Raw genomic sequence first — 72,089 nt, 5'->3', positions numbered from 1 at the left:
AAGCAACTATTTGACAGATATTTGCCAAGAGAGTTTTCAGCTATACATTTCATGGCTGTTTATTTACCACCACAGAAAGATGCTGGCACTAAGATCGCACTCAGTCAGCTGTATAAGGAAATAAGACAACAGGAAACTGCTCAACCAGAGGTGGCGCTCCTAGCGGCCGGAGACTGTAACTTCTTATGGTATAGGGGGACGCTCGCATCCCACTTGGCCAAAAGCCAGGGAAAATGCAGTGCGGCAAATTTAAATAAAATGATATAAAAATCTAACTTTCAATAAATCACACATGTAAGATACCAAATTAAAGCTACACTCGTTGTGAATCCAGCCAACATGTCAGATTTTTAAAAGGCTTTTCGGCGAAAGCATAAGAAGCTATTATCTGATGATAGCACAACAGTAAACAAAGAGGCTAGCATATTTCAACCCTGCAGGCACTACACAAAACACGGAAATAAAATATAAAACATGTCTTACCTTTGACGAGCTATTTGTGTTGGCACTCCAATATGTCCCATAAACATCACAATTGGTTCTTTTGTTCGATTAATTCCGTCCATATATATGCAGAGAAAAACAGCTTCCAAATTGCGCAACGTCACTACAAAATATTTCAAAAGTTGCCTGTAAACTTTGCCAAAACATTTCGAACTACTTTTGTTACACAACTTTAGCTGACCGGCGGTTCTGGGAGCTCCTGACTGACCGGCGGCTCTGGAAGCTCAGGACAGACGGGCGACTCTGGCAGCTCAGGACAGACGGGCGACTCTGGCAGCTCAGGACAGACGGGCGACTCTGGCAGCTCAGGACAGACGGGCGACTCTGGCAGCTCAGGACAGACGGGCGACTCTGGCAGCTCAGGACAGATGAGCGATTCTGGCAGCTCTGGACAGGCGGGAGCACCTGTAGGGAGGAGACGGAGAGACAGCCTGGTGCGGGGGGCTGCCACCGGAGGCCTGGTGCGTGGAGGAGGCACCAGATTGACCAAACCGTGGAGGCGCACTGGAGGTCTCGAGCACCGAGCCTGCACAACCCTACCTGGCTGGATACTCACCGTAGCCAGGCCAGTGCGGCGAGGTGGAATAGACCGCACTGGGCTGTGCTGGCGAACCGGGGACACCATGCGTAGGGCTGGTGCCATGTACCCCGGCCCGAGAAGACACACTGGAGACCATATGCGCTGAGCTGGCTTCATGGCACCTGGCTCGATGCCCACTCTAGCCCGGCTGATACGAGGCGCTGCGATGTAACGCACCGGGCTATGCCTGCGCACTGGGGACACCTTGCGCCTCATGGCATAACACGGTGCCTGTCCGGTCCACCTCTCTCCACGGTAAGCACGGGGAGTTGGCGCAGGTCTCCTACCTGACTTAGCCACACTCCCCGTGTGCCCCTCCCCCAAGACATTTTTGGGGCTGCCTCTCATACCAGCCGCGCTGCCGTGCTGCCTCCTCATACCACCGCCTCTCGGCTTTGGCTGCCTCCAGCTCTGCCTTGGGGTGGCGATATTCTCCCGGCTGTACCCAGGGACCCTTGCCATCCAAGATCTCCTCCCATGTCCAGAAGTCTGGAGATCGCTGCTGCTGCCCGTTACCACGCTGCTTGGTCATTTGGTGGTGGGTGATTCTGTAACGTTCGTCGTTGGTAGAAGAAGAGGAGGACCAATGCGCAGCATGGTAAGTGTCCATATTGATAATTTATTATCATGAACACAAAACAAAATAACAAGAATGAAACGAAACAGTCCTGAACAGTGAATACAAAAACACTGAACCAGAAAATGATCCCCCACACCACACAGGTGGGAAAAGGCTACCTAAGTATGATTCTCAATCAGAGACAACTAACGACACCTGCCTCTGATTGAGAACCATACCAGGCCAAACACAAAAACACCACATAGAATAAGGAACATAGACAACACACCCAACTCACGCCCTGACCATGCTAAAACAAAGACGTAACAAAAGAACTAAGGTCAGAACGTGACAGTATGGCCGGAAAGCTGTTGATTTATGGATGACATATACACTGTGAACAGTGAGAGTTGAAGGTGAAGGCTAAAGGTGCTCCAAGTGCCATCAAAACAAAAACACAACATTTATTTTAACTGGTCTAAAGATTTGCCTGAATTTCAGGGTAGTATGAGGAAACCTTGCCAGGGTGTGTTTGGTGTCAGAAACAGCCCTGTGTGTTTTTATAACAGTCTGGAGCTGATTTGAGCTGAAACTGTGTGCCTCTGTGCAATGTGATTATTGTGTCCCCTGCAGTTCAAAGCAGATGCTCCTCTCTGCTCTGACAAGTACCACTGAACAGGACCTGAAGAAGACGTGAAGCAGGAGGAGGACTATGTTGTGGTAAGTTGGTGAGACAACAACGGTATGTGTGCCTGTGTGTGTGTGTGCGTGTGTGTGTGTGTATGCCGCCATGCTGAGTTTTGGTGGGCGGGAGCAGAGGAGTGGAAAACACAACTCACCTGTGCAGACCGCCCCGCAGGGCACTTGTCTTTTGGAGGGACTCCAGCAGACATTCTGCTGTACTTGACTGCTCCCCACCCACCTCATACAGGCTATTATCAATTCAACACAAAAACACTGGCAGGGTGGGAAGGAAAGGACATCCAACGGAGGACAGAATGACTTCTGCACTCACACATACATATGCACGCAATCACACACAAAAGCGCACAAACGGTCACCAATTGGGTGGACCTTGCTTCATTATGAGAGTAATTATGTCCTAATGAACTGCTATTCTGTATTACATGCTAATTGTTCCTAATTGGAGAGTATAGGACAGCGAACAGTCGTCCAGTGCTGTACAGCAACAGATCTGACCTGCATGGATGGAGGGACAGATGAGAGATACAAAAAGAAGAAGAGTAGAAGTTGTACAGCAGTTTGGAATGACTGTCTTGCTCCTGGCTGTATGAGAGGCAGTGGCGGCCCGTCAATTAGGGTGCCCCACTTGAAAAACAAATACATTTTATATCATTCATGGATTATGTTTAATATGGTCATAAAAGTGTGGTAAATGTTTACATTTTACCGTTTCAAAAATATAATGTTCAAAACAAGCTGTTCTTTTACTACTCTGCTCATCACAGTCATGGGAGCCTGGGACCTTCTCAACGCAGATCTGGTAGGACAGAAAAGCATGACGGTGGCTGGCCAAATTTGTTTCGCCCCATGGTGTTCATTAGGTTCTATTTCAGGTGACAGGGTGACATATGTGTGGACTTAAACAGCATAAAACCGGTTGTATTGCAAAGAATTATCAAAATAATTAGCCAGCTACAGTAATTTTGAAACACACCTGAATATTGATATTCTTTACATTTTTCTTGAAGGTTGGGTGATTTTGTGAAATTAATTGTTATGACAAAAACATTTTCAAACACCCAACACTTGGAAAACATATACTGAACAGAAATATGAACAAAACATGAAACAATTTCAACAATTCTACTGAATTACAGTTCATATAAGGAAATCAGTCAATTGAAATAAATTCATTAGGTCCTAATCTATGGATTTCACATGACTGGGCAAGGGCACAGCCATAGGTGGGCCTGGGAGGGCCAGAGAGGGGCTAGAGCCACCCATCTGGGAGACAGGCCTCTCCACTGGGGAGCAAGGCCCAGCCAATCAGAATTAGATTTTTTTCCCACAAAAGGGTGTTAATACAGATAGAAATACTCCTCAGTTTCATAAGCTATCCCGGTGGCTGGTCTCAAACAATCCTCCAGGTGAAGAAGCCGGATGTGGGGATCCTGGGCTGGAGTGGTTGCATGTGGTCTGCGTTTGTGAGGCCGGTTGGACGTACTGCCAAATTCTCTAAAATGGCATTGAGGCGGCTTATGGTAGAGAACTTCACATTCAATTCTCTAACAAGAGCTCCTGGTGGACATTCCTCCAGTCAGCATGCCAATTGCATGCTCCCTCAAAACTTGAAACATATGTGGCATTGTTTTGTGTAACAAAACTGCACATTTTAGAGTGGCCTTTTATTGTCCCCAGCACAAGGTGCACCTGTGTAATTATGATCCTGTTTAATCAGCTTTTTGATATGCCACACCTGTCAGGTGAATGGATTATCTTGGCATAGGAGAAATGCTCACTAACAGGGATGTAAAACAGGGATGTAAATATAAGCTTTTTGTGTGCATGGAAAAGTCCTGGTATCTTTTATTTCAGCTCATGAAGCATGGGACCGTCACTTTACATGTTGCATTTACATTTTTGTTCAGTATAGATCATTGGGTGGATATGTTAAGGGATTTTATTTTAATCCTAGTACTGAATATAATGTGTGTAATTATAGTCAAGAGTTAGAACAATGACTGTCTGTTCCTTGGTAGAAATGTATGAACTTATCGTCAGACCGGCTAGAATGCTTATCTACACAGGGAGGCCTTGGCCTGGTCATAAATGATCTAAACTGGTGAGGGTAGATGTAGGAAGGCTTGAGAACTATACTGCCATTGTACCGGAGTGGAAGAGGGACGGGACATTTTGAAATCTAATGACGTCATTTTCAGTTTATAACCTGTTGTAAATTGTATCATGTTCAGTACTCTCGAGGATAAACGCTATTGCTTGATTTTGAGACTGGTCTCCGCCCATTTTATGCAAATGAGTATTTTATAAATCCTTAGAAATGGGCTGAGTGTATTGAATTGGGTAATAAACAGTCATAGAAAGTCAAAAGTTCATATTAACATTACAGAGAATGTTGTCGTTAAGTGGGCTACTTGCAAGCAGAGTATATACAGTATTTGCATAGGCTACATTAATTGTCATTCAGGCCAGTTAAATACAAATGACAAAATGAGTATTGAAAGTATTGAAATACCTATATCAAATACATACAGTATAACATAAATAGTGTGCATGGTTGGCGACCGCTATGCTTCCACTAATGCACTGTAAATTCTAGAAATATTGCATGTTACTGTAGTCAGGTGTTTCAGTAAAATGCTTTAAATATGTGTTAAAGTAAAGGTCCTGTAAATATACTGTAATTTACTGGCTTCTGTGCTGCCAGTAATTTACTGTACATTTACTGTAACCTACTGGCTTCTGTGCTGCCAGGAATTTACTGTACATTTACAGTAACCTACTGGCAACTGTGCTGCTGTTAAGAGTAAATGAGTGAAGAGGTGTGGAGTCAGGCGCAGAGAGCAAAGGATGTGGGAAAAACAACACGCTTTACTGTCCTGGAAACATAACATGAACAAAAGTGGAAACACAAATGAACAGAAATATAAACGGACAGCGTGAAACCCAAAATGCCAACAAAAATACACTCAAACAAGGAAACAGGAGAACAAGTCCGCACGAAACAGAAGCGGGCTGAACAGACTATATATAACCCTATCCTAACAACCAAACTAGAAACAGGTGCTACCAATTAGACAAAACTAAACGAACACAGAACAACGGATCGGCAATAGCTAGTAGACCGGCGACGACGACCGCCGAGCGCCACCCGAACAAGAAGGGGAGTCACCTTCGGTAAAATTCGTGACAGCTGCCAGTAATTTACTGTACATTTACAGTAACCTACTGGCTTCTGTGCTGCCAGTAATTTACTGTACATTTACAGTAACCTACTGGCAATTGTGCTGCCAGTAATTTACTGTTCAAATGACAGGATTGGGCCTCCCGGGTGGCACAGTGGTCTAGGGCACTGCATTGCAGTGCTAACTGTGCAACCAGAGACTCTGGGTTCGCGCCCAAGCGCTCTCGCAGCCGGCCACAACCAGGAGGTCTGTGTGGCAACGCTGTTCTGTTGTCATCTTATTTCTGTTATGCTGCTTTGTTGACAACTCAAAATATTTAGCCAATCAACAGTCGCCACTGCTAAGAGGGGAGGAAAAGGTGGTGGCTGTGGTGGCAGTGGTGGGGTGGTGGGGTAGGGTAGGGTAGGGTAGGGTAGGGTAGGGTGGGGTGGGGGGGGGTCTGGTGAGATGAAGATCTTCGGTCGTAATTCAATCTTCTTCAGATAATTATTTTATATAATTATCTTTCTCAAAAATGTAATCTGTACTCTACAAAGAAAATACCCCACCCCCCAAAAAATTGGTTTCATTTTTGCTACCCCACTACAGTCCCCCCCCCCCCTACAGCTTATCCCTTGATCCCCTTACAGACAGACCACACATGCGCGCACACACACACACATACACACTTTTAGCTTTTAGGTTGATTTACATTTTTCATGAAGCCCAATCAGTCACTCAAAACCAGAGAGATAATCTGTCCCTATAGCTGGAAAGCTGTTGATTTATGGATGAACTTACACACAGTGGGCAGTGAGAAGTGAGAGGCTAGGTGCTCCTAGACAACAAAACAAGTCAACAAAGCAAAAAGCTAACAAAACAAAAAGATGTTGGTCTATAATTTTGCCTGATTCTCGGAGTAGTATGAGTAAACCTTGCCAGGAGGTGTTTGGTGTCAAAAACAGCCCTGTGTGTTTATTTAACTGGAGCACAACTGAGGTGACACTATATATATGCCATTATCTCTGTGCATTATCTCTGTGCAATGTGATTATGTTGTCCCCTACAGTTTAAAGCAGATGCTCCTCACTCCTCTGGCAAATACCACTGAGTAGGAACCGGAAGCAGAACTATTTTCTGGTAAGTTAGTAAAGACAAAAGTGTAATGTGGCTATCCTGCCTCTGTGTGTGTGTGTGTGTGTGTGTGTGTGTGTGTGTGTGTGTGTGTGTGTGTGTGTGTGTGTGTGTGTGTGTGTGTGTGTGTGTGTGTGTGTGTGTGTGTGTGTGTGTGTGTGTGTGTGTGTGTGTGTGTGTGTGTGCGTGCGTGCTTGCGTGTGTGTGTGTGCGCGCGTGCGCGTGCGCATGCTGCCATGCTGAGGTGTGGTGGGCGGGAGCCGAGGCGACGGAGTGGAAAACACAGCTCACCTGTGCAGACTGCTCCGCAGGGCACTGGTTCTGCTGTACTTGACTGCTCCCCACCCACCTCATCCAGGCTATTATCAATTCAACACAAACACACTTGGAAGAGGAAGAGTGGAAAACTCACGACATCAACTATATTCTCACACATTTGTGCTTTTGTGCCTCCATTTATATTGCCCTTGAGGAGGGTTGGTGGAGTTGGTGAGGTGGAGGGCTTCAGTGGTATTCAAACCTTTTCAGTTGGGACTCCATTACTCCCAGCAGAACTTTTGGAGACCCCATTTTTTCCCCAATAATTTATCGCAAACACACCCAACCTGAAATCAAATCACTACTGAAAATTAGATTTCACAAAACACATATAATCGATAAATGTAGAATTTTACATGAACAAATAACCTTGAATTCATTGCATTTTCATCTCTAATCAAAATGAAAAGTAACCAATCAATACATATTCAATTGAATTGTATTTTTTAAATGATCTTTCTCAAAATCGTTTGTATATTGTCCCATACAATAATTGGTTCTCTTAATTTTACGTTACATAAATAAAATAAAATAAAATAATTGGTTCCCCTGGGACCCCACTAGGGCTGGTGACACTGACTTTGAATACCTCTGGTTTAGGCCTATTCTTTGATCCCCTTACAGTCAGTCCAATTGGAGGTTTTACTGTTTGTGTCTCACACCCGTAACCCTGTATGAGCATTAAGAGGCCGGCCGATAGTTTTGGAAGCATAACTAAGTAATGGTCATTAGGTGGAAAGAGGAGAGAAGAGCTGAGCGGTGACATGGTAGCAGGGGGAACATTACTATGACTCTGTCCCAAATGCACCCTATTCCCTTTATAGTGGCCCGGGCGCTGGTCAAAAGTAGTGCACGATAAAGGCAATATGGTTCAATTTGAGATGTAGCCTATAGTGCTACTGCAATCAGTTGACCATTTGAATATTCAACCCATGGGCCAACGGTTCTAATTCTTTTCCCTTCGCTGCAGCCTCCCGCCACACGAGGGAAAGTGACAAAATGGCAATGAGCGGAATGAGCAGGGAGGCAGGAAGGAATTTGCATTTTAATGTGCCTGTCTGAATCACTTTGGCTAAGAGCTGGGAGTATGAGAGGCCATGCGACCCCATGGGTCAGTGGCACCAAACAACCAATAATAGCAGCTTCCTGGTAACAAGACAACATGGGTGGGAGAACATTTTCTGGGGGAGATGAGGGAGATGAAGCAGCACAGTGGTGGGAAAAGTAGCCAATTATCATACTTAAGTAGAAGTAAATATACCTTAATAGAAAATGACTCAAGTAAAAGAGAAAGTCACCCAGTAAAATACTATTTGATTAAAAGTCAAAAAGTATTTGGTTTTAAATCAATTTAAGTATCAAAATAAATAAGAATAAGTCATATCAATTTCTTTATATTAAGCAAACCAAACGGCACCATTTTCTAGTCTTTTTTAAAAACATTTACGGATAGCCAGGGGCACACTACAACACTTAGACATCATTAACAAAGGAAATGAGCCCGACAGATCAGAGACAGTAGGGATGACCAGTGATGTTCACTTGATAAGTGCGTGTAATCATACAAAAAGTAGCAAGTACTTTTGGGTGTCAGGGAAAATGTAAAATGGAGTAAAAAGTACATTATTTTCTTTAGGATTGTAAAAGTAGTCAAAAATGGAAATAGTACAGTACAGATACTACAAAAACTACTACTTAAGTAGTATATTCAAGTACTTTCGCTACACCGGCTCTGACGTTCATCGGATGTGGCAGGGCTTGAAAACTATTATGGAGTACAAAGGGAAACCCAGACGTGAGCTGTCCAGTGATTCGAGCCTACCAGATGAGCTAAATGCCTTTTATGCTCTCTTCGAGGCAAGCAATATTGAAGCACGCATGAGAGCACCAGCTGTTTCCGGAGGATAATGCTCTCGGTAGCCGTAGTGAGCAATGCTCTCGGTAGCCGTAGTGAGCAAGACCTTTCAACAGGTCAACATTCACAAAGCCACAAGGCAGACGGATTACCAGGACGTGTACTCAAAGCATGCGTGGACCAACTGGCAAGTGTCTTCACTGACATTTTCAACCTCTTCCAGACCACATCTGTAATACCTACATGTTTCAAGCACACCACCATAGTCCCTGTGCCCCAGGAAGCGAAGGTAACCTGCCTAAATGATTACTGCCCCGTAGTACTTACATTGGTAGCCATGAAGTGCTTCGAAAGGCTGGTCATGGCTCACATCAACAGCATCATCCCGGATAACCTAGACCCACTCCAATTCGCATACCACCCAAACAGATCCACAGATGACACTATCTCAAACACATTACAGTACACACTGCCTTTTCCCACCTGAACAAAAGGAGCATCTATGTGAGAATGCTGTTCATTGACTACAGCTCAGCGTTCAACACCATAGTGACCACAAAGCTCATCGCTAAGCTAAGGACCTTGGGACTAAACACCTCCCTCTGCAACTGGATCCTGGACTTCCTGATGGGCCGCCCCCAGTTGGTAAGGTTAGGCAACAACACGTCTGCCGTACTGATCCTCAACACTGGGGCCCCTCAGGGGTGTATGCTTTGTTCCCTCCTGTACTCCCTGTTCACCCACGACTGCATGGCCAAACACAACTCCAACACCATCATTAAGTTTCCTGACGACACAACAGCAGGATGCCTGATCACCGACAATGTTGAGACAGCCTTTAGGGACGAGGTTAGAGACCTGACAGTGTGGTGCCAGGACAACAACCTCTCCCTAAATGTGAGCAAGACAAAAAAGCTGATTGACTACAGGAAAAGGTGGACTGAACAGGCCCCCATTAACATCGACGGGGTTGTAGTGGAGCAGGTCGAAAGTGTTAAGTTCCTTGGTGTCCACATCACCAACAAACTATCATGGTCCAAACACACCAAGACAGTTGTGAAGAGAGTACGACAAAACCTTTTCCCCCTAAGGAGACTGAAAATATTTGTCATGGGTTCCCAGATCTTCAAAAAGGTATACAGCTGCACCATTGAGAACATCCTGAATGGTTGCATCACCTGGTTTGTTAACTGCTTGGCATCTGACCATAAGGCGCTACAGAGGGTAGTGTGTAAAGCCAAGTACATCGCTGGGGCCAAGCTTCCTGCCATCCAGGACCTATGTACTAGGCGGTGTCAGAGGAAAGCCCATAAAATTGTCAGAGACTCCAGTCAACCAAGTCATAGACTGTTCCCTCTGGTACCGCATGGCAAGTGGTACCAAGTCTAGGACCAAAAGGCTCCTTTAACAGCTTCTACCCCCCAAACCATAAGACTGCTGAAAAATTTAATCAAATTGCCACCCGGACGATGTACATTGAAACCCCCCCCCCCCCCTCTCCCATATGGTTTTTACACTGCTGCTACTCGCTGTTTATTATCTATGTATAGTAACTTCATCCCTACTTACATGTACAAATTACCTCGACTAACTTGCGTCTTGACCATAGAAAGCCTGTATTAGAGTAGGTCAGGACGTGACTAGGGTTTTTAGTCTAGTATATTATTTCTATGTGGGGTTCTAGGTTTTATGTTGGGGTTTGTGTATGATTCCCAATTAGAGGCAGCTGGTAATCGTTGTCTCTAATTGGGGCTCATACTTAAGTTGCATTTTTCCACCTGTGGGTTATGGGATATTGTTTATGTTTAGTTGCCTGTTAGCACTGCATTGTCGTCACATTTTGTTTATTCTTTATTGTTTTGTTTTTATAAGTTTCACTGTCTAATAAATATGTGGAACTCTACGTACGCTGCACCTTGGTTCGTTAAGTGTGCTTTCCCAGTCAGGTACGTCCTGTGCCTGCTCCTCGCATTCTCCCTCAAGTGTGCTTTCCCAGTAAGGTACGTCCTGTGCCTGCTCCTCGCATTCTCCCTCAAGTGTGCTTTCCCAGTCAGGTACGTCCTGTGCCTGCTCCTCGCATTCTCCCTCAAGTGTGCTTTCCCAGTCAGGTACGTCCTGTGCCTGCTCCTCACATTCTCCCTCAAGTGTGCTTTCCCAGTCAGGTACGTCCTGTGCCTGCTCCTCGCATTCTCCCTCAAGTGTGCCTTCCTAGTCAGGTACGTCCTGTGCCTGCTCCTCACATTCTCCCTCAAGTGTGCTTTCCCAGTCAGGTACGTCCTGTGCCTGCTCCTCACATTCTCCCTCAAGTGTGCTTTCCCAGTCAGGTACATCCTGTGCCTGCTCCTCACACTCTCCTTGGAGTGTGTGTTCCCAGTCAGGTACGTACTGTGCCTGCTCCTCGCATTCTCCCTCAAGTGTGCTTTCCCAGTCAGGTACGTCCTGTGTCTGCTCCTCACACTCTCCTTGGAGTGCGTGTTCCCAGTCAGGTACGTACTGTGCCTGCTCCTCGCACTCTCCTTGGAGTGCGTGTTCCCAGTCAGGTATGTCCTGTGCCTGCTCCTCACATTCTCCTTGGAGTGCGTGTTCCCAGTCAGGTACGTCCTGTGCCTGCTCCTCACATTCTCCTTGGAGTGCATGTTCCCAGTCAGGTACGTACTGTGCCTGTTCCTCGCACTCTCCTTGGAGTGCGTGTTTCCAGTCAGGTACGTACTGTGCCTGTTCCTCGCACTCTCCTTGGAGTGCGTGTTCCCAGTCAGGTACGTACTGTGCCTGTTCCTCGCACTCTCCTTGGAGTGCGTGTTCCCAGTCAGGTACGTACTGTGCCTGTTCCTCGCACTCTCCTTGGAGTGCGTGTTCCCAGTCAGGTACGTACTGTGCCTGCTCCTCACACTCTCCCTCAAGTGCGTGTTCCCAGTCAGGTACGTCCTGTGCCTGCTCCTCGCACTCTCCCTCAAGTGCGTGTTCCCAGTCAGGTACGTCCTGTGCCTGCTACTCGCACTCTCCCTCAAGTGCGTGTTCCCAGTCAGGTACGTCCTGTGCCTGCTCCTCACACTCTCCCTCAAGTGCGTGTTCCCAGTCAGGTACGTCCTGTGCCTGTTCCTCGCATTCTCCCTCAAGTGTGCTTTCGCAGTGCTTTCCCAGCTTGTATTTTCTATGGTAGAGTAGGTCAGGGCGTGACTAGGGGTTTTAGTCTAGTATATTATTTCTATGTGGGGTTCTAGGTTTTATTTTCTATGTTGGAGTTTGTGTATGATTCCCAATTAGAGGCAGCTGGTAATCATTGTCTATAATTGGGATTTCACTTTAGTTGCATTTTTCCACCTGGTATATTGTTTATGTTTATTTGCCTGTTAGCACTGCATTGTTATCACGTTTCGTTCTTTATTGTTTTGTTTTTCTAAGTTTCACTGTCTAATAAATATGTGAAACTCTACATTCGCTGCGCCTTGGCCCGTTAATTCATGAGACGAACGTGACATACTCCTGCACATTGACTCGGTGCACCCTGTATAATAGCCTCATTATTGTTATTTTGTGTTACTTTTTCATAATGTTTTTACTTTAGTTTGTTTGGTAAATATTTTCTTAGCTCTTTGTTGCACTGCATTGTTGGTTAAGGGCTTGTAAGCATGGTTGGAGTAGGGGTGACATTTTGATCCTTCTCCATACATCCTGCTAATAGACTGTATGTTGAGCCTCTGATGGGCAGAGTTTGACCAGGGAGAGAACAAATGCAGATATGGTTACTTGTCACTTTTCATTTTACTGTAAGAACTACCTTCATAACCCACCCATGGTGCAAGAGAGAGAATTTCCCAGCAATGTCAAAGACAAATCCTCCCCCTAGATCCCTGTTTTTAAAGATGCTAGTTGTTTTTTGAATAACATTTGAATCATAAATTATGTTCTTCAAAACTGTTATTGTGTTTAAAAAGTAACTGACTCTCAGGGTGCGGAGTTGTTTGGGGCAGCTCCTCTGAGGCTACAGTAGGTACGTCAACACATTCAATGTCTTGATCTACAAATATATAACAGAAAGCAATGTCCCCCCCCCATTTCCAACTAAGCGATATCTACAATGCCACAGAGAGACGCTAGCTCTGAGACTGTAGCTCTGCAATTGGAAACCTCAGTTTGTAGAGTTAATTTTCAGAGGGACAGGAATCTGTTATTGCTATTTAATGTCTCCAATAACACTGTCATTTGTCAGAAGGTGAGTTCAGTCAGTATTGAGCGTATTGATTAAATCAGTTTAATTTTATACCCAGCATTAGGTTCAAGATAGCACCTTTTTTTTCTAAGAATGTGTATAGGGACTAGGGTGGCATTTGGGAAGCAGACAGACACAGACACAGAGGCAGGCAGAGACAGACTTGAGACCGGAAGCCATTTAGAGCAGGAGACATCCTAGATGGATACAGGTACAGGTCAGGGTGATCCTGTCCTGTTCTGTACTTCTCTAAGTCCTCTAAAGTCCCTAGTCCTCCAGACAGAGTATACGCTTTACCAGACTGTAGTCTCTATTTATTACGATGTTATTGTGTTGCTCTCTACTTCTCAGTAACCCAATAACACAATTTCCATGAACAACTGGACTTGAGAAAGGCCTTAGAGGTGAAATGTCACATTAAACAGCCTCAACTACATCTCCTCATCAGTATCTACTATTCTCAAACTCTCCCCCCCCCTCAAACTATGTACTGATAATACTCCCGTTCCTAGTCTCTTACTCCCCCCCCATCGCTCTGTTTGTCTCGTCCCCCTGTCTCTCTCTATAGAATACCACCCACATCTTTATTACTCATCATAACCCTTACATGTCAACTGTTTTTATACACCCCTTCCCTCTCCCTCCCTCTCTCTCCATCTCTTTCTCTCTCTGGTCCTTCCCTGTCCACTAAACTCGTTACCATTCTCATCTCATCTGAACCTCTGTTTCTCCCAGATCCAGTCTTATTTCAATTGGCTATGCTTTTCCACACACACATTCCACTATTTTCGCTTGATATCATTGCTTCAGGTTCTCAAACAGAATTTCAGCATAATTGTAGTTTGTGCTTTCAATACAAACCTCGCTCCCTCCAAGAACCATAGCAAAATCTTACTCCACATCCTACTCACTTAACTGTTTTCTTTTGTAAAATGCGTTTTTTTATCCATTAAATAGGACGAATCCATTAAAACAATATATAGAGAAATGAAGAGTAAACATTTCCTGTAATTTACTACAACATTCTCCGTACTAGCTATGACTGTGACATGTTCTTGTTCACTCTAAATGACCAAAATGTAAATGTTAAAACGAGCCCTTGCAAAGCATACTGCTGGGTATTATTCTAATGAGCTCCAGCAGTGTGCTTTGCAAGTGTTCTTTTTTACATTTACATTTTGGTCATTTAGCAGACGCTCTTCTCCAGGTTGATAAAAACAAACACGTATCACAGTCATAGCAAGTAAAACATTACTGAGAGCATTGCTGTAGTTAATGGTATTCAAGGTATTTTGATGTACTGTATCTTTGACCATCTCTGCCCCCCAGCTTCTTGTAAGTTGGTGTAATATCAGAGCAATGATACAGTACAATACTGTAAAATGTGTCTACTATACTGTAAGAAAGTAAACACTACTGTAGTTATAACATTGGTATTTTACAGGAATTACATGAGCATGGTGCAAGCAGGTTGTCTGTTAGGTATAACATAACATGGCATATTTATGAAAATTAACACTTTATATCACTTCTAGATTATTAAACAAAGGCTTCCAAACTGACCAAAAAGGACTTGGCAAACCACAAAACCAGTAAAGGGTTAAGACTTGCTGACACAGACCTTTCCTTGATACACATTACATTTACATTGCATTACATCTATCACAGCATACCAATTAACATTTGGTGTTTAATATCACTTGCACTTGTAGAGGCCTAAACAAAGGCTTCCAAACTGGCAGTGACTTCAGAGCAAAACAGATCCAAAGGACATGGCTGAACACTCAGACATGAATGGTTTAAGACTTACTGCCATTTGGTCTGTTCCCTATACACATTCAATTGTTTGCCAATTACTACAACCTTTCAGTTAAATTGGTACAACACTCACAATAACAGGTGAAAAAAATATAGTCTGTTAAAAGGCAAGCCTCAAAATACGTTGATGAGCCAGAAACAATAATAGTACGCACCAACAAGTGTTCAACCAGTTTTGGCACTTCGAAAACATTATATCGTACTGTATTCCGTAGGGTGGTGCTGAATTACAGTAAATTACTGGCAGCACAGTAGCGAGTAAATTACTGTAGATTTAGAGGAAAAGGTTTTTAGATTAAAAAATACAGTATGATGCTGTAGTCTGGTACTGATTTGTAGTAAATTACGGGCAGCACAGTATCCAGTAACTTACTGTAGTTTTACAGAAGAAGGTTTTTAGATTCCAAAAATACAGAATGGTACTGTACTGTATTCTGTGGGGTACAGAATTTTCACTAACAGGTGCAACAAATATAGCCTCTTACAAGGCACACCTCAAAATATGTTACAGAGCCAGAGATTATTTCTCCAAACGTTACTGTTACATTTTACAGCAGTGCAGCGGAATGAGATTGAGCCTCCATAATTCATTGCTCTTTACAGTACTGTATTTCAGTATAGAATTACAGTAGCTAACTGTATAATTGTTTCTGTAAATTTACAGCAATTTGTTATTGTGTATGAGCAGGGCCTCTTTTTGAGGCCGATGAGTAATTTCCTACAGGGAACATTGCATGGCCTGTTGAGTTCTTATGCAGATTGGTGAGAGTAAATTACTGGTTGATTACCTACATACAGCTCTCTCCCAGTCAGCCTCTCCTTGGTTGTGTCCCAAATGGTACCTTGTCATATTGTGCACTACATAGTGCTCTGGTCAAAAGTAGTGTACTATAGGGAATATGGTGCCATTTGGGATGTCTCTCTCCATCTTTCCTCAGTCTGACCTGATTGATTCACCCTGCCTTCTGTTTATGCTTACAGCCTATCTTCTTATTTATTTACCCAGTTAATTTGCCATGGAGTCCTGACCTGTTTTGTCCCCTCAATGAAGTGGGGACTCTGTCGCCGGTAATAGCCACATGGAAAGTCCGGCGATTGTCTTTAAATTGCTCGCCCATCCATGGCATAAATTGCACAAATACAATTTATTCTCTCTCTCTTTCTCTCTCTCTCGCTCTCTCGCTCGCTCTCTTACCCGTCCACCTTCTGTCTCTTATTTTTCTCTCTGTGTTTGCCTCTCCTAGTTTAGTCCTTCCTGTAGTGCAGACCTCAGGTGCCAAGCGGTTGATTAATCTAGAGTAAATTGCCTTCATGCCTAAGAAATAGTTCCATGTAATTACAGGAGTATTGTGGTGCTGAAACCGTGAAAATGACAAAAGATGGGCCATAACTAGGATGCTAAATATTCCATGGTCGTAGTAGTGTAGGAGTAGCGGATCATTAGAAGATGTCCTGGAGTACTGTTAGTACTACTGTTGTACTTCTGTTATACAGTTCTGCAGTAGTGTTAGTACTACTGTTAGTACAACTGTTATAATTAAATTAAGGACAGGAAGCGATTATTAGACTTCCTATCTATGTTCAGATGTAAAGTGCACTGCATGAGACAATACTGCAGGAGTTCATATGTCTTTACCTCTCTGTGCCAAACTCGAATGTAGATTATATGAAAGAAATGGAAAGTTAATGTAATAAATGTAATATTCATGAGCTCTGATGCAATTACAAATTAGACAAATGTCCTCTCTGTCTCTGGCTGTGTGAGGTAATACAATTTATTTCCTGGACACCAAAAAACAATTTTGAAGATGACTTTGTAATCGCACGGCGGGAAATGAAAATTCCAAGTGCCGGTCAGACAAATCACCTAGTTATTGAGCGTTTGGCAGAGCATGGTTTTAAATTGGGGCCCTGTCCAGGAGCCTGGAAGTCTGATTGTAATTTATATGACAATAGGAGTACCTGTGCTGTCGTCTCCATATCTTCAGGTTGGTTGGAAACGATTGCTCATCACCAGAAGCATGTGTGCCCACTGCCGCAGAAATCCCAAACGGGGAAGGAAGTGAGAAAGCAACTCAGTCTAAATGTATCTGCCTGTCTTTCTGCTACTCTGGAAATTGCTTCTCTCTGCACATCAAATTCTCCAGTGTTGAATCAACACCAACAGTGTTACATTTAACACTGTTCCAGTGTAAATACGGGTCCACACATTTCAGTGTTAAACAGTTAGTGTAAAGCCTTATTTGCATATTTCCCTGTGTGCTTTGCCTTTCAAGTTAATTGTAGAGTTACCCCCCATGACTGTATTTATTTGTGACAGAGAAATTGCATTATTGCATTTATTAATTATCAGTAAGGTCCGAAGGGAATATGTTATGATTACACTAGTGATTAATTGAACTCTGATAGATTTAGTTTAATTTGCTGTGTACAAATGTGGAACATGTGAAGCCCTCCCCATCTAAACTGGCCTTTTTCTCTCCCTCTACCTCTCATTTTCCCTGTCTCTCTCTCTTAAATACATGTAACGGAAATAGTGCCAATCTCTGCACATGCAAACATACACACTTGTCTTGTTCCTTGATAGGAAGGTAGCTGACATGTTCATTGTGCTCCATCTCTCTCGCTGAGTGACACTGTCTGTAGTGGAGTCAATGGCACTTCTCTCTGACTCTCGCCCTCTCTCTCTCTCTCTTTCTATGTATCGCTCTCTTCTTAAGCCTTTAATGCATCTCTGTTTATTTATTGGCTTGCGTTAGTGTGGTCTAGGGACAGTGGTGTATATTTTGTCAGTGCAGGTAAGACCTGTGACTGGCAGCCAAATGTGTGTGTGTGTGTGGGTGTGTGCATGTATGCATGCGTGTCTGCATTTCTGCGTGTGTTCATGCATCGGTGAGTGTGTGTGTGTGTGTGACTGACTAACTGCCAGGTGTACTGTGGCAGAGATTGAGCCTCTGCCTGTTTCGTCCTTGTGTTCCTCAGCCGGCTGGGGCTACAGGAGGCCAATTAGGCCAGAGACACGAGAGAGACCCATTAGAAAACATCACAGATGCATCTCCAAACAGCCCATCAGTCATAAAGCCAGGCTGGGAGCCATGGCTGAAACACGGACACATGTACATGACAGGGGCAGAGATAAAATGGACACTTCAGACAATGGCTGTTACCTCTGTTCCTCTGATGTCATTAGGTTTTTCTCGTGTCTCGTTTTGGATTATTGAAATTAATATGTTTGCCAAACTTCACTCTGTACTTAGTCATGCTTGGCAAGCGAGCATAAAGCACGTCTGCTTAGACTTGACAATAGCTTCTCATTTGTGTCAGTGGAAGTGTCACACATCACTGACTATTAAAGTGTTGGACTAATACTCTCAACAAACTGCTCATGGGTAGCTAAATGTTACACATGGCCACTGGCGGACTTACCATTAGGCATAAGAGGCATTAGCCTCAGGCCTCACATCATCAAGAGACCTCCTGAGCTGACCATAAAAATAAACAAAATATTGAATTAAAATCAAATACATCTCTGCTCGAGGCCCCCCATGCTCCAGGCATAATAAATAAATAATACAAAAAAACAAAATAATTTTATCCAGTAATATTTGTATGTATTATTTAGATTTTTTCTGCCATGACCTTCAACAGGCTTACCCGTGTTAGGGATGCCTGATTCTCGATAAAGCAAGCTTACTAGAAACCCTTACACTTTAAGAGGATGCAATATGCATTTCTTTAGTATAAATTCAAGTGCTGCTGATAATACTCCCATCTACGTCGAAGCAGAGGACATGCATTTTGTCAGCACCAGATACGTGAGTTACATATAGTAAGAAAGAGGGATGCTGTTTCACTCGCTCAGATGCTTTCTCCAGTGAAACAGTTTCAGCCACCTGTGAATTGGAGGACAGTTGGCACGTGCACAGTGCACTGTTTGGATGCTGGAATTATTTTGTATGAACGTACAAAGGTAAGCCTACTTTTTAGGTCATTTGTTTGATAGTCAGTGAAAACATCATGACTGGTTGTGTTCATGGCACATTAAAATGCAATACATTTTTAAAGTTAAATTAGATCTTTACTACAAAATCGGTACCCCTTCTTTATTTTCTGTCCAAAACATTTGAGCGTGCCGTTTCTGACCAACTCTTTCACCATCTCCCTCAGAACGGTCTTCTTGACCCGAACTAGTCAGGCTTCAAGACGGGTCACACAACCAAGAATGATTTCCTCTGTGTCACGGATGAGAGTGACAGTGACCAAAGCAGGCCAAAGCCGACTCTCTCTCCTCTGTTCTACAGTGCATTCGGAAAGTATTCAGGCCCCTTGACTTGTTCCACATTTTCTTACGTTACAGCCTCATTCTGAAATGTATTAAATCGACTTTTCCTCATCAATCTTAACACAATAACCCATAATGACAAAGCAAAAACTGTATTTATTTTTTGTGCAAATCTATTACAAATAAAAAAACTGAAATGTCACATAAGTATTCAGACCTTTTACTCAGTACTTTGTTGAAGCACCTTTGGCAGCGATTACAGCCTCAAGTCTTCTTGAGGAGGATGCTACAAGCTTGGCACACAAGCTTCTTCTCTGCAGATCCTCTCAAGCTCTGTCAGGTTGTATGGGGAGCGAATGTGCACAGCCAATTTTAGGTCTCTCCAGAGATGTTAGATCGGGTTCAAGTCTGTCCTCTGACTGGGCCACTCAAGGACATTAAGAGAAGTCCCGAAGCCAGTCCTGCATTGTTTTGGCTGTGTGCTTAGGGTCGTTGTCCTGTTGGAAGATGAAACTTCATTCCAGTCTGGTGCATGTTTTTATCAAGTATCTCACTGTACTTTGCTTCATTCATCTTTCCCTCTGACAGTCTTTAACTTCTCTAGGGTAGGGGGCAGCATTCGGAATTTTGGATGAAAAGCATGCCCAAATTAAACGGCCTGCTACTTGGGCCCAGAAGATATGATAAGCATATAACTGGTAGATTTGGATAGAAAATACTCTAACGTTTCAAAAACGGTTAGAATAGTGTCTGTGAGTATAACAGAACGGATTTGGCAGGCGAAAACCTGAGAAAAATCCATTCAGGAAGTAGTTTTTGTTGTTGTTGTAGTTTTCTATTCAATGCCATTACAGTATCCATTGACTTAGGACTCAAATTGCAGTTCCTATGCTTTCCACTAGATGTCAACTATTCTGATAAATGAGGGAGTAAGATCAGTCTGAATGAGTGGACCCTTACGTGTCACAGAGCTTTTTCAGGCGCAATCCCGAAAGAGTGCCTTTCTTATTTACCTTTTATATTGACAACGTTATTGCCCGGTTGAAATATTATAGATCATTTAGACTAAAAACAACCTGAGGATTGAATATAAACATCGTTTGACATGTTTCTATGAACTTTACGCTTCATAGAAGAACCAGGTTCAAAACAGGTTTGTCTGCCTGTTTTGACTGCTTTTGAGCCTGTGGATTACTGAAGAAAACGCACAAACAAAACGCAGGATTTTGGATATAAAGAGACATTATCGAACAAAAGGAACATTTATTGAGTAAATGAATGTCTTCTGAGTGCAACCATGTGAAGATCATCAAAGGTAAGGGATTAATTTTATCTCTATTTCTGACTTGTGTAACTTTTCTACTTGGCTGGCTACTGTTTGTAATGATTTGTCTGCTGGGCTATGTTCTCAAATAATCGTAAGGTATGCTTTCGCCGTAAAGCATTTTTGAAATCTGACACCGTGGTTGGATTCACAAGAAGTTCATCTTTAAACCTATGTAAAATATGTTTTGTTTTCTGAATTTTTATAATGACTATTTCTGTATTTGAATTTGGTGCTCTGCAATCTCACTGGATGTTGGCCAGGTGGGACGCTACATACCCTAGAGAGGTTAAGGTGCCTTTTGGCAAACTCCAAGAGGGCTGTCATGTGCCTTTTACCTAGGAGTGGCTTTCGTCTGGCCATTCTACCATAAAGGGCTGATTGGTGGAGTGCTGCAGAGATGGTTGTCCTTCTGGAAGGTTCGCCCATTTCCACATTGGAGCTCTGGAGCTCTGTCAGAGTGACCAACGGGTTCTTGGTCACCTCCCTGACCAAGACCCTTCACCCCTGATTGCTCCGTTTGGTTGGACGGCCAGCTCTAGGAAGAGTCTTGCTGGTTCAAAACTGATTTCATTTAAGAATCATGGAGACCACTGTATTCTTGGGGACTATTCAATGCTGCAGACATTTTTGTACCATTCTCCAGATCTGTGCCTCGAAAAAGTCCTGTCTTGGAGAACTACGGACAATTCCTTTGAGTTTTTGCTCTGACATGCACTGTCAACTGTGGAACCTTATATAGACAGGTGTGTGCCTTTCTAAATCATGTCCAATAAATTGAATTTACCAATAAAATCCCAAACAGCAAGCAATGCAGGTGTAGAAGCACAGTGGGTAGGAAAAACTCCCTAGAAAGGCCAAAACCTAGGAAGAAACCTAGAGAGGAATCAGGCTATGAGGGATGGCCAGTCCTCTTCTGGCTGTGCCTGGTGGAGATCATAACAGAACATGGCCAAGATGTTCAAATGTTCATAGATGACCAGCATGGTCAAATAATAATAATCAGAGTAGTTGTCGAGGGTCAGCACCTCAGGAGTAAATGTCAGTTGGCTTTTCATAGCCGATCATTGAGTATCTCTACCGCTCCTGCTATCTCTAGAGAGTTGAAAACAGCAGGTCTAGGACAGGTAGCACGTCCGGTGAACAGGTCAGGGTTCCATAGCCACAGGCAGTACAGTTGAAACTGGAGCAGCAGTACAGCCAGGTGGACTGGGGACAGCAAGGAGTCATCATGCCAGGTAGTCCTGAGGCATGGTCCTAGGGCTCAGGTCCTCCGAGAGGGAGAAAGAGAGAGAGAATTGGAGAGAGCATACTTAAATTCACACAGGACACCGGATAAGACAGGAGAAGTACTCCAGATATAACAGACTGACTGACCCTGACACATAAACTACTGCAGAATAAATACTGGAGGCTGAGACAGGAGGGGTCAGGAGACACTGTGGCCCCATCTGATGACACCCCCGGACAGGGCCAAACAGGAAGGATATAACCCCACCCACTTTGCCAAAGCACAGCCCCCACACCACTAGAGGGATATCTTCAACCACCAACTTACCACCCTGAGACAAGGCCGAATATAGCCCACAAGGATATCCGCCACGGCACAACCCAAGATGGAGCACCAACTCAAGGATGAACAGACAGGATGTGTGTACGAAACAGGATGCACCTAAGCTCAATTTTGAGTCTCATAGCAAAGGGTCTGAATACTTATGTGAATAAGGTATTTCCGTTTTTATATATATATATATATATATATATATATATATATATATATATATATATATACATTTACAAACATTTCAACAAAAAAATTCAATCTGTCATTATTGGGTATTGTGTGTAGATTGGTGAGGGAAATAAACATTGAATAAATGTTTGAATAAGGCTGTAATGTAACAAAATGTGGAAGAAGTCAATGGGTCTGAAAACCTTCAGAATGCATTGTACCTGCTGCCATGGACACGTGAAACATCAGATTCTCCATTCACCCTCTCAGGGCTGGGCTCTGCACACTCCTGGATTTCATCCTACTTGCATGATTGCTCCTACCGGGTGGCGTGGAAAGGATCTATGTCTGTACCATGTACTCTCACTACTGGTGTCCCCATGGCTCAATTCTAGGCCATCTCCTCTTTTTTCTCTACACTAAGTCACGCGGCTTTGTCATATTCTCACATGGCCTCTCCTATCATTGCTATGCAGACGACACTCAACTACTTTTCTCATTCCCCCCTTCTGATACCCATGTGGCGACACGCATCTCTGCATTCCTGGCAGACATTTCAGTTTGGAGGTCGGGCCCACCACCTCAAGTTCAACCTTGACAAAACAGAGCTGCTCTTCCTCCCGCAGAAGACCTGCCCGCTCCAAGACCTCTTGATCACAGGGGACAACTCCACGGTGTCTCCCTCCCGGTGTGCAAAGAACCTTGGCGTGACCCAAGACAACACCCTGTCGTTCTCTGCAAACATCAAAGCAGTGACTCGCTTATGTGAAACTTATCTTGTAAAAAATATGTATGATACACTGTGAAAACCATAACTTTACGGTAACTTACTGGCAGCCAATTATCTGTAAATTGCTGTAAAAAAATAGTGTGTTACTGTAAATCACAAATAAACGTTGCTTTAACAGTATATTACTGTAAATATTTTTTTTCCAGTAATGTAGTGTTAAACCAAAGTTTATTTGGAATTTACTGTGACATTCTGTATCTTTCTTACAGTAACTGTCTGCCAGTAAGTTACCGTAAAAACAAGTAATATTTTTTGCAGTGTAGTAAAAACTTGGTTGTCCTTCTGAAACAATTTAACATGTTCCCTAAATATCTTCAAGGTTAGACAATTATGCAATCTATGCATTCAATTAAATTGTAATAAATACATTATAAATACATTACTATTAAGAAGCAAAGGTGCATCGCCCCAATAAGGTCACCCTACTGTATATAAGGCCAATATTTAAGCCCGCATTGGGCCCACATCGTGCCAATGTGGGCATGTTTGCTTATTTCAGGCAATGTGAGTGCTGCCCTCACCAGATATAGGCTGCCCACACTAGGCCACAGTGGGCCAATGCCTGTGGGGTTAACATGGAGCTGATGAGCAAAGGCGCATTTGCCCAATGTGGCCAGTGTTTTAGATGCATCGTGGGCCCAATGCAGTAGCGGGAATGAGTGTGTGTGTGTGTGTGTGTGTGTGTGTGTGTGTGTGTGTGTGTGTGTGTGTGTGTGTGTGTGTGTGTGTGTGTGTGTGTGTGTGTGTGTGTGTGTGTGTGTGTGTGTGTGTGTGTGTGTGTGTGTGTGTGTGTGTGTGTGTGTGTGTGTGTGTGTGTGTGTGTGTGTGTGTGTGTGTGTGTGTGTGTGTGTGTGTGTGTGTGGTGTGGATCACATTGTGTGTTAATGATAATAATTAGAGCAAAGACTGAGTTGGAACTGTCATGTTTTGTCATATATTGTCATGTCTTGTCTTTGTGCTTTCCCTTCTGTTCGTTTCCCCCTGCTGGTCTTATTAGGTTCGTTCCCTCTTTCTATCCCTCTCTCTCCCCCTCCCTCTCTCTCTCTCTCTCTATCGTTCCGTTCCTGCTCCCAGCTGTTCCTCATTCTCCTAAACTACCTCATTTACTCTTTTCACACCTGTCCCCTATTTTGCCCTCTGATTAGATCCCCTATTTCTCCCCTTGTTTTCCGCTTCTGTCCTTGTCGGATCCTTGTATGATGTTCGCTGTTCTGTGTCCTTGTTTCGCCCTGTCGTGATTTACCTTCTTCAGATGCTGCGTGTAAGCAGGTGTCAGTGACAGCTACGACCGGTGCCTTCCCGAAGCATCCTGCAGTCTGTGGTCGAGTCTCCAGTCTGTCCTCGCTACTACGAGTGGATTTAAGTTTTTTCCTGTTTTGTTTGATCCTTGATATTTCCAGGAGTATTACTTTTGTCCTATACTGGAATAAAGACTCTGTTTTCGTTAAGTCGCTTTTGGGTCCTCATTCACCGGCATAACAGGAACACTTTGGACCTCCAAGGTGTGTAACCAACTTCCATCAATCCAGTGAACACATTTACAACATGCTGAAAAAGATTAGGTTTGTTTAGAATTGTTTCATTAAATCAAGATCATGCCTAGCCTTCTGTGTCCTTTACTGTAGGTGTCATCCACAGGACTGAGCACATAGATGTCCTCATGTGGAGAAAGTCTTAGGAAAAAACTCAATTTATTTCAGTTTGTTTGCATATTCTTGCAAAAACCCTGTGGGGCACAGCACTTAAATCAATTTATTGCAAAAAGTGGCCCATGCTGCAGGCTATTTTGTTTGTTTTTCTCATTTTCCCTTCTTCCGAAGAGGAAACCGTAGTAACGGTAGTGTTTGATGTCAAAACAAAAGAGGAAGGACAAGAAGAAGGAGAAAGCAAAACAATGGTTAGGGGATCTGTGCTCAATTATAGGAAGACACTAGGATGGAGAGTCATTTTTTGTTCTAGTAGCGAAAGTAAACATAAAAGACGACGAAGTGGTTCCTGCCAATTAGAAGACACTATTTCTGACATGATATATGTTATTTTGTAACACTTTTCTTGGGCACCCATTCAGTATTATGTGTGAGGGGGGAAAAACAGAGAAATATTTCAGGCCTAATAACCTCTCTTTCTTAGAGGCAGGGCAGTCAAAAAAAATAGATTTGTCTATGCTGTATATATACTGTATTTCCACACTACGAGGTAGAGGGCTGCATTCCCGCAGGACCTGTGGGTCCCGACAGAGATAATCGCGGTGCAGTCGGCATTTTTCATACAACGATGGGAGCGAGTTGTCAGACAGATGACTTAAATGTGTTGTCCAGCAGACTACGTGGAAACAGTCGTCTTTCTGCTTTCTATGCATTGGCCTCGGCATACCTATTGTATATTAGGCTATAGTTAACTACATTAAGGGACTGCGGTTGGGTTCAGGACCTGTTCTTGCAGTAGCGGGTGAGAGTCGGTAATAGCTCGTTTTCAGGTTACACATCCCTCTCATTAAGGTCCTCCAATTAGGCCCTTCTCTCAGACCACTCCCACACAGTCCAAAATTCTTGCTACATGGAGACAGCCAGAGACCTGGAAGTGTGGAGCCAGGACAACAACCTCTCCCTCAACGTGATCAAGGCAAAGGAGATGATTGTGGACAACAGGAAAAGGAGGACCGAGCACGCCCCCATTCTCATTGACGGGGCTGTAGTGGATACATAGCCTCGTTATTGTTATTTTATTGTTGCTCTTTAATTTTTTACTTTAGTTTATTAGTAAATATTTTTCTTAACTCTTGTTTTTCTTGAAAAGGCATTGTTGGTTATGGGCTTGTAGGTAAGCATTTCACGGTAAGGTCTACACCCGTTGTATTCGTTGCATGTGACTAATACAATTTGATTTGATTTTGAGTAATTGCATTTTGCTAATCAGCTATTATTGTTTCTTTTTGGCCATTTTAATTTAAAACAATTACAGTAAGGTACTTATTTGTTACCCAGAAATGATTTGATATTGAGATAAGAACGGCTGCATTTGACCTTTAAAGAAAAGGAGACGTACTGTAGATTGTCTCTCTCTCTCTCTCTCTCTCTCTCTCTCTCTCTCTCTCTCTCTCTCTCTCTCTCTCTCTCTCTCTCTCTCTCTCTCTCTCTCTCTCTCTCTCTCTCTCTCTCTCACACACACACACACTCCTCTCTCTCACCCTTCCCTCTATCCTCTCTCTCCCTCATTTCTTTATATTTCTCTTTCACCTTTCCTTCCCCCCTCTCTCTCTCTCTCTCTCTCTCTCTCTCTCTCTCTCTCTCTCTCTCTCTCTCTCTCTCTCTCTCTCTCTCTCACACACACACACTCCTCTCTCTCACCCTTCCCTCTATCCTCTCTCTCCCTCATTTCTTTATATTTCTCTTTCACCTTTCCTCCCCCTCTCTCTCTCTTTCTCTCTCTCTCTCTCTCTCACACACACACACACACTCCTCTCTCTCACCCTTCCCTCTATCCTCTCTCTCCCCCATTTCTTTATATTTCTCTTTCACCTTTCCTTCCCCCTCTCTCTCTCTTTCTCTCACACACACACACTCCTCTCTCTCATCCTTCCCTCTATCCTCTCTCTCCCCCATTTCTTTATATTTCTCTTTCACCTTTCCTTCCCCCCTCTCTCTCTCTTTCTCTTTCCTACCTTAACTCACATTCTCTGACATTCTCTCTCTCGTTCTCCCCCTACTTCTTATTTATTTTATCCTCTCTTCTATTTTCTGTAATCTCTGAGAGAAGTGTCCACGCCGGACGTCAAGCTGTGTAGCCAGCTGACATCTGACACAGCCCAGGGAACGCAGTCAATAAAGCCGTCTAATTGAGTGCCACTGGCTGGTGTTTATTGACTAAATAAGACCTGGGAATTAGGTGTGCCTCCGTTGGGCGCCCCTGGCCTGGTTGTTTCCCTGCCGGCTGACAGCTGTCTATTGCTCATCCATCACAGGCTCAGCCCTGTCCTCTGCATGTCAAAGGAGAGAGGAAGAGAATGGAACTGCCCCCCCCCCCTCTCTCTCTCTCTGCTTGCCAGGTGTGTGTGGTTGTGTTTGAGTGTGAGAAAGAGGAAGGGGTAAAGTGTGCGTGTGTGTATGTTTTTCTATCTATCTAGCTGCCTGTGTGTGTGTGTGTGTGTGTGTGTGTGTGTGTGTGTGTGTGTGTGTGTGTGTGTGTGTGTGTGTGTGTGTGTGTGTGTGTGTGTGTGTGTGTGTGTGTGTGTGTGTGTGTGTGTGTGTGTGTGTGTGTGTGTGTGTGTGTGTGTGTGTGTGTGTGTGTGTGTGTGTGTGCATTTGTGTGTGTGTGTGCATTTGTGTGCATGTGTGTGTGAATCTTTCTCTGCATGAGAGTGTGATGGGATGCACAATGTCCATCCCATCGCAACAGGAGCTGGTAAGATGACAGCTGAGCAGCTTTGTCATGATAAAGCAGGCCTGGCTGGTAATTAATTAACACTCTTCACTCCCACCACTTCTAAACACTATCTCTGCAGCAGCGTTGGTGCTAACTGATAAGATGCCCACTGCTCCGCATCGCTCTACCTGCTTAATTAGGGGACAGGCATGCAGAGCCACAGGCTGAGTGGTGACAAAGAAAACTATCTGCCACTCAGCTGTTCAACAGCACACAGCCTTATCAGAGCCCCGCTCTCTCTCCCAAATGAACGCTAATACTACGATAACAGGCCGTCGTAGCCGCCCGCATGCAGCCATTAAAGTGACTTTATCTGACCAACACGCCTGTACAGTCAATTTGCAGCGAGGTGAGGTGTTGAGGCGTCCTGATTGGTAATGGTTGTGCAGTCAGAGATGTGAGAAAGTGCTATGAGGTGTGAAAAACACAACACACCTCCTTCTAAAAGGCTAATCTTCATTCTCCTTCTTCCTCCCTCCTCGTCTTCGATCACTCGTTCTCTCCCTCTCCATCAATCGTCCTCCCTCCTCCCCTCCTTCTCTCACTCAATCTTCCTCCTCTTCCATTCCCTCTCCTCTTCCTCTTTCATTCCCCCTCTCCTCTCATCTTTCTCTCCTCTCCTCCCGACCCCTCTCCTTCTCTCCCCTTCTGTCTCCTGTCCTCCTCTCATTCCCTCTCTCCTCTCCTTCTATTGTGCAGTGGGATCCCAGGTGCCAGGTGGAGGAGATAAGAGGAAGATTGCTGCGGACCGACCGGAGACGCCCCAACACTAGCGTTGCCGCAGTGACAGTGATGAATGAGCGGGCCGACCCTCTGATAATTCGTCACTCACAGCCAGAGAGGTCCATTAATCAAAACGAGAGTGGTGACACCACATCCTCTCCTCCAATACACACCTTCTTCTACTCCTCCATCGTCCCCTCTATCCACCCCAGGCACCACATCCTCTCCTCCAATACACACCTTCTTCTATCCCTCCATCCTTCCCTCTATCCACCCCAGACACCACATCCTCTCCTCCAATACAAACCTTCTATCACTCTAATCCACCCCAGGCACCACATCTTCTCCTCCAATACAAACCTTCTTCTATCCCTCTATCCACCCCAGGCACCACATCCTCTCCTCCAATACACAGCATATTTTCTATCCCTCCTGTAGCTCAGTTGGTAGAGCATGGCGCTTGCAATGCCAGGACTGTGGGTTGGATCCCCGGGACCGTGCACAACTGTAAGTAACTTTGGATAAAATGGTCTGCTAAATTGTTTATATTATCTACTCCCAGCACCACATCCTCTCCTCCAATTTTAAAGTACTTCTATCCCTCCATCCTTCTCTCCTTCTCTTCTCTCTCATGCACTTACCAGCCACAACACAGACACTCCGACCGTGACTAAAACAGCCAGCTACTTGACTGACTGGAGGCTACACCTGTATATCTGAAGCTTCATGATGTTCAAGTTGCAGGGTGTAGAAGGGGGAGGGACCTAACTCAACTCTCATTCTGACTCATGATAGCTTCTGACTGGGTGTTGTGGAGCACAGGGTAGCTGCCATATGGAGAGTTTGTCCTGCCATAGGGAGAGGGTGGAGCACAGAGGTGGCAGGCATATGGAGAGGTTAGCCGCGGGACAGCTAGAAGAAAAGCACCAGCCACAGGGAGAGAGCGGGAGACATAGGGAGGGGCTGGAACTCAGCGGCCTCACAGCCAGAAGAAGGGCACTCTGTCCTGGGTAAGGTTGAAGGTGGGGAGATGGCGCTGGGCACTGTGAATGGATTGATTGATCTTCTGCTGCTGTAATACATCGGACCTGTCCCCTGAGGAGAGAGAGAGGGAGAGAGAGAGAGAGAGAGAGAGAGAGAGAGATGGAGAGAGATGGAGAGAGACAGAGAGAGAGATGGAGAGAGACAGAGAGAGGGAGACAGCGAGAGAGAGAGAGAGAGAGAGAGAGAGAGAGAGAGAGAGAGAGAGAGAGAGAGAGAGAGAGAGAGAGAGAGAGAGAGAGATGGAGAGAGAGAGGGAGAGAGACAGAGAGAGATGGAGAGAGAGAGGGAGAGAGACAGAGAGAGACAGCGAGAGAGATGGAGAGAGACGGAGAGAGGCAGAGATGGAGAGAGAAAGAGAGAGCGATGGAGAGAGAAAGAGAGAGAGATGGAGAGAGTCAGAGAGAGAGACAGAGTTAGATTGTTGCTCTTTGAATATTTGGTGTTTGAATGTTTTTCTCCTCCTCAGACTCTGCCAGTCATAGGCACAAATCACCACCATGTTACCTCTCCAGAGAGCTGCCCATTACCTTGGCTACATATAAAAGTCATCTAGTTAAGCCACCCCCACCCGACGGGGGCTGTCAAGGCTGTTCAGACGGGTCAATATGCAATGTACCCAAAACCCCTCTCATACTTAAGATGAGATTGAACCTGTTAGCGCTTAGTCCAATAGACAGACAGGACCAGGGGACACACCTCTGGTTTAGGATGCATCCCAAATTGCACCCTATTCCTTACCAGAGCTCTATAGGCCTTGGTCAACAGTAGTGCACTATAAAGGGAATAGGGTGACATTTGGGACACAGATTTAGGTTGTTTTGACAGGGAGATGTTTTTCTGTGAGGAGAACAGAACAGAACATATCTCATTAATGAGAGTAGGGCCCTAACCTGCATGACTCTGACATGGGGCCCCTAATGAAAGCAGACACACAAACACACACATACAGTACACACACACACACACACACGAATGCACAGACACACACTCAATTTTCTATTTTCCCTGTCCTTATGGGACTGGGCTTAATTAGCAATGGCTGTTGTTTTTCAAGCAGAACAACTCACGCTGTCGTCCTGGAAGACCCCTAACCAACTGCAACGTGTTTCTCTTTCCATTAAACAACGTCTGCTAAAAGAAAAACAGAAATACTTCATGAAGAAATGGCGTCTGTTTGTTGAAAGACTTGAGGGAAACCCAGCCGTGAGATGCCCAGCAACCCAGAACTCCCAAACGAGGTAAATTCCTTTTTTGGTCTCTTCAAAACAACACCAAGTCCTGCATGAAAGCCGCTGTTGTTCTGGATGACTGTGTGATCAATCAATCAAATTGATTTATAAAGCCATTTTACATGTTATAATGTGCTGTACAGAAACCCAGCCTAAAACCCCAAACAGCAAGCAATGCAGATGTAGAATGACGGTGGCAAGGAAAAACTCCCTAGAAACCGAGGAATAAACCTAGAGAGGAACCAGGCTCTGAGGGGTGGCCAGTCCTCAGGCTGTGCCAGGGGGAGATTATAACAGTACAAGGCCAAGATGTTCAAACGTTCATAGATGACCAGCAGGGTCAAATAATAATTATCACTGTGCTTGTAGAGGGTGCAACAGGTCAGCACCTCAGGAGTAAATGTCAGTTGGCTTTTCATAGCCGATCACTCAGAGTTGGAGACAGCAGGTGTGGTAGAGAGAGTGAGTCGAAAACAGCAGGGCAGGGAAAAGGTAACATGTCCGGTGAACAGGTCAGGGTTCCATAGCCACAGGCAGAACAGTTGAAACTGGAGCAGCAGCATGACCAGGTGGTCTGGGGACAACAAGGAGTCATCAGGCCAGATAGTCCTGAGGCATGGTCCTAAGGCGCAGGTCCTCCGAGAGAAAGAAAAAGAGAAAGATAAAAAGAAAGAGAAAGAAAATTAGAGGGAGCATACTTAAATTCACACAGGACACCAGATAAGACAGGAGAAATATTCCAGATATAACAGACTGACCCTAGCCCCCCGACATATAAACTCTCCGTGGTCGAAGTGAGTAAAACAGGTTAACAATCGCAAAGCCACCGGGCCAGAAGGAATACCAGGGTGCGTTCTCAGACATGCGCAGACAAGCAGGCAAGTGTCTTCATTGACATGTTTTTATTCCTCCTTGTCCCAGTCTGTAATCCCAACATGTTCCAAATTAACCTGCCTAAATGACTTTCGCCCTGTAGCACTCACATCTGTAATTATGATGCCCTTTGAAAGAGTGGTCTTGACACACATGAGCACCATCATCCCAGAGACCTGGACCCACTCTAATTTGTATATCACCTAAACAAATCCACACACAATCTCAATTACACTTCACACTGCCGTCTCCCACCTGGACAAGAGGGAACGTAACTATGTGAGAATGCTGTTCATTTACTACATTGCAGCATTCAACACCATAGTCACCTCCAAGCTCATCAACAAGCTCCGGACCCTGGGACTGAACACCTCCCTCTGTAACTGGACCCAGGACATCCTGACAGGCCAGGTGGTGAGGGTAGGCAACAACCCCTCTGCCAAGCTGACTGTACACTCTGTACACCCACGACTGCATGGCTATGCACGACTCCAACACCATCATCATGTTTGCTGACATCATGACATGGTAGGCCTGATGACCGACAGCGATAAGACTACAGATCAAATGAGCCATCTCCCCTTCTCTCGCTCTCCCTCAATGTCAAACTCCTTCTATCCTCTTTGACTCTTACGCACTTTTCCCACCAGATCAAAGTCACGATATCACTAATATGTGTTGAAACTGCCAGAAAACTTGAATAAATATATGAACTACATATTCCTTTATGTGTGTAAATTATTAAAATACCATTACAGTCTACAACAGCCACACGCTCCTCCAGGCTTCAGTAAGGATTAGGTTAAGACAACTCTTATAAAGTACAGGGCATTCAGGAAGTGTTCAGACGCCTTGACTTTTTCAAAATGTCATGTTATTCTAAAATCAAATTGTTTTTCCCTCATCAATCTACACACAATATCTCATAATGACAAAGCAAAAACAAGTTTTTAGAAAAGCTGAAATATATGCAGTTAGATTTGGGTATGTCATTTTAGGCGAAAATTTGAAAAACTGTCCGATCCTTTAGTGGTTTTAAGACGTGAAGGTCAGTCAATGCAGAACATTTCAAGAACTTTGATCGTTTCTTCAAGTGCAGTCGCAAAAACCTTCAAGCGCTATGATGAAACTGGCTCTCATGAGGAACGCCACAGGAATGGAAGACCCAGAGTTACCTCTGCTGCAAAGGACAAGTTCATTAGAGATAACTGCACCTCAGATTGCAGCCCAAATAAATTCAAGTAACAGACACATCTCAACATCAACTGTTCAGAGAAGACTGCTTGAATCAGGCCTTCATTGTTGAATTGCTGCAAAGAAACCACTACTAAAGGACACCGATAAGAAAAGACTTGCTTGGGCCAAGAAACACGAGCAATGGACATAGCTGTGTCTTTCTGAGACGCAGAATAGGTTACCGTATGATCTCCTCATGCGTGGTTTCCACCATGAAGCATGGAGGAGGAGGTGTGATGGTGTTGGTGTGCTTTGCTGGTGACACTGTCAGTGATTTATTTAGAATTCAAGTACAATTTAACCGGCATGGCAACCACAGCATTCTGCAGCTATATGCCACCCCATCTAGTGTGCGCTTAGTGGAACAATCATTTGTTTTTCAACAGGACAATGACCCAAAATACACCTTTAAGAGGTATTTCACCAAGAAGGAGAATGATGGAGTGCTGCATCAGCTGGCCTGGCCTCCACAATAACCTGACCTCCACCCAATTGAGATGGTTTGGGATGAGTTGAACTGCAGAGTGAAGGAAACATTTACATTTACATTTAAGTCATTTAGCAGACACTCTTATCCAGAGCGACTTACAAATTGGTGCATTCACCTTATGACATCCAGTGGAACAGTCACTTTACAATAGTGCATCTAAATCTTAAAGGGGGGGGGGAGAGATGGAATACTTAACCTATCCTAGGTATTCCTTAAAGAGGTGGGGTTTCAGGTGTCTCCGGAAGGTGGTGATTGACTCCGCTGTCCTGGCGTCGTGAGGGAGTTTGTTCCACCATTGGGGGGCCAGAGCAGCGAACAGTTTTGACTGGGCTGAGCGGGAGCTGTACTTCCTCAGTGGTAGGGAGGCGAGCAGGCCAGAGGTGGATGAACGCAGTGCCCTTGTTTGGGTGTAGGGCCTGATCAGAGCCTGGAGGTACTGAGGTGCCGTTCCCCTCACAGCTCCGTAGGCAAGCACCATGGTCTTGTAGCGGATGCGAGCTTCAACTGGAAGCCAGTGGAGAGAACGGAGGAGCGGGGTGACGTGAGAGAACTTGGGAAGGTTGAACACCAGACGGGCTGCGGCATTCTGGATGAGTTGTAGGGGTTTAATGGCACAGGCAGGGAGCCCAGCCAACAGCGAGTTGCAGTAATCCAGACGGGAGATGACAAGTGCCTGGATTAGGACCTGCGCCGCTTCCTGTGTGAGGCAGGGTCGTACTCTGCGGATGTTGTAGAGCATGAACCTACAGGAACGGGCCACTGCCTTGATGTTGGTTGAGAACGACAGGGTGTTGTCCAGGATCACACCAAGGTTCTTAGCGCTCTGGGAGGAGGACACAATGGAGTTGTCAACCGTGATGGCGAGATCATGGAACGGGCAGTCCTTCCCCGGGAGGAAGAGCAGCTCCGTCTTGCCGAGGTTCAGCTTGAGGTGGTGATCCGTCATCCACACTGATATGTCTGCCAGACATGCAGAGATGCGATTCACCACCTGGTCATCAGAAGGGGGAAAGGAGAAGATTAGTTGTGTGTCGTCTGCATAGCAATGATAGGAGAGACCATGTGAGGTTATGACAGAGCCAAGTGACTTGGTGTATAGCGAGAATAGGAGAGGGCCTAGAACAGAGCCCTGGGGGACACCAGTGGTGAGAGCGCGTGGTGAGGAGACAGATTCTCGCCACGCCACCTGGTAGGAGCGACCTGTCAGGTAGGACGCAATCCAAGCGTGGGCCGCGCCGGAGATGCCCAACTCGGAGAGGGTGGAGAGGAGGATCTGATGGTTCACAGTATCGAAGGCAGCCGATAGATCTAGAAGGATGAGAGCAGAGGAGAGAGAGTTAGCTTTAGCAGTGCGGAGCGCCTCCGTGATACAGAGGAGAGCAGTCTCAGAATGAATGACTAGTCTTGAAACCTGACTGATTTGGATCAAGAAGGTCATTCAGAGAGAGATAGCGGGAGAGCTGGCCAAGGACGGCACGTTCAAGAGTTTTGGAGAGAAAAGAAAGAAGGGATACTGGTCTGTAATTGTTGATCGGAGGGATCGAGTGTAGGTTTTTTCAGAAGGGGTGCAACTCTCGCTCTCTTGAAGACGGAAGGGACGTAGCCAGCAGTCAGTGATGAGTTGATGAGCGAGGTGAGGTAAGGGAGAAGGTCTCCGGAAATGGTCTGGAGAAGAGGGGAGGGGATAGGGTCAAGCGGGCAGGTTGTTGGGCGGCCGGCCGTCACAAGACGCGAGATTTCATCTGGAGAGAGAGGGGAGAAAGAGGTCAGAGCACAGGGTAGGGCAGTGTGAGCAGAACCAGCGGTGTCGTTTGACTTAGCAAACGAGGATCGGATGTCGTCGACCTTCTTTTCAAAATGGTTGACGAAGTCGTCTGCAGAGAGGGAGGAGGGGGAGGAGGATTCAGGAGGGAGGAGAAGGTGGCAAAGAGCTTCCTACGGTTAGAGGCAGATGCTTGGAATTTAGCGTGGTAGAAAGTGGCTTTAGCAGCAGAGACAGAGGAGGAAAATGTAGAGAGGAGGGAGTGAAAGGATGCCAGGTCCGCAGGGAGGCGAGTTTTCCTCCATTTCCGCTCAGCTGCCCGGAGCCCTGTTCTGTGAGCTCGCAGTGAGTCATCGAGCCACGGAGCGGGAGGGGAGGACCGAGCCGGCCTGGAGGATAGGGGACATAGAGAGTCAAAGGATGCAGAGAGGGAGGAGAGGAGGGTTGAGGAGGCAGAATCAGGAGATAGGTTGGAGAAGGTTTGAGCGGAGGGAAGAGATGATAGGATGGAAGAGGAGAGAGTAGCGGGGGAGAGAGAGCGAAGGTTGGGACGGCGCGATACCATCCGAGTAGGGGCAGTGTGGGAGGTGTTGGATGAGAGCGAGAGGGAAAAGGATACAAGGTAGTGGTCGGAGACTTGGAGGGGAGTTGCAATGAGGTTAGTGGAAGAACAGCATCTAGTAAAGATGAGGTCGAGCGTATTGCCTGCCTTGTGAATAGGGGGGGGGAAGGTGAGAGGGTGAGGTCAAAAGAGGAGAGGAGTGGAAAGAAGGAGGCAGAGAGGAATGAGTCAAAGGTAGACGTGGGGAGGTTAAAGTCAAAGATATTCAAAGACTTTTCCCAAAGCCACTCCTGCATTGTCTTGGTTGTGTGCTTAGAGTTGTTGTCCAGTTTGAGGTCATGGTTTCTCTGTAGCAGGTTTTCATCAAGGATCTCGCTGTACTTTGCTCTGTTCAACTTTGCCTCGATTCTGAAAACTCTAAGCGGGCTGTCATGTGACTTTTACTGAGGAGTGGCTTCCATCTGGCCACTCTACCATAAAGGCCTGATTGGTGGAGTGCTGCAGAGATGGTTGTCCTTCTGAAGGTTCTCCCATTTCCACAGTGGTACTCCAGAGCTCTGTCAGAGTGACCATGGGATTCTTCCTCAACTCCCTGACCAAGGCCCTTCTCCCCCTGATTGCTCAGTTTGGCTGGGCAGCCAGCTCTAGGAAGAGTTGGTGGTTCCAAACATCTTCCATTGAAGAATGATGGAGGCCACTGTGTTCTTCGGGACGTTTAATGTTGTAGGAACGTTTTGATACCCTTCCCCAGATCTGTGCCTCGACACAGTCCTGTCTCGGAGCTCTATGGACAATTTCTTTGATCTCATGGCTTTGTTTTTGCACTGACATGCACTGTCAACTGTGGGACCTTATATAGACAAGTGTGTGCTTTTCCAAATCATGTGTAATCAATTGAATTTACCACAGATGGACTCCAATCAAGTTTTAGAAACATCTCAAGGATGATCAATGGAAACATGATTCACCTGAGCTCAATTTCGAGTCTCATAGCAAAGGGTCTGAATACCTATGGAAATAAGGTATTTCTGTTTTTGTTTTTTTTACACATATGCAAACATTTCTAAAAACCTGTTTTTGCTTTGTCATTGTGGGATATTGTGTATACATTGCTGATTGTACATAGACAAGAAACAGAGAGTAGCAGCGCAGGTGAAGAGTGTAAAGGTCAGAGACTTGGCAGTGCGGTGCCAGAACAACAACTTCTACTTCAACGTCAGTAAGACCAAGGAGCTGATTGTGGACTATGGGAGAACGTGGGGAGAGCACTCCCCCATCCACATTGATGCTGTAGTGGATCTAGAGCTTCACGTTCCTTAGGGTCCTCAACACTAAGGACTTAACATGGTCCACACACTCTCTCCCCTTCTCACCCCATTCTCTCATTATTTCCTCCTCTCTCCGTTTCTCGCATCTTCTCCCCTCGGCCTAGAGCATAGTTTAGCCCCCCGTCCAGAAAAAGCCATGAAAATCCCCTCAGAACCATGTTCAGCGACTCCATCTCTCATTAGCCTACCTACAGTATCTCCAAATGCCAGCTCATTCCTCAACAAACAACAGCTCAGCTCCTTCCTTTCTCATTCTTATGCCTTCCCTTTGTCAAGGAAAGAATCAATTGTGATGAGGAAGTCAATGAAGGAAGAAGAACTCCTTTTGAATTTGTTGCTTGGAGATGAGGAGTGAGTTATGAGAGAGGGAGGAGTTTCTTGGGAAGAAAGTTGGTTGGATTTGACCTGTGTTTGTGGTTTCTGAATAACTGAATAATACAGTGCGGTATTAGAGAGGAGATGGGCAGAGGCATCAGCAGCTCCAGACTCTCTTTGGGGGGAGTCTGTGAGCTCTACCACCCGTCACTTGGGGATGAGAGCCAGGCGATAAACAGGGAACAGAGAGGATCTGCAGCTGTCTTGTAGCTGATGGGAAATGGAATGCAGCATAGATTACGGGCTCATGAGTGGCACAGAGGTCTAAGGCACAGCATCTCAGTGCTAGATGTGTCACCATAGACACCCTGGTTCAAATCAGGGCTATATCACAACTGGCTGTGATTGAGAGTCCCATAGGGTTGTATACAATTGGTCTAGTGTCGTCTGGGTTTGGCTGGTGTAGGATGTCATTGTAAATAAGTATTTGTTTTAATTTAAGGATCCGCTCCTTTTTTTTTTCAATTTTTGCCTAAAATGACATACCCAAATCTAACTGCCTGTAGCTCAGGTCCTGAAGCAAGGATATGCATATTCTTGGTACAATTTGAAAGGAAACACTTTGAAGTTTATTGAAATGTCAAAGGAATGTAGTACAATATAACACAATAGATCTGGTAAAAGATCATTAAAAAGAAAAAGTCTGGAAGTCTCCCCATGAGATGACACTCCAGGGCCTATATCATTTTGCTGTTCCTCCTCCTTTCCTCCCTTCTTCTCTTTTTGCTATCTTCCCTCAATTTGGCTTCCATCCTACCATCTTGAGCCATCTTTAAGCCCCTGTGGTTGTGGTTGTCTTGCAGTCATATATCATCTCCTCCTCTCCCCCTTTTAACCCTTCACTGCACAGCTGTCTTTACACTGCCCCAGACCACCTGTCAAAGTGATGGTGATGGTGTGTAGACCCCCCCTCCCTGCCGACCCTCTTCACCTGGAGTGAGGGCCCTGCCAGGCTGCCTGGTCCAGGCCTCGGTGCACCCTGACTCCCTGGCTCATCTGCACACAATTAAGACATTAACAAGAGGAGGGAACTACGAGTCTCATCTCTCAGTCTTCTCCTGTGATTCACTCTTATTCACTCTCAGCTCTTATCAAAGAGGCTAGAATGAGTCCCAAATGGTACCCTATTCCCTATTTAGAACACTACTTGTATGCACTACATAGGGAATAGGGTGCCATTTGGGACAATACCAGAATAAGACATCTCAGCTTATTATAGAGACTCCTCCTGAGAAAGATACTGGTGGCCTTCAGCATGCAGAATGGATATGGGACACCGGGATGGGCATTTCTTATGAAAAATCAAGAAAACATATATAACTAGGAGGTTTTGTATCCTTTGATAAATCTTTCACTAGCAAGGCCATCTCCAGCTGGCTAGGTGTTTTATATGTTTTCTTCCCTGGTCGAAGTGTCATGGCCCTCCATCTATTATCTATCTCCTTCTTATCTACTGTTGACTTTTCTATCTGATCAAATCAAATAAAAAATATATACACATATTTTTAAAAACCCAGCCTCCATCCCTGCAGGAGGTCTTTTGCCTTTTGGAAGGCCGTCATCGTAAATAAGAATTTGTTCTTATCTTACTTGCCTAGTTAAATAAATAAATACATCTGAATCTGATAGACTGTCCTTTTCTCGGGCTTCCTACACAGACACAGACCAGAGCTATTGTTCCCATAGGTCTCTGAGTGAGTCAGTCAACTACAGGCTGTGTGTGCCTGCAAGCATGAGGTGCTGGTGAAGGTGCGCGAGCAGCCTGGCAGGGAAGGACAATTACCATCCTAGCTTATCTCCATTTGGCATTGTCACATCAGTTTTGATTTCAAACGGATTTAGGTGGATTAGAACCAAGCTGCCTACAGAGGCGAACAGTGTTTGGAATTGTGAGTTTACTACTTTCTAAAAGCCAGGGCCGGCTCTAGCCTTTTAGGGGCCCTAAGTGAGATTAGTTTATTCTGCTCATTTTGCCATGACGCAGAGAGAAAAAATATGCAGTTTCACAGCCATTCTTGCCAATTTTGCCATGGGGTGGAGAGTAATGTTTTCAGTCTTAAAGCTAATTTCCTGAAATTCTACACATTTTTCCATGATTTACAGTATGCCATGTTAATGATATCTGAGTGAAAGTGACTAACAAAATCAATGGGGCCACCTGAGTGCCTGGTCAGTATTCGGCCATGATTACCACAAGTTTAGATAGCTGGCTAAACTAATTTACCAAACTGTTTCCTGACATGGCTAACTGAGTGACTGTCAGTAACTGACATAAAAATATAAAAATTGCTGATGCACAACCAAAGTTTGAACATGCACCGACTGAGTCCCCCCTCCAAAAAACAGATATACTTTTTTTTGTGTTGGTGGCCCCCTAGCGGCCTGGGCCTTCCTTCAGCAATCACTTATGTCGCTTTTGCCTGGAGCTGGCCCTGTTAACAGCACCTGTCTTGTTATTAAGTGATAAAAAATGGGTTTCCATAGAGAGATAGCCCTAGACAGCTGAAGATGGGGGGGGGGAAGTAAACCATGTGTTATGAATGGCCTCACTCCCCCGCTCTTCTCTGTCTTTTTCATTTGTCTTTTTCAGCAGGCGCCAAAATCACATATAGCCCTGGCTAACCACCCACACGCTGCAAATGCCAGTCAAAAACACTGATTATCTTCATTCTCAGGAAGTGTGGAAATACCAGGATAGTGTAGGAATTGTTTCGACAGCCATATTGAACCACTTTGCTTCTTTGATGTTAAAAACGTAAAAAGTGGATTCCAAAACAACTATTGATCCTCTGCTGCTTTTCTATACTGCAGAGAGTGGGCCTGCATCTCAAATGGCTCTCCGTTCCCTACAGTAGTGCACTACATTTGATCAGGGCCCATAGGGTTCTAGTCAAAAGAAGTGGACTATACTGTATAGGGAGTAGGGTGCCATTTGGGACAGGCACTGAAAATACATTGACATGGGCTCATGATATGCAGATGAGAGGCTCTCAACATAACATTAGTTGGTAGTGACGGAAGAGGCTGCTCCTCTGCATATGTTAATAAAGCCGTCATCCAGCTAATTGAGCTTCATGTTGTTAGTGGCTGCTTAATATATCTTATAGAGAAAGACTTACTTTCCTTTCAGTTCTTGTAAATCGTCAGCATACCCCAAAATGTGTACGTTCAGACCGCAATAGTGTATAATAGGGAAATCATTATAAATAAAAAAGATTGGTAACATATTAGCTTTAAGCTGCTCTATAACTGTATTAAACAATATATGTTTTATTGTCACATACACAGGATAATTGCAGTGAAAAGTGTTTTTATTACAGTGTCAGCCATGGTAATACGGCACCCCAGAGAAAAGTAGGGTTAAGTGTCTCGCTTAAGGGAACGTTGACCTTGTCAGCTCGTGTATTCAAATCAGCGATCTTTCAGTTACTGGCCCAAAGCTCTAACCGCTAGGCTACCTGCAACCTATTAAAAAGAGTTGTTAAATTTGTACCCACACATGTTGACAAATTGTACATGCAAAGCAAGAAGGCTTGATCTCAGAATAATGTCCTTGGACATGTCCCAAAAGGCAACCAATTCCCTTTATAGAGCTCTAGTTAAAAGTAATGCACCACATTGGGACCAGGGTGCCATTTGGGATGCAGTCCTCATGTTAACATGCTGAATAAGCCATAGTGGAGCAGAACTGAACAGTGCATTAAATATTCATAGTGATTCTCAGCCTGTCGCTGAGGTGGCTGTGAGTGTGAAGTCCCATTTTCCAAAACTTTTCAGGTACAGTGGTTCTCCCTTTGAAAGTTTTGAGCTTATGCCGCGACCATTTGTGGTAGATGGTGGCAGATTGTGGTAAATTGCATCATTCTGGCAACAATGGCTGACACTTCAGCGGCACCCCGCAAGCTGTGCTGCAGTACATCACAATTTTTAAAGGAAGAACCACTGTAGTTTCATTAACAGTTATTTTCCCATTCCAGAATCGTTTGGCCTTTCGTCTGTCATTTCAACGTAATTCCTTCTGTCAAAGAAGATCCACTATCCTGCCAGCTAGGGCCGGGCCACACGCACACACACACACACACACACACACACACACACACACACACACACACACACACACACACACACACACACACACACACACACACACACACACACACACACACACACACACACACACACACACAAGAAAAGATAAGCAGAAAATAATCAAAGCAGAGAGTGGAGCTACTACTGTTTGTGCTTATAAGCCTCATATGCACACTTGGACATGCACACGCACGTGCACACACGCAAAAAATGTTAAACAAGCAAAGAAACAAGGCAGGGAGCAGAGCTAAAACTCTCTGTGCTTAAGAACCTACATGGCTGTCTTTGTCAGAAGTGTCTCGGGTGATTGGCTGAGCTGATGGTGCTTTGTAATCAAGCGTCTCTGCCTTCCTTCCCATTGAAGACAGCTGATGGTATGTGATGTATCAGCTCTGTGTGTGTGTGTGTGTGTGTGTGTGTGTGTGTGTGTGTGTGTGTGTGTGTGTGTGTGTGTGTGTGTGTGTGTGTGTGTGTGTGTGTGTGTGTGTGTGTGTGTGTGTGTGTGTGTGTGTGTGTGTGTGTGTGTGTGTGTGTGTGTGTGTGTGTGTGTGTGTGTGTGTGTGTGTGTGTGTGTGTGTGTGTGTGTGTGTGTGTGTGTGTGTGTGTGCGTGTGTGTGTGTGCCCCTGCGTCTGTGCATACGTGCGTGCATGTGGGTATGTTTGCTCTCTACAGTATATTCCACCAGGCCTCACCGGTGTGTCTGTGTGTGTGTCTCAGTGAATAATGCACAGCTCCCTCCATCCATACAGAGCTAGCCTTGCGAGGTAAGGGGCTCCTGCTCCTATGCTCCCAGAAATACTAATGATGAAGTGCAGGCAAAAAGCCATACGCCCGTTTGCCATCCATCTAGCCCCTCCTTATTAATTAGCAAAACACACACACACACACAGCAACATATATTCTCCTGTGTGCTCTAAACACTAAATACACCATGTGGCCTCTGCCTGAGGTGTATTCATTAAGTGTTGAATTAGTTTAATTACCATTTATTCATATCTATTATGCCTCATTCAGCTCAGGCACATTCTAGAACTCTGGAGGCTACTAAGAGATGTTCTTGTCATTGGCCAACAAACATTTTAATTAAAAAAGATGCATCTTCTTGTATGTTTTCAGAAACGCAAACTCTAAGGCAAACAGAGAGAGTTTCCGCAACTGCAGGCAACAGAGATTACAGAGTGTGTTGTCGTTTTGATTACGGAGTGTGTTACAGTCTGTTAGCTGTCAGTTAAACTGCGCAAAAGTGAAAATGAAACAAACCTTGAGTGTAAAGTTTAGGCATTAATTAGTTAACGTTTGGGTTAAATGTGCTACACAGGACATATATTTTAAAAAATTGCATTGTAATTTCGAAAATGTCCATAATATACCTGCAGTAATAGTGAAATGATAATGTTTCACAGTATTACTTACCCGTGTTGTGATTAGCTGTTGAGCAGCACTATTGTCAAAATGGGAAAGCTGTTTTGACTTTGTGGCTGTGTTGTCTAGTGGAAATTGGGTTAAGTGGGGCAGCAGGTAGCTTAGCGGTTTAGAGCATTGGGCCAGTATCCGAAAGGTTACTGGTTCAAATCCCTGAGTGGCATAGGTGACAAATCTGCCGATGTGCCCTTGAGCAAAGTGCTTAACCCTAATTGCTCCTGTAAGTTGCTCTCAACCAGTGTCTACTTTTGTGACTAATGACTAAAATGTATTTAAATTTAAGTGGCCATTGTAAAAATTGCTCTGTAATTTCCTGGCTGCTAAAATTCTACACTGTTCACTCAATTTCACTTTATGTGAGAAAACATGCACAGAATAGTGTAGGGAATCATTGTACCATCTATCCAAAGTAAAAGTCTCAACCGCGCGTCTCGGTCATGTTTTGGGATACGGGCAGATTTAAAAAATAATAATAATAATAAATGATGCAGCCTAGCGCTGTTGCAATTCACCTAGCTTCCACATAGGGATCAAATTCTGATCAAATTCAGTTTAGGTATGAATTCAGAGTGGTTAAGGTTAGGGTTTAGCTATTTGATTTTACTCCACAACCTCCACAATTGTCATGGGACTCCTCGGAAGGTTTTGTGCCGAATTTTTGTTTGTTAAATATGTCAAAAAATGAAAAATATCCTGAGCTTTCTATATCTCCAAGATACAGGTCAGACACCTCAAAAACTTACTCCTTATGATGCATTATTTTACTGTCTGTTTTGCTGTTATAAGCAAATTATAAGCTATTATAAGCAAATTGTTGATTCTAAATTTTAAAAAAGATATACCTACAGGGGTCCTAAAATAAAAATATATATAATGGTATGACCATCTTTAAAAAATTCCATATGTTCTCCCTCTCTCACATGGAAAGTACAGCGATTGTCTTGAAACGGCTTGTCCATCCGTGGCATAAATTGCACAAATATAATCTCTCTCTCTCTCTCTCTCTCTCTCTCTCTCTCTCTCTCTCTCTCTCTCTCTCTCTCTCTCTCTCTCTCTCTCTCTCTCTCTCTCTCTCTCTCTCTCTCTCTCTCTCTCTCTCTCTCTCTCTCTCACTCTCACTCTCACTCTCACTCTCACTCTCACACACACACACACACACACACACACACACACACACACACACACACACACACACACACACACACACACACACACACACACACACACACACACACACACACACACACACACACACACACACACACACACACACACACACACACACACACTGCCCAGCACGAATTTGAGCAGCTGGATGTCCACTTTGGCCCTGCCAGTCTAAAGAAAATCTATTTCCCTACTACAACCGCAACCTCCCCTTCCGCCACCACCTTCACCACCATTTGCTTTACACTGGCGTAACCCCCCGTCCATAGTGCTGAAACTGTGACATGTCTATGCAGCTTTCTGTGGTGCCAGGGCATGTAGCCGATAGTTTAGCTAATGGATAAAAGCTTATTGGTAGGCCTATTTGGTCGTCATTTTCTTATGTTAAGCGTAACATTTCAAAAAGCTATACACGGTGTCGCAATGCTGCCATTTTGACTGCTGACTGGCGTCAACAATGTAATTAATTGGAAATTCAAACATTGCAGATTGTTAAATAAATGTTCAATGCAATAGAATACTGATCAGGGTAGCCTAGTGGTTAGAGTGTTGGACTAGTACCTGAAAGGTTGGAAGTTCAAATCCCCGAGCTGACAGGTTACAAATCTGTCATTCTGCCTCTGAACAGGCAGTTAACCAACTGTTCCTAGGCTGTCATTGAAAATAAGAATTTGTTCTGAACTGACTTGCCTAGTAAAATCAGCTACCATTTATTTTTATTTTTTTACAACTGTCCTGTAGATCTTAACGAAATGAAGACCACTTTTTTGGTTTAAGCCCTCAAGAACAGTTGACCGCTAAATATTATAATCTGCCTGCATCTGCCAATTTATTGGCTGTTCAGTATCCAGACAACCTGTCCCCAGAACTTCCTATACAGTTAATATTTTTCCATAACGTTTTGAGGCCGGCAATTAAGGAGAATGAGAGGCTCAAGTAAAGATGTTACAGAACTGCTGTATTTGAATCACCACTCCCTTCTGCCCTGTTCCCTGATGTTGCTATGGGAATCAATCCCTTGAACTGCACAGAGATCATTTTCGAAACTAAAACTCATGAAGAACTACCTAAGAAGCATTAGGCTCTCATCTGAATCTTGCTTTTGGACACCTGAGTAAGCTCCACTTATTGCACTAGTGCCTTCATAGCCTTGACCACAGCATTTGTTCACCGATATCCCCTTACTTTCCATCAGTTCCATATTTTATTTTTGAAGGCCCGAGGCTCTTTTTCAGTCACATTCCTGAAGCTCAAGAAACCTACCCTTAACTCCTTAGTACATATTGACATTTAAAAGGTTTATGATGTACTTTTTGGAGGGTTACTCTCGTGTCCATGACGACTTCCTTGTAGAGTCTATGCCCCTCCCTGTTGCATTTAAACTCAGTTTTTCACAATTCCTGGCATTTAATCCTCGTAACAATTCCCTGTCTTAGGTCAGTTAGGACCACCATTTCATTTTAAGAATGTGAAATGTCAGAATAATAGTAGAGATAATGATTTATTTCAGATTTGGTTTCTTTCATCACATTCCCAATGGGTCCGAAGTTTACAAACACTCAATTAGTATTTGGTAGCACTGCTTTTAAATTGTTTAGCTTGGGTCAAACATTTCAGGTAGCCTTCCACAAGCTTCCCACAATAAGTTGGGTGAATTTTGCCATATTCCTCCTGACAGAGCTGGTGTAACTGAGTCAGGTTTGTAGGCCTCCTTGCTCGCACACGCTTTTTCAAAATGTATGTAGAATCGAGGTCAGGGCGTTGTGATGGCCACACCAATACCTTGACTTTGTTGTCCATAAGCCATTTTGCCACAACTTTGGAAGTATGTTTGGGGTCATTGTACATTTGGAAGACCCATTTGCGACCAAGCTTTAACTTCCAGACTGATGTCTTGGGATGTTGCTTCAATATATCAACATCATTTTCCATCCTCATGATGTCATCTATTTTGTGAAGTGCACCATTCTCTCCTCCAGCAAAGCACCCCCACAACATGGTGCTTCACGATTTGGATGGTGTTCTTTGGCTTGCAAGCCTCCCCCTTTTTCCTCCAAACATAACAATGCTCATTATTCTATTTTTGTTTCATTAGACAAGAGAAGATTTCTCCATAAAGTACGATCTTTGTCCCCATGTGCAGTTGCAAACAGTCGTCTGGCTTTTTCATGGTGGTTTCGGAGCAGTGGCTTCTTCCCTGCTGAGTGGCCTTTCACGTTATGTCGATATGGGACTTGTACCTGTTTCCTCCAGCATCTTCGCAAGGTCCTTTGCTGTTGTTCTGGGATTGATTTGCACTTTTCTCACCAAATTACGTTCATCTCCAGGAGACAGAACGCATCTCCTACCTGAGCGGTATGATGGCTGCGTGGTCCTATGGTGTTTATACTTGCGTACTATTGTTTTTTACAGCTGAACGTGGTACCTTCAGGTGTCGGGAAATTACTCCCAATAATGAACCAGACTTGTGGAGGTCTACATGTGGAGGTCTTGGCTGATTTCTTTTGATTTTCCCATGATGTCAAGCAAAGAGGCACTGAGTTTGAATGTAGGCCTTGAAATACATCCACAGGTACACCCCCGATTGAGTCAAATGATGTCAATTAGCCTATCGGAAGCTTCTAAAGCAATGACATCATTTTCAGGAATTTTCCAAGCTGTTTAAAGGCACAGTCAACTTAGTGTATGTGAACTTCTGACCCACTGGAATTGTGATACAGTGAATTATAAGTGAAATAATCTTTCTGTAAACAATTGTTGAAAAAACTAATTGTCATGCACAAAGTAGATGTAACGCTCGTCGTCGGTGGAAGGAAGAGTGGACCAAAGCACAGCATGGAAAGTGTTCATGATATTTATTTTCAAGAAACGCTCAAACAAAAATAACATTTTCAAAAACGAAAGCGAACAGTTCCGTCAGGCACAGACACTAAACAGAAAAAACACCCCACAAAACCAAAACGGAAAATCAAAACTTATATGATCCCCAATCAGAGACAACGATAGACAGCTGCCTCTGATTGGGAACCACACTCAACAAAACAACAAAGAAATAGAAAACATAGATTTTCTCACCCGAGTCACAAAACCAAACATAGAGAATAAATAAAGATCTCTAAGGTCAGGGCGTGACAGTATCCCCCCCCCCCCCCCCACCCAAAGTTGCGGACTCCAGCCGCAAACCTGAACTTATAGGGGAGGGTCCGGGTGGGCATCTACTCTCGGTGGGGGGCTCCGGTCGGGGCTCCGGTGCGGGACGCAGACCCCACTCGGCTTTAGGCTCCCCCCACTTCGGTGGTGCCTCCAGTGCTGGGATCGTCGACTGGACATCCGGGCCGTAGATCGTCGCTGCAAGCTCTTGACCGGGGACCATCGCTGGAGGCTCCAGACCGGGGACCGTCGCTGTAGGCTCCGGACCGGGGACAGTCGTTGCAGGCTCCGGACCGGAGAACGTCGCTGGAGGCTCCGGACAGGGGACCATCGCTGGAGGCTTCGTACAATGGATCATCACTACAGGCTCCGGGCCATGGATCATCACTGGAGGCTTCGTGCCATGGATCATCACTACAGGCTCCAGGCCATGGATTATCACAGGAGGCTTCGTGCCATGGATCATCACTACAGGCTCCGGGTCATGGATCATCACTGGAGGCTTCGGGCCATGGATCATCACTACAGGCTCTGGGCCGTGGATTATCACTGGAGGCTCCAGGCCATGGATTATCACTAGAGGCTTCGTAAGTGGAGCCGGAACAGGTCTCACCGGACTGAGGAGATGTACTGGAAGCCTGTTGCGTGAAGCTACCACAGGGCTTACCAGGCTGGGGAGACATACTGGAGGTCTGGTACGTGGAACCGGAACAGGTCTCACCAGACTGGGGAGATGCACTGGAAGCCTGGTGCGTGGAGCAGGCACCAGATACACTGGGCCTTGGAGGTGCACTTGAGGTCTCGAGCATAGAGCTGGTACAACCCGTCCTGGCCGGATGCCCACTTCCGCCCGGCAAATGCGGGGTGCTGGGACAGAGCGCACCAGCCTGTGAATGCTCACTGGAGACACTGTGCGCATCACCGCATAACACGTTGCCTGACCAGTCACATGTTCCCCCACTGTAAGCACGGGGAGTTGGCTCAGGTCTAAACCCTACCTCCGCCAATATCCTCGTGCCACCCCCCCCCCCCCCTACATTTTTTGGGGGGCTGCCTCTCGTGCTTCTGTTGTTGAGCTAACTCTTCGTATAGTCGTCGTTCCGCTCGTTCCGCTCTCGCTGCCTCCATCTGCTCCCTTGGACGCCGACAGTCCCCCGGCCCATGTCCAGGGTCCTTCTCCCTCCAGAATGTCCTCCCATGTCCAGTCCTCCTGGCCACGCTGCTTGGTCCTTCTTTGGTGGGGTGTTCTGTAACGCTCGTCGTCGGTGGAAGGAAGAGTGGACCAAAGCGCAGCGTGGAAAGTGTTCATGATATTTATTTTCAAGAACACTCAGCAAAACAACAAAGAAATAGAAATCATAGATTTTCCCACCCGAGTCACACCCTGACCTAACCAAACATAGAGAATAAATAAGGATCTTTAAGGTCAGAGCGGGACAGTAGATGTCCTAACCGACATGCCAAAACTATAGTGTGTTAACAAGAAATGTGTTGAGTGGTTGAAAAACTAGTTTTAATGACTCCAACTTAAGTTTATGTAAACTTCCGACTTCATAGGGCTTTCTCCTATAGAGCTCCATTTTTATGGAACGGTCTGCCTACCCATGTCAGAGACGCAAACTCAGTCTCAACCTTTAAGTCTTTACTGAAGACTCATCTCTTCAGTGGGTCATATGATTGAGTGTAGTCTGGCCCAGGAGTGGGAAGGTGAACGGAAAGGCTCTGGAGCAACGAACCGCCCTTGCTGTCTCTGCCTGGCCGGTTCCCCTTTTTCCACTGGGATTCTCTGCCTCTAACCCTGTTATGGGGGCTGAGTCACTGGCTTGCTGGGGCTCTCTCGTGCCGTCCCTGGGGGGGGGATGCGTCACCTGGGTGGGTTGATTCACTGTTGTGGTCGGCCTGTCTGGGTTCCCCCCCCCCACCCCTTGGGTTGTACCGTGTCGGAGATCTTTGTGGGCTATACTCGGCCTTGTCTCAGGATGGTAAGTTGGTGGTTGAAGATTTCCCTCTAGTGGTGTGGGGGCTGTGCTTTGGCAAAGTGGGTGGGGTTATATCCTTCCTGTTTGGCCCTGTCCGGGGGTGTCCTCGGATGGGGCCACAGTGTCTCCTGACCCCTCCTGTCTCAGCCTCCAGTATTTATGCTGCAGTAGTTTATGTGTCGGGGGGCTAGGGTCAGTTTGTTTATCTGGAGTACTTCTCCTGTCCTATTCGGTGTCCTGTGTAAATCTAAGTGTGCGTTCTCTAATTCTCTCCTTCTCTCTTTCTTTCTCTCTCTCGGAGGACCTGAGCCCTAGAACCATGCCCCAGGACTACCTGACATGATGACTCCTTGCTGTCCCCAGTCCACCTGGCCATGCTGCTGCTCCAGTTTCAACTGGCCTGGGCCCTAGGACCATGTCCCAGGACTACCTGACATGAGGACTCCTTGCTGTCCCCAGTCCACCTGGCCATGCTCCTGCTCCAGTTTCAACTGTTCTGCCTTACTATTATTCAACCATGCTGGTCATTTATGAACATTTGAACATCTTGGCCACGTTCTGTTATAATCTCCACCTGGCACAGCCAGAAGAGGACTGGCCACCCCACATATGCTCTCTCTAATTCTCTCTTTCTTTCTCTCTCTCGGAGGACCTGAGCCCTAGGACCGTGCCCCAGGACTACCTGACATGATGGCTCCTTGCTGTCCCCAGTCCATCTGACTGTGCTGCTGCTCCAGTTTCAACTGTTCTGCCTTATTATTATTTGACCATGCTGGTCATTTATGAACATTTGAACATCTTGGTCATGTTCTGTTATAATCTCTACCCGGCACAGCCAGAAGAGGACTGGCCACCCCACATAGCCCGGTTCCTCTCTAGGTTTCTTCCTAGGTTTTGGCCTTTCTAGGGAGTTTTTCCTAGCCACCGTGCTTTTACACCTGCATTGTTTGCTGTTTGGGGTTTTAGGCTGGGTTTCTGTACAGCACTTTGAGATATCAGCTGATGTACGAAGGGCTATATAAATAAATTTGATTTGATTTGATTTGATTTGATCTGTATGTACTGTATGTATTTTTTTGCAGGTGTGACAGCAGAGCACTTGTAGTGAGTGAAGGGAGACAGAGACAGAAAGAGAGAGAGAAACAGAGAGGGAAGCAGAGAGAGAGTGACAGATGGGCCTCCAGCTCTGTGCTTCACGCGCACGCACGCGCACACACACACACACACACACACACACACACACACACACACACACACACACACACACACACACACACACACACACGCACGCACGCACGCACGCACACGCACAAACACACACACACACACACACACACACAAACGTACAGGCCTCTCTTGAGGGATAATAGTCCCTTCCCTCTCACGGAGGTGAGACCCAAGGGGACTCCCGAGGGGAGGTGACCAGGTCGCCCTGCATGGTTTGTGTGGAGAGAGGAGAGGGCAACTGACGGTAGAGAAGGGCAGCCTTACAACACAAGTGGGTCTGTTAACCTTCGCTGTCATTCAAGCGAAGGTCCATCTCTTTATTTATTTCCATAAGAACGAGATAGATAGACTACCCTACTCCCTCTAAAAAATGTCATACAAATAGAAAAGGACAACATTATTCTCACATTTGTGAAGACCTACCTCAATAGGGTGATGCCTGTGTTAATAAACCTCTGCTTCATCCTAAGAATATTATATATTGTAATATCAGTATTACATTCAAACTTCCACCAAAAAACTGGGAAAGAGAGAAAATGACAAAGGGGGCATCTGGTTCTGTGCATTGTGGAGTCATTTACAAAGCTGGCACGTTGTTTTACACAAACACAAACACACACACACAGCCTCCAGGAGGGTAGTCTCTGTGCTGTGTATAGCCAAAATGTGTAGCTGGGTCAAAGGGAGGGAATATTACAGGGCTGTTTGTGCCTCTCCTCCCCTCCCACAAGGCATTTAATCTATGGAGCTGTCAGCCCTGTGGAGAGGCGACCGCTTGGCTGCTGGCCCGAGGAGGCAGCAAATGTACTGGTACCTTCTACACACATCTACACAGATGCAGACACACACACACACATACATACACGACACACACAAACTTCCATGCTCTGGAAAAGCTCCCAGCTTTGGAGGAAGGAGATGGTAATCGGTCTTCCCACTCGCCTCCCCTGGTCACAGATTAAGGAACAGCACCCAGCCAGAGCCATATTGGGATAGATGTGGGCCAGGCTGAAAGTATGCAGAGATTTAAACCATGAAATACACCACAAACAGCCTGAACAGATTAAATGGACACAGAAGGAGAGAGAGAAGGAGATAAAGAAACCGTAGAGAGAGAATGTGTGTGTGCATGCGTGCATGGGGCGTGTGTGTTCAGTCTATCACGTAGAGTTGTTTTTTTCTTTCTGTGAACTGCATAGCTACAGTAGGTAAATATCTCAGTGGACTGCGGCGAATTCGTTGTGACCATAGCAACATTGTTTTCATTCCCTTCACGCTATGTTGGTGCTCTGATCACAGTGGAAAGTGGGTTAGTTACATCTTGATTATAAATGCATATTATGCAGGATGTAAATATTGCAAAAATCATTGTTTAAAATTAATTGTATTATTTTGCAGCTGGGAATAAGCACCTAGAGCTCTAACAGGACCATGCAGCTTATTTACTGAATATAAACACAACTCACATGTGTTGTATTTATGCCATTGCCATTTGACTTCACACAGCTGTTGGTCTACTGTCATTGGCTACTGCAGCATTACCCAGAAACCCCCTCTCCAACAGCTTCTAATTCCAACCCTGGCATCCCCCTCACAGTTTGCTCAAAGTAAAATCATTCCAATTAAGTAAACGACATGCCATGAGTCAGGAAAGTGGGCCAAAGCCGGGATGGTGACAGCTCAACAGCCAACATTGTACTATCCAGGTGGAAATTATGAGGCCCAGTCTATCGCTGAGTCCAAATAAAAAGCTTGCTGCGTTACAGTGGGAGAAAGATGCAAGCTCTGCAGTAAATCTGGGCTGGTTTGGTTCTTGGCCACCACTGTGATCAATACCCTTAGGAGAGACATTGTGCATGGTTAATATAGTTTCTATTCAGATGGATGATGGGGAGATTGTTCCTCTGTTATCCCTCTCTCTCTCTCTCTCTCTCTCTCTCTCTCTCTCTCTCTCTCTCTCTCTCTCTCTCTCTCTCTCTCTCTCTCTCTCTCTCTCTCTCTCTCTCTCTCTCTCTCTCTCTCTCTCTCTCTCTCTCTCTCTCTCTCTCTCTCTCTCTCTCAGTCTCTCTCTCTCAGTCTCTCTCTCTCTCTGTCACTCTCTTTTGGTCTAGGACCAAAAGGCTTCTCAACAGCTTTAACCCCCAAGCCATAAGACTCCTGACCAAGTAATCAAATGGCTACCTGATCTATTTGCATTGCCCCCCCCCAACCCCTCTTTTACACTGCTACTCTCTGTTTATCATATATGCACAGTCACTTTAACTATACATTCATGTACATACTACCTCAATTAGCCCGACTAACCGATGCCCCCGCACCTTGACTACCCAGACTATCTGCAATGTGTCCCGCCACCCGCCACCCACCACCCGCCAACCCCTCTCTTACTCTACTGCTACTCTCTGTTTATCATATATACAAGTCACTTTAACTATACCTACATGTACATACTACCTCAATTAGCCAGACTAACCGGTGCCTGTATATAGCCTCGCTACTGTATATAGCCTCGCTACTGTTACTTTTTACTGTTGTTTTTATTTCTTTACTTATCTATTGTTCACCTAATACCTATTTTTTACTTAAAAATTGCACTGTTAGTTAGTGTCACCTTCTGACCTTAGTTTTTTGTTTTGTCTTTGTTTTAGTATGGTCAGGGCGTGAGTTGGGTGGGTTGTCTATGTTCGTTTTTCTATGATTTGCTATTTCTGTGTTTGGCCTGGTATGTTTCTCAATCAGAGGCAGCTGTCAATCGTTGTCCCTGATAGAGAACCATATTTAGGGAGCCTGTTTTCTATTGTGTTTGGTGGGTGATTGTTTTCTGTTGTGTTTCTACACCAGCCAGAACTGTTTTCGGCCGTTCTCGTTGATATTTTTGTTATTTCCGTGTTCATTGAATAAATATGGACACATACCACGCTGCACCTTGGTCCTCCTCTTCTTCCACCACCAACGGCCATTACAGTTAGGGCCTGTAGGTAAGCACTTCACTGTAAGGTCTACAATACACCAAACAGTCTGCCTGGATTTCCACCTGTTACGTTACCGGGCAGCCATTTTGGTTTTGTATAGTTAACCATTGGTGTCATCATTCACGTTGATTCTGGCCATGAAAATTACATTTTGTCAAAGTTGGAATTCCGAGTTGGATGACCATTCAAAAATATTTTCTCAGTCGGAGCTTGTTTTCTTTAGAATTCCCAGTTGTCTTGAACGCACTGAAGTCGGAAGTCAGTTCCCAGTTCCGAGTTTCCAATTGTTTTGAATGCGGCAATAATCCCAAACCATATACTACTAGCAATACAAACGGATTGTCATAGCTAGCCACCATGCATTACTCTGCAGGTAACTAAAGGTAACCAACTAGGTTCAATGTTAGCTAGCTAGCTAACATTAGGCTTTAACTAGAAATGCAAATTTTAGCTAGCTGGCTAAAAGTACCCTTTAACTTGCAAATGTATAATATCTGAAAATAAAGCTAACTAGACTCTCTTACATGGATGAACGCTTCTCCTTCTAAATCACGGATATCATGGTTGCCCTTAGTTTGAATATGTAACAGTTAGTTTGAAAATGTAAAACAGGTGTTTTATACAACTCCCCTTTTGTCAAATCAAATGCCAGCATCTCCTTAGCTATCATACTCCTTCCTCCGGGCATTCCACTGATTTCAAAACTCTGTCAACTTCCTCCATGACAATAACACTGTTGATCGTTGTTTCAGAACACTCTCAAATGTCTGGTTCAATGAAAATGTTTTTACCTAACTCAGGGATTTCCTCATCGTCTGATAAATGTTCATAGTCAGAGACAGTCAACATGGCACAATTGTCCTCCAGAAAGTGGAGAGCATTAGCAATACCTTTGCAGTTCTTCATGATATCTTGAAAAACAAATACGGTATAAAGGATTACCTACACATATGGAGCAGCTCATGTTATAGACCGAAGCATGCTACATGGCAGACCAATCCTAACTCATCTCTCAGCATTTCCAGCCTATCCATTCTCTCAGCCAATTATGCCTAGCAGGAAGGTTCCTGGCTTTTTCCGTGGACAAACCAACTAGGCTCGTAATTTAAAAATATTATTTGTATTTACAGATGGCATACTAGTTTTTTATTAAGGCACATAAAAGTTCACATGTTCAAGAAGGCAATTCTCCAACAAATTATGTTTAAGGTCAAATGCCTCTCCTGTGAAGTAGTGACTTGCGACAGATGCCTAGTTTCTTGAAACGAGTCACATTTGTTGGCCAAATTTTCTTGTGATTTTCATTCGCTGTTTCTGATAATGCCTGAAACATTCTGAACACATTGCACAAATTATTTCAGATTGTACTGTACAGTAAGTAGATTTAAATATAAGTTCAAATAAGGACACTCGTGGTTATGTGATTATCAAATGTGCATAACATGACTGAAGGAAAGGACATTGTATAACAGTATGTGTTGGAGAGTGCTTTGAAAGTTGGTGTCCCTTCCACGGATGGTTGAGCTAACGTAGACTAATGCGACAAGAATATTTCCCAGGACATACTGTAGACATATCTGATATTGGCAGAAAGCTTAAACTCATATTAATCTAACTGCGCCTTCCAGTTTACAGTAGATATGACAGTGAAAGAATACCATGCTACTGTTTGAGGAGAGTACACCATTTTGAACATGAAAAGTTATTAATAAACCAAGTAGGACAATTTGGGCAATCCTGATGCAAAATCTGGAACAGAAATGCAATGGTTCATTGGTTCAGTCTATAAATTTGCACATACACTGCTGCCATCCAGTGGCCAATATATAAATTGCACTTGGGCTAGAATAATACATTATGGCCTTTCTTTTGCATTTCATAGATGCTGGTACAAAAAAAAATTAAAAATAACATTGTTTTCTTTGTATTATCTTTCACTAGATCTATTATGTTGTATTCTACTACATTCCTTTCACATTTCCACAAACTTCAAAGTGCTTCCTTTCAAATGGTACCAAGAATATGCATATGCTTGTTTCAGGGCCTGAGCTACAGGCAGATAGATTTGGGTATGTTATTTTAGGTGAAAAATTGAAAAAAAAAGGGGCAGATCCTTAAGCGGATTTAGGGAATAGAGTATCTTTTGAGACACATACGTTATAAGGATGTCCACACTTCTCATTAGCATGGAAACTACTTTGACACCTGTAGAGCCACGACAGCACCAAACGAGACTCATAAACAAAAGGAGGGAGGATGACAGTGAGAGAGAACAAGAGGCTGAAGGGGAAATAAGGAAAGAGAGGTGTGTGCGAGAGGCATGTGTGAGAGAGAAAGAATGAGAGAGGAAGCGAACGAGCGAGTGAGCGAGGAAGAGAGAGAGTAGAGAGAGAGTAAGTAAGACAGGTGGCGGAGGGAGACATGGGGAAAGAGAGAACTAACAAGAAAGACATGTCTTGGGTGACAATGGCTACATCCCAAATATCACCTTATTTCCTACATTGCGCACTACTTCTGACCAGGATCCATAGGGCTCTGGTCAAAAGTAGTGCACTATATGGGGAATAGGGTAACATTTGGGATGTAGACAATGTTTTATTGATGATATTCAGAGCCATGGCTGTGCATTCATTACACATCACACCATTGTCTTGGCACGGCACTGCTCAGCCCATCTCAGGTGGAGTGTGTGTGCGTTTGTGTGTGTGTCGGGGGTATCAGCCGTGCGTTGGCAGATGGAAAATAATGAATCGTGAAGAAAGAAGGATAGAGAGAAGGAAGCAAACAAGGAGAGATGAGTCTCATGCAGTCATCCCCTCCCTCCCTCCATTCCCTCCATCTTATCCCCCAAGCTAATGATTATGGAGTCTGCCAACTCACTGATACACGGGAGATTCTATTAACACCTTAGGCTGCTGTAGCTCCACCGTAACACCACTGCCTGTCTTCTTCTCTGGCCCCCCTGGGGACTCATGGCTGCCTGGGACCCCATGGAAAACCACCAGAGACAGGGAGGCATCCATAGGAGACTTCTCAGAGCTATCTGCTCACACACACATAAATACACACAACTTACTTTAACTTGACTGTGAGAGACTCATCACACATGGACATGCCTTTTATCCAAAGCAACTGACAGTCAAGCATGTATCCATTTTACATATTGGTGGCCCCGGGATTCAAACCCACAATTCTGGTGTTGCAAGCGCCATGCTGTATCAACTGAGCCATACAGGTCCACAGCAACTGTCACCAGCAGCGTTGGGACACAGGTAATAGAGGACACCGTCAAAAGACTGGCCAATAGGAGCACAGGAGACCAGCATTCACAATGACACACTCTATGGTCGGTTTTTGTAGTTTAGTTTCTCAATCATTAAGAAGCTGTATGAGTGCAGAACAGATGAGAGATGTCTGCTGTTCATGTAAATGGTGAGAGCAGGCTAGGATGGTTATAGCATGTTATAGTGGTATACGTCGGAGGTTTACAGTGCCTTCAGAAAGTATTCATACCCCTTGACTTGTTCCAAATTGTGTTGTGTTACAGCCTGAATTCAAATTGGATTAAATATATTTTTGTCTCACCCATCTACACACAATAACCCATAATGACAAAGTGAAAACATGTTTTTAGAAATGTGTGCAAATTTATTGAAAATTAAATAGAGAAATATTAAATTTACATAAATATTCCCATTGTTGAGTCAATACATGTTAGAATCCTCTTTGGCAACGATTATAGCTTTGAGTCTTTCTGGGTAAATCTCGAAGGAGCTTGGCACACCTAGATTGTACAATATTTGCACATTATTCTTTTTACAATTAATCAAGCTCTGTCAAGTTCATTGTTGATCATTGCTAGACAGACATTTTCCAGTAAATTTTCCAGTAAAAAGTGTAACTAGTCCATTTAGGAACATTCAATGTCGTCTTGGACAGCAACTCCAGTGTATATGGCTTTGTGTTTTAGGTTATTGTCCTGCTGAAAGGTGAATTTGTCTCCCAGTGTCTGTTGGAAAGCAGACTGAATCAGGGTTTCCTCTAGGATTTAGCCTGTGCCCAGCTCTATTCCGTTCCTTTTTATATTTAAAGAACTGTATTGTCCTTGCCGATGGCAAGCGTACCCATAACATGATTATTATTTTTATTTTTACAAGCTTCCTTCTTTCATCTAGGTTAGTTGTGGAGTAACTACAATTGTGTTGATCCATCCTCAGTTATCTCCTATCACATTAAACTCCATTAAACTAAACATTAAACATTAAACTCTGTATCTGTTTTAAAGCCACCATTGGCCTCATGGTAAAAATCCCTTCCTCTCCGTTAACTGAGGTAGTAAGGACGCCTGTGTCTTTGTAGTTACTGAGAGTATTGACGCACCATACAAAGTGTAGTTAAACACTTCATCATGCTCAAAGGGATATTCAACGTCTACTTTTTTTTCTACCAATAGGTGTACTTGTTTGTGAAGCACTGGAAAACCTCCCTGGTCTTTGTGGTTAAATCTGTGTTTGAAATTCATTGCTCGACTGAGGGACCTTACAGATAATTGTATGTGTGAGCTATAGAGATGAGGTAGTCATTAAAAATCATGTTAAACACCATTATTACACACCGATTGAGTCATTACAAATTATTATGTGACTTGTCATAACAAATGGGGTAGAATATGTATTTACTCAAAACATTTCAGCTTTTACAGTGCCTTGCAAAAGTATTCATCCCCTTGGCATTTTTCCTATTTTGTTGCATTACAACCTGTAATTTAAATATATTTTTATTTCGATTTCATGTAATGGACATACACAAAATAGTCTAATTTGATGAGGAGAAATGACAAAAAATATCTTGATCTGTCACATGATCTCAGTATCTATACACCTGTTCTGAAAAGCCCCAGAGTCTGCAACACCCCTTAGCAAAGGGCACCACCAAGCAACCGGCACTATGAAGACCAAGGAGCTCTCCAAACAGTTCAGGGACAAAGTTGTGGAGAAGTACAGATCGGGGTTGGGTTATAAAAAAATATCCAAAACTTTGAACATCCCAAAGAGCACCATTAAATCCATTATTAAAAAATGGAAAGAATATGGCACCACAACAAACCTGCCAAGAGAAGGGCCGTCCACCAAAACTCACGGACCAGGCAAGAAGGTCAATAATCAGAAGCAACAAAGAGCCCAAAGTTAACCCTGAAGGTGCTGCGCTCCACAGCGGAGATTGGAGTATCTGTCCGTAGGACCATTTTAAGCCAAACACTCCACCGAGCTGGGCTTTATGGAAGAGTGGCCAGAAAGAAGTCATTGCTTAAAGAAAAAAGTAAGTAAACACGTTTGGTGTTCACAAAAAGGCATCAAACATATGGAAGAAGGTACTCTGGTCAGATGAGACTAAAAATGTGCTTTTTGGCCATCAAGGAAAATGCTATGTCTGGCGAAAACCCAACACCGCTCATCACCCCAAGAACACCATCCCTACAGTGAAGCATGGTGGTGGCAGCATCATTCTGCGAGGAAGTTTTTCATCAGCAGGGACTGGGAAACTGGTCAGAATTGAAGGAATGATGGATAGTGCTAAATCCTGGGAAATTCTTGAGGGAAACCAGTTTCAGTCTTACCAGAGATTTGAGACTGGAACGGAGGTTCACCTTCCAGCAGGACAATTACTCTAAGCATGCTGCTAAAGCAACACTCGAGTGGTTTAAGGGGAAACATTTAAATGTCATGGAATGGTCTGGTCAAAGCACAGACCTCAATCAAATTTAGAATCTGTGGTATGATTTTTTATCCCCAAGATTGCTGTACACCAGCGGAACACATCCAACCTGAAGGAGCTGGAGCAGTTTTGCCTTGATGAATGGGTAAAAATCACAGTGGCTAGATGTGCCAAGTTTATAGAGACATACCCCAAGAGACTTGCAGCTGTAATTGCTGCAAGGGGGTCTATTTCATTTGTTTCACAATAAGACTATTTTGCATCTTCAAATTGGTAGGCATGTAGTGTAAATAAAATGATGCAAACCCCCCCAAAATCCATTTTAATTCCAGGTTGTAAAGCAAGAAAACAGGAAAATTGCCAAGGGGGTGAATACTTTCCCAACTCACTGTAATTTTTAAAACATAATTCCACTTTTACATTATGGGGTATTGTGTGTGGGCAAGTGACACAAAATCTCAATTGAATGTGGAAAAAGTTGAGGGGTGTGAATACTTTCTGAAAGGACCTGCAAATGCGTATTTTGTTTTCTGTGGCAGTGATTTTCCAGCAATGCAAGCATTCTTTTGTGTGATCAAGTTGACTACAAAGCTAAGATTTGTTAAATAGTAACTTGCTTTTACCAGGAGCTTTTCTAATAGCTTTATTGAGGCAAAACTCTGTGTAACGTTCCCAAAGGGTTTTACAACACGTGCCTTAAGTATGGTGGTCCTCAGCTTAAAAAAATTAAATAACAGCGTGAGCACATAAAGCAAGACTTTAAGCCAAGACCTGCAATGTTTCAACTAAGCCTACAGAATATTTTTAAGGCAATTACTCATTTACATTTCAAACAATGCTGCAAAGTTTCATAAACAGCTGCAAAATGCCTCCCGGGTGGTGCAGTAGTCTAAGGTTCGAGCCCAGGCTTAAAAAACAAAACAAAAAGAACAGCTGCAAAATATTTCAAAGCCCTAAAAAGTTTCATGGACACCTTAAAAGTTTCATAAAAGGATGCAAAATAATTTAAACACCTGCCAAGTTGCAAAGACACCTGCAAAGTTTCGTAAAAGGCTGCAAAATATTTTAAGGCACTGAAAGTATCAAAGAACTGAGGATTGTTATGGAGCCCCATGAGAAACACCTGATGCTACGCTGACTTCTTTCTCCTGGATGCTCTCCTTCCCAAACAGTCCCATTGTGTGTTTTATGCTTCTATACTAAATATATCCAATCCATGACAGTGTCTACATGCAGGACTGAAGATAAAGAATTGCAGAAAAGGCCACGATAACAAGCTCTAAATGGGATCCTTGGGACTTCACAAATCTGACATCACCCAATTGAAGTTTACATTTAAAACGGTTAGGGTTAGGTCAGTGTTAAGTGAAAGGTAGGGGTTACGGTAAGGGTTTAGGGTAGGGACACCCCAAGGAATCCGGATAGTACTAACCAAGCTGTGACTGTTGTGGGGCAGACAGGAGAAGCATTTTAGTGTGCTTTAGTGTGCTCAGTCTGCCGGTCCGTCTCGAAGGTTGTTTGAATATTCTTTACTCCAGGTCCAGATATAGCCATGGGCCAGACTGTCCTGTACTGGAGCCAGCATATCTCTCTCTCGCTCCGTCTCCCCGTCTCTCTCTGACACTGACTGTCTCTGATTCATGACTAAGACTCCCTGGAAGAATTGATGACAGCAGCTGTCTGATTGCTGGCCGTCCATCTGCTACTATTGCCTCTAAATTCTAAATTACAATTCCTCCAAGAAAACTGTCTGGCTGGGCTGTTTTCTGCCCCCTCCACCACCACCACCACCACCACAACCACTACCAACACCACCCTCGCCTTCATATCCTTTATTCTCTTCTCCAGCGGTGACAAATTCCCCTGAGGTTTGTTCTCTTTCACTTTTAAACTGAGAGGGGGGAAATTCTGATATCTGGGAGAATAACACTAAAGCCAATCACTTGCTGAAACTCAGAGTAATTGCGTACGGTATAAGAAAGAAAAATACACAAAATACATACAAATTCAATCTCAGTTCCGTTTTCATGGTATGAAAGCAGCAACCATAGAACTGAGAGCTGCACAATTGTTTGAGTTATCCTATTATGTGCTGTCTGTGTGTGTTGATTGTTCTGTTTTTGGCTGGCTAATGTCAGCGCTATATTTGTGCCATTTTCAAGTGCCATTTCAGTGTGTGTCGGTTGCTGATGACTGGTGCCAAATTAAGGGTGTGTGTGAGTGTGTGTGTGCTTATGTTGGGATGCAAGCAGCACAAGTTGTTTTCCTCGAGCCTCGACAGGAAATGAGGTCAGCAGCTCTAATAAGAAAAACAATGGTGTCAAACATGTTCAAACAGTGTGTCACCATGCCAAATGAGATCTCTGGGAAGCCGGTAAAAGCAGGTAAAAACGGACTTGTAGTCAATTACGTTGGGATGGTTACCCGGCCTATTGTACAAATGATGGTCATTACCCCTTTATTCGCCCACCACGTGTGTTCATTTTATGAGTAGGTAAATAAGGATATAAATGCCGGTTGCGGAGAAAAAAATGAAGAGTATATTTCCAAAACTGTAAACTTTGCCAAAATATTTCAAACTACTTTTGTAATACAACTTTAGGTATTTTTAAACGTTAATAACAAATCAAATTGTAGACGTGTCTATATGTGATCAATACAGGAAGAAAACAAACCATGCTACTTTTCACGTCTTGCGCAACTCTCAACAGTGTTACCCAGTTCCTAGATGGCCTTCTTTTTCATTGCACAAATGAATAACCTCAACCAAATTCCAAAGACTGGTGACATCCAGTGGAAGCGATAGGAACTGAAAACTGGCTCCTAAGAAATATAATTTGCCAATGAAATCTCACTGAACAGAAAGAGACCAAAAAAAACAACATTCTGAACTGTTAGTCCTCGGGGTTTAACCTGCTACATAAGTTCTGTTATACATGATACAAACAGTTTTAGAAACTTCAGAGTGTTATATATCCAATTATACGAATAATATGCATATCTTATGTTCCTGGCATGAGTAGCACAAAGTTGAAATTGGGCACGCTATTTATCCAAAAGTGAAAATGCTGCCCCCTATACCTTAAGAAGTTTTAAGAGGTGTTTTTAAATATTTTTTTTACCCCCTTTTTCTCCCCAATTTCGTGGTATCCAATTGGTAGTAGTTACAGTCCTGTCTCATCGCTGCAGCTCCTGTACGGACTCGGGAGAGGCGAAGGTCGAGAGCCATGTGTCCTCCAAAACACTTTTTCTCCCTAATTTCGTGGTATCCAATTGTTGTAGTAGCTACTATCTAGTCTCATCGCTACAACTCCCGTACGGGTTCGGGAGAGACGAAGGTTGAAAGTCATGCGTCCTCCGATACACAACCCAACCAGCTTCTTAACACAGCGCGCATACAACCCGAAAGCCAGCTGCACCAATGTGTCGGAGGGTACACCGTGCACCTAGCAACCTTGGTTAGCGCGCACTGCGCCCGGCCCGCCACAGGAGTCGCTGGTGCACGATGAGACAAGGACATCCCTACCGACCAAGGCCTCCCTAACCCGGATGACGCTAGGCCAATTGTGCATCGCCCCACGGATCTCCCGGTCGCGGCCGGTTACGACAGAGCCTGGGCGCGAACCCAGGGACTCTGATGGCACAGCTGGCGCTGCAGTACAGCGCCCTTAACCACTGCGCCACCCAGGAGGCCCGCACTGCTTCTTGACACAATGCACATCCAACCCGGTAGCCAGCCACACCAATGTGTCGGAGGAAACACTATGCACCTGGCGACCTGGTCAGTGTCCACTGCGCCCGGTCCACCACAGGAGTCGCTAGTGCGCGATGAGACAAGGATATCCCTGACGACCAAACCCTCCCTAACCCGGACGACGCTGGGCCAATTGTGCATCGCCCCATGGACCTCCCGGTCGGGCCGGTTGCGACAGAGCCTTTAAAGAATAAAAGCTAATTTACCAACATTTCTGAAAATGGAAATATTGCGTTTTGGAAAGAAACTCTTCAGGTGTCGTTGTTCCCAGTGTAGCAAGCAGCCGACTTCAAAAATTTAACCTTGGCAAGATTGGATTTCTGCGAACCCAGTAAAAAATGGACAAATAGCAATCTCCGTCAGGATGGTTACATGGCCTATTGTACAAATCATGGCCATTAACCCTCTATTCTCCAACCATATGTGTGTTGAAGGAAATAAATGCAGGTTGTGGAGACATAAGTATTGATTTTATTTTTTTAGCCAGCAGCACAGTGATGAGCATGCTTTCTCTACAACATTATTTTCTTATAGATGCTCTCCAAGAAAACAGCATGACCTCTGTGACCCTTGTGTGTGCCACTTCTTGAGAAATAACTTCAAAATATGCTTCCTCCTGGCTTATAATGACCATGGGCTATTCTTTTGCTTCCCACGACATGCCAAATGGAGACCGGAGACTGAAGGGAGAACAGAATAACGACCTGGTAAGAGCGAGACGAACAAGACTTATGAAATGTTTTACAAGATTATTTGAATGTTTTAAGGCACTCATCCTCTCTGTCAATGGATAGTGAGGCTGTGTCATCTGGAAGATAGCAACAGCCAACAGTCAGTCAGTCAGTCCCAGAAGCTAGGAATCTGTTAGGAATACATTGGCAGGATAGCTATGACTGAGCTGCATAGCAGAGGCTCCACCTCTAACACTTCTTTCTCAATGCAATTACCATGCCACACCACTGCACCCTGCCAGCCATGCAACCTCAGCCATCCTCTTGAAGCTGTGAATTGTAGGCCAGCGAACCAAACAGGAGGACACCCCAGCACACAGGCAAGACAAAAAAGATAGTTTGATACTTGAGAGAACACATTGGGGCTTTCTTTGAGTCACTGTAGCATTTGGAAAGGGTCAGGAAACCAGATAAAGCCAAACACATTTCAAGCCACATTTCAAACCACCTTCATAGAAATCTGATTCCTGGCCATGTGACTTGTGTCTGAATGGTCAAATCTGATTTATTTCCCCTCGAGTGGTTTTTGGACATATTTTTGGCACATGTTGTTGCCTGCCAGCTACTCTGTTGACAGTTTGACTAGAACATGTGGTAGCTAACTAGATTGTTAATTGTTTAAAAACAAATTAGTGAATGTGCTAGAAAGCTAATGAGGTACCTAGCTCGCTAGTTGACTGCTGTGGCTAGCCAAAAAAGTAATCGTTTTGAGGCTTAAAAGGTGTTCTTTAATTATGATTTTGAACATTCAAAGCAACTGGGAAATGTCCATGGCAGGCATTGTCACCTTATCTTGCTACATAACGTCTGAGTGATAGGAAGTACAAGCAACACCACCAATCAAATCAAATCAAAATGTATTTGTCACGTGTGCTGAATACAGTGAAATGCTTACTTACAGGCTCTAACCAACAGTGCAGAAAAGGTGTTAGGTGTACCATAGGTAGGTAAAAAAAAAAACAACAGTAACAAGACAGGCTATATACAGTAGTGAGGCTATAAAAGTAGTGAGGCTACATACAGACACCGGTTAGTCAGGCTGTAGTATGTACATGTAGATATGGTTAAAGTGACTATGCATATATGGTGAACAGAGGAGCAGTAGCGTAAAATATGGGTTGGCGGGTGGTGGGTGGTGGGACAAAATGCAGATAGCCCGGTTAGCCAATGTGTGGAAGCACTGGTTGGTCTACCCAATTGAGGTAGTATATACATGAATCAGCCTACTCCACTGTGCACACACCCGCTGTTACTATGACGACTAGCGTAGCCATGTCAGCAAATTACTGTTGACATGAACACCCACAAATCCGGTTCATTCACAAGTACATTTCTGTTTGGATAGACAGTATTCAAAAATGAATTTGGAAAACAAAACTGAGTTGAGCATTAAGTCCTGCAGTGTGAACAAGGCTTCATTGTTCAGATTTCTGGAGTATGCGCTACAGTACATTGTAATACTGTTTGTGTCCCAAATGGCACCCATAGTCCCTATATGGTGCTCTTCATTTGCCTACAGGGCTCTGGTCAAAAATATTGCACTATTTAGGGATAGGGTGCCATTTGGGGGGCAAGCAAACTATCCTGGGCTTATTTTAAGTGCACTAAACTGAGTCTACATTTCTGTCACAATTACATTTGAATTAATCTTGAAAGGCTTACAATAAGGGCATTTCTCTAAATAGGGGCGGCAGGTAGCCTAGTTGTTAGAGCATTGGGCCCGTAACCGATTGCTGGATCGAATCCCTGAGTTGACAAGGACAAAATCTGTCGTTCTGCCACTGAACAAGGCAGAATATATATAGAACATTTCTTTCCAAGCATTTCCGTAAGTCCACACAAGTTTATTCAACTGTCTTCTGACTTTGATTAGAGCGATGTTGATGTTATGAGTGATGCCAACAGATTACAGATTGCTCATCATCTTCATTCATCAGTGAGTCAATGGTTTGAATAGTCTCGCTGGGAATGAAATACAATGGAAAAATGTGCAGCAGACAGTAAAGACCAGCAGTCGATTTATTTAAGCATTATTTCTTGCATTATTAGGCCTACTTTACAGTATTGTCACCTACTGTACCTTTTCATTTTCCTGGGCTTTCGAGTTCACTGTAAAACAGGCATCCGATGATAGTGTTTGAGAATAGCACTGTCTGTGACCAAAATCCCCAAATCTACTAGAATTTTTGAAATGTCTCCAGTAGATTTTCCATTCCTCCTAAATGCCCTAATCTGCTCACTGGAATTAATAGAGATCCTGGTCATGGTGCTACAGTATGTTGTACAGCATAATCAAAGTGAGGACAATCTGCAATCTGCTGTATACTTATAGCCTATTGTAACCTGAATGTCACTCCTTTCCTCATTCTGGCCAAAACTCCACCCTTAACACAGTTACCATTCAAAAACTAGTCGTTTATCTAAAAAAAATGATATTGCGACCAAAGAGAACAGACAAAATGGACACAGTTTTCATCAAGCCAGCTTCTTTCTCTGGTGCTACCCGTTCCAGGGTTACAACTGTAACCACCAGAGGACTTGAAAATGAGCTGGAGCTGAGAGGATCACCAAAACTAAAGGTATTCTTGTATTTTGGTTTCAGTTTTCAATTTTATAAAAATAATAAAAGGTATATAGCCTATCAATGTGTAGGCATACTGTGTAATAAAATCGATAATTATGTACTAAAAACGTGAATGTGTTTTTGCAGAGCTTACAACCATGCCGGCAACCATCCGTGGAGATCAGTGGACAAGAGGCTGGACAACGGGCCACACCGAAAACAAATGCATGGTTGCCAAGAAAGTTGTTAGTTAAGCTAGATTCTTAAAATGTGTATGCAGCATTTGTGTGTTGGAGTCGCTTTTAATGCTTAATTAACCGTTTCTATCATAGGCCACTGTAATCGATGGGGGCTCAGGGCAGTACCATTCTGCTCATCTGATGAAGGTGCTCATGGGTGAGATTCAAACTTCAAAGACCGAAATCGAGTCATTGAAGGCAGACCAGCAGAAAGAGAAACATTCTCTGAGGGCAGAGATACAGGCGACAGCTGGTGCACTGGTCCAGAGCCAGGTGGTATTAGCAGAGAGTCACTCCTCATTAGCGGAGAGTCAGGCGGCATTGGTGGAGAGTCAGGTGGAGAATGATGTGTTGAAAAGGGTGAGAAACAAGATGGAGTCCCAATCCATGCCAGGCACACCTGTGAGCTCTGGAACTCCACCTCCGACAGCCAGAGTAAAGATACGTGGCGGGTTCGTCAGGTCGTCAGTTTACCTTGACATTTCCATTCCTCTTCTGACAACAGAACTTGACCAACTGCTCACCAGGCACAGCAAGGGTCACCCGGACCTTTATGCTGTTCTGCTATTTCAAGGATGTGTAACTGAAGAGAGATACCACGAGTGGGCACAGAATACAAACTGGGATGGATCCCGAGGCAAATGTGGCCTACCAGTGAACCACCAGGTGTGCATCATTAATACTGTGTCTCAGAAGTGTCTGTCCATGACTGATGCAACCCAAAAAAGCATTAAAGACAGTTAATGATTTCTTGAGGTCACCGAGAAAGTTTGGACATGGCCGCTCCCCCTTATGTAAGGAATTAGCCTACAGTACATACTGTAGTAAACATGGGAAAGTGCCTATGTTTACTTGTCAGACTGAACAGGAGCCTAATAAACATCTACAGGTGTCTTATATCTTCAAAATGCTTTATTATCCAAATGTAAAAGCATATACTGTACAGTACTGTATTTCTTCATCAGCATCTTTATGCTTTTGTTAATAAAATAATGATACAAATACAATTTTAAAAATGTTGATGTTTATTTAGTTATGGATCCATAACGAATTACTATGGGAATAAATATCACTGACTTACAGAAATATTGGAACAAATTTGTCTAATGAAGGCAAACAATTTGGAATCCTTCAATGCTTTTATACTGTAACCTCCTTCCGGCGCCGACAGAGATGGCTGCCTCGCTTCTCGTTCCTAGGAAACTATGCAGTATTCTTTTTTTATTATTATTTATCACATTGGTACCCCATGTAATCTTAGGTTTTATTACATACAGTCGGAAGGAACTACTGGATATAAGAGCAACGTCAACTCACCGTCATTACGACCAGGAATACGACTTTCCCGAAGCGGATCCTGTGTTTTGCCCACCACCCAATCCCAGCCAGCGAACCAGTACAATGACACTGTAAAAGGGGCAGATGAAGTGTTCTTCTACAATCAATCATGGATTACAAAACGAAAACCAGTCCCGTCGGGGACCAGGATGTCTTGCTCCCAGACAGACTAAACAACGTATTTGCTCGCTTTGAGGACAAAACAGTGCCACTGACGCGGCCCGCTACCAAAACCTGCGGACTCTCCTTCACTGCAGCCTACGTGAGTAAAACTTTAAAACGTGTTAACCCTCGCAAGGCTGCAGGCCCAGATGGCAGATGGCTGTTCCCACATGCTTCAAGAGGGCCACCATTGTTCCTGTTCCCAAGAAAGCTAAGGTAACTGAGCTAAACGACTACCGCCCCGTAGCACTCACTTCCGTCATCATGAAGTGCTTTGAGAGACTAGTCAAGGACCATATCACCTCCACCCTACCTGACACCATAGACCAACTCCAATATGCTTACCGACCCAATAGGTCCACAGACGATGCAATCGCAACCACACTGCACACTGCCCTAACCCATCTGGACAAGAGGAATACCTAAGTGAGAATGCTGTTCCTCTACTACAGCTCAGCATTTAACACCATAGTACCCTCCAAACTAGTCATCAAGCTGGAGACCCTGGGTCTCAACCCCACCCTGTGCAACTGGGTACTGGACTTCCTGACAGGCTGCCCCCAGGTGGTGAGGGTAGCTAACAACATCTTCACCCCGCTGATCCTCAACACTGGGGACCCACAAAGGTGCATTCTGAGCCCTCTCCTGTACTCCCTGTTCAGCCACGACTGTGTGGCCATGCACGCCTCCAACTCAATCATCAAGTTTGCAGATGATACTACAGTGGTAGGCTTGATTACCAACAATGACGAGACGGCCTACAGGGAGGAGGTAAGGGCTCTCGGACTGTGGTGTCAGGAAAATAACCTCACACTCAACGTCAACAAAACAAAGGAGATGATCGTGGACTTCAGGAAACAGCAGAGGGAGCACCCCCCTATCCACATCGACGGGACATTAGTGGAGAGAGTAGTAAGTTTTAAGTTCCTCGGTACACATAACGGACAAAGGAATTGGTCCACCCACACAGACAGCATCTTCAACCTCAGGAAGCTAGAGAAATTTGGCTTGTCACCAAAAGCACTCACAAACTTTTACAGATGCACAATCGAGAGCATCCTGTCGGGCTGTGTCATCGCATGGTACGGCAACTGCTTCGCCCACAACCGTAAGGCTCTCCAAAGGGTAGTTAGGTCTGCACAACGCATCACCGGGGACAAACTACCTACCCTCCAGGACACCTACACCACCCGATGTCACAGGAAGGCCATAAAGATCATCAAAGACAACAAACACCCGAGCCACTGCCTGTTCACCCCTCTATCATCCAGAAGGTGAGGTCAGTACAGGTGCATCAAAGCAGGGACCGAGAGACTGAAAAACAGCTTCTATCTCAAGGCCATCAGACTGTTAAACAGCCACCACTAACATTGAGTGGCTGCTGCCAACACACTGACTCAACTCCAGCCACTTTAATAATGGGAATTGATGGGAAATTATGTAAAATATATCACTAGCAACCCTAAACAATGCTACCTAATATAATGTTTACATACCCTACATTACTCATCTCATATGTATATACTGTAATCGATACCATCTACTGCATCTTGCCTATGCCGTTCTGTACCATCACTCATTCATATATCTTTATGTACATATTCTTCATCCCTTTGCACATGTGTGTATAAGGTAGCTGTTAGGTTAGATTACTCGTTGGTTATTACTGCATTGTCGAAACTAGAAGCACAAGCATTTCGCTACAGTAGCATTAACATCTGCTAACCATGTGTATGTGACAAATAACATTTGATTTGATTTACTCCCAACGGTCACGTTGTACAGCACCATATTTTCCATTCCACCCCAACGGAAACCCTGAGGGTTTCGTTTTTAGTTCTTCTCGGAATAGAAACACCATAATATTAATCAAATTAATTAAGCCAAATTTCTTGAAATCAATCCATATACTATGCTAATATGGAAGACTATCAAATGCTTCTCAAATATGCCCTCTGGTGGTCAAAACTAGCACTAACTTACATCAACAGAAAATATGGCTAACAATTAGATAACGTGCCACAGAATGCTGCAGCAGCCCACAAGGTGTGCTGCAGTATGACGCAACTTTTAAAGTAGGAACCACTGTAGAAGCACAATGACTAGGAATAACTCACTAGAAAAGCAGGAAACTGGGAAGAAACCTAGCGAAACCAGACTCTGAGGGGTGGTGCTGGGTGGAGATTATAATAGTTCAGATAGGTCTTTAAGATGTTCAAACGTTCATAGATGAGTTGTATGATTTTTAAGTAATTCATTTGCATTTTATTGCATGACATAAGTATTTGATACATCAGAAAAGCAGAACTTAATATTTGGTACAGAAACCTTTGTTTGCAATTACAGAGATCATATGTTTCCTGTAGTTCTTGACCAGGTTTGCACACACTGCAGCAGAGATTTTGGCCCACTCCTCCATACAGACCTTCTCCAGATCCTTCAGGTTTCGGGGCTGTCGCTGGGCAATACAGACTTTCAGCTCCCTCCAAAGATGTTCTATTGGGTTCAGGTCTGGAGACTGGCAAGGCCACTCCAGGACCTTGAGATGCTTCTTAGTTGCCCTGGCTGTGTGTTTCGGGTCATTGTCATGCTGGAAGACCCAGCCACGACCCATCTGCAATGCTCTTACTTGAGAGAAGGGGGTTGTTGGCCAAGATCTTGCGATACATGGCCCCATCCGTTCTCCCCTCAATACGGTGCAGTCATCCTGACCCAAAGAATGATGTTTCCATCTCCATGCTTCACGGTTGGGATGGTGTTCTTGGGGTTGTACTCGTCCTTCTTCTTTCTCCAAACATGGCGAGTGGAGTTTAGACCAAAAAGCTCTATTTTTGTCTCATCAGACCACATGACCTTCTCCCATTCCTCCTCTGGATCATCCAGATGGTCATTGGCAAAATTCTGACGGACCTGGACATGCGCTGGCTTGAGCAGGGGGACCTTGCGTGCGCTGCAGGATTTTAATCCATGACGGCGTAGTGTGTAACTAATGGTTTTCTTTGAGACTGTGGTCCCAGCTCTCTTCAGGTCATTGGCCAGGTCCTGCCGTGTAGTTCTGGGCTGATCCCTCACCTTCCTCGTGATCCTTGATGCCCCACGAAGTGAGATCTTGCATGGAGCCCAAGACCGAGGGTGATTGACCGTCATCTTGAACTTCTTCCATTTTCTAATAATTGAGCCAACAGTTGTTGCCTTCTCACCAAACTGCTTGCTTCTTGTCCTGTAGCCCATCCCAGCCTTGTGCAGGTGTACACTTGTAACCCTGATGTCCTTTACACAGCTCTCTGGTCTTGGCCATTGTGGAGAGGTTGGAGTCAGTTTGATTGAGTCTGTGGACAGGTGTCTTGTATACAGGTAACGAGTTCAAACAGGTGCAGTTAATACAGGTAATGAGTAGAGAACAGGAGGGCTTCTTAACCTCTTGCTCCTACCGGACACGCAGGCGTCCCATCTAGACATCTGGAAATGCAAATGCGCTACGCTAAATGCTAATAGTACTAGTTAAAACTCAAACGTTCATTAAAATACACATGCAGGTTATTGAATTAAAGCTACACTCGTTGAGAATCCAGGCAACAAGTCAGATTTTTAAAATGCTTTTCGGCGAAAGCATGAGAAGCTATTATCTGATAGCATGTAACACCCCAAAAGACCCGCAGGGGACGTAAACAAAATAATTAGCATAGTCGTCGCTACACAAACCGCACAAATAAAATATAAAACATTCATTACCTTTGACCATCTTCTTTGTTGGCACTCCTAGATGTCCCATAATCACTATTGGGTCTTTTTTCGATTAAATCGGTCCATATATAGCCTAGATATCGATCTATGAAGACTGTGTGATAAACGGAAAAAAATAGCGTCTTATAACGTAACGTCATTTTTTAAAATTAAAAAAGTCGACGATAAACTTTCACAAAACACTTCGAAATACTTTTGTAATGTAACTTTAGGTATTAGTAAATGTTAATAAGCGATCAAATTGATCACGAGGCGAAGTATATTCTTTAGCTGTCCGTCTGGAAATAATGTCCGGGTAAATCTCAACCAAAATATCCGGTCGGAGACCTGAACAAATGGCTTCTCTCTTCTTCGTTTGACCAAGAAACAAAGCCTAGACAAATGACAAGACTGTTGACATCGTGTGGAAGCTGTAGGTATTGCAACCTCAGCCCCATTTATTGTGGTTTGCCTTTATCAATGGGTTGAAGTGGCGGATGGATATATATTTCCATTTTCAGTGATCAGATTTTCCTGCGCTTTTCGATGAAACGCACGTTCTGTTATAGTCACAGCCGTGATTTAACCAGTTTTATAAACGTCTGAGTGTTTTCTATCCACACATACTAATCATATGCATATACTATATTCCTGGCATGAGCAGGGCGCTGGAATGTTGCACGATTTTTAACAGAATGTTCGAAAAAGTAGGGGGTAGGAGTAACAGGTTAAAGAAAAACTAGGTCTGTGAGAGACAGAATTCTAACTTGTTGGTAGGTGATCAAATACTTATTTCATGCAATAAAATGCAAATCATTTACTTAAAAATCATACAATGTGA

The 72,089-nt window shown here is 44.3% G+C and overlaps 1 protein-coding gene across 1 annotated transcript; it reads right to left on the bottom strand.

The window, feature by feature from the left end:
* Positions 1-33,185: 33,185 nt before the first annotated feature.
* Positions 33,186-70,640, bottom strand: LOC124039031. The gene is made up of 7 exons (XM_046354914.1): positions 70,598-70,640; positions 55,930-56,066; positions 47,572-47,712; positions 46,915-47,158; positions 37,939-38,012; positions 34,176-34,289; positions 33,186-33,980 (listed from the first exon to the last, which is right to left on the bottom strand). Exons 1-7 carry the CDS (start codon positions 70,638-70,640, stop codon positions 33,186-33,188), a joined length of 1,548 nt encoding a protein of 515 aa, XP_046210870.1.
* Positions 70,641-72,089: the final 1,449 nt, after the last annotated feature.

Source organism: Oncorhynchus gorbuscha, linkage group LG07 (assembly GCF_021184085.1).
Source record: "Oncorhynchus gorbuscha isolate QuinsamMale2020 ecotype Even-year linkage group LG07, OgorEven_v1.0, whole genome shotgun sequence".
NCBI lineage: Eukaryota > Metazoa > Chordata > Actinopteri > Salmoniformes > Salmonidae > Oncorhynchus > Oncorhynchus gorbuscha.
Note: the sequence above shows the minus strand (reverse complement) of the source record. Positions and strands in the feature narration are given on the sequence as shown.

Coding starts and splice junctions, on each gene's coding strand:
- LOC124039031 (XM_046354914.1), bottom strand. CDS start 70,640: ATGCAAGATCTCACTTCGTGGGGCATCAAGGATCACGAGGAAG. Junction 56,067..70,597: donor CATCAAGGATCACGAGGAAG/GTGAGGGATCAG, acceptor GTGTGTGAGCAG/ATAGCTCTGAGAAGTCTCCT. Junction 33,981..34,175: donor TGACAGGTCGCTCCTACCAG/GTGGCGTGGCGA, acceptor TCTGATGACCAG/GTGGTGAATCGCATCTCTGC.